This window comes from Homalodisca vitripennis, chromosome 3 (assembly GCF_021130785.1).
Source record: "Homalodisca vitripennis isolate AUS2020 chromosome 3, UT_GWSS_2.1, whole genome shotgun sequence".
Lineage (NCBI taxonomy): Eukaryota > Metazoa > Arthropoda > Insecta > Hemiptera > Cicadellidae > Homalodisca > Homalodisca vitripennis.
In genome coordinates this window covers 22,561,227-22,616,213 of record NC_060209.1, presented here as the reverse complement: position 1 = coordinate 22,616,213, position 54,987 = coordinate 22,561,227, and the positions used below count along the sequence as shown (strand labels likewise).

The following is a 54,987-nucleotide window of genomic DNA, read 5'->3' as shown; positions in this document are numbered from 1 at the left end:
TTGTTCTAGCCTCAGATGATACTCAAATCTTCAGTGACTTAATACTCTACAACAGTATTAAAACATTGACATCGCCAAAGAAACTGAACTAAATATCCAACTCATACAAGAAGTTTCTGGCTGCGGTAAAACCACCTTTATACTGAATATGTGTCAAACTGAAGATTTTATTCTATTCCTAATATGGGAGTCCGCCCCTGATTTTAGGCTAAGGCTAAAAGAAACTCAACCCCGAGCAGGACAGGACACTTTCAGAACAGTCCACTCCTTTATCATAAATTCATCTAACCATATTAAACACGGACACTGCTACAAACGTTTATTATTGACGAAGCACTAATAATGAAAGCAGGATAAATTCTATTCACATCAAATATCTCCAAGGCTAAAGATATCTTGCTTATTGGTAACAGAAGCCAGATCCCGTACATGAACAGAATAGAGGACCTGGAAGTGAGCTTCCAAAAAATTACAGAATTTGCTGAAACAACGCAAGAATTGAGTACCTCTTAACAGATATACAAAAAGCACCTCAGTCATTATAATATAATGGAATGCACAGGAATGCACAGCTTAAGATACAGAAAATTTGGTAGACAAGTGAGATAAGTGAAAATAGTGACAAGTGCTGCTATCTAGAAGATATTGTGAGAACAATCTCAACAATCAGCTGATTTCAGTTAATGGCCAAGTGGGATAAGAAAATTTCAGAAGCCAAGTGGTGTGAGTACCACATGTCTCAGTTGGCTTCCAAACAAGACGATTTCTTAGTTTGTGCAAAATCATAGACCTTCTGGAAATGGAGCATTTGAGTTCTTCTGAAGAGGCATTATTCCCAGGTAACACATTTTTATAATTTTAATTGTAACTTTATTACGTCTGGTGCAAAAAAATGAGTGTTAAGCACTTGGTTATAAAATATTTCTTCTAAAATATTAGTTTATCCTCAAAAGATAAATTGGTGGGATAGAGATTCAATGGCCATAATTATCTGGTTTTAAATCAAAAGCTTTATTTGCATACTTATTAAAGGTAGTCAAAATCTGACCAACACAGACTATTTTAGCCATGAACTATGAACCAATTACGTTACTTAGGCTTAAACTTTCTCTGTTGCTTTTATTTTTTTAGGTAATAGTTTACTTTAGCTACTTCGCATGAAACAGTGATTTTCCTTATTGAAAGTAATTAAAACGTGTTTAGGAAAGCAATAATGAAAAATAAAAGTCATCTTTAGCTACAGTAGTGTTAATACATAAGTAGGCTACATTATTGTTAGCTTCATATTTCTTACTTTCCTTTTATTTACTATTTTTAAATTAAAATCTGGAGTTTTCCTTACATTGAGGGTTTATCCCTCATGCAGGAATTGTTCTCATATTTTTCTTCATTATTGCTTTTCTAAGCACTTTTTAAGTACGTACTTTCCACAGAGAAAATCACAATTTCATGCGAAGTACCGCAGCTAAAGTAAACATTTACCCTGTTTTAGATTAATAAAGTTTTATAATAAAGTTAGTAAAAACCGTTTTAAAAATAAAATCTACTTCCAGGAGATGATGGGGATGATCAAGACAAGACCTATGAGCCTGAATCGTCAGAAAGTGACAGCAGTGACAAAGAGCAATTAGCTAACGTTGAATCAGCTGAAATCGAGCGCCCAAGGAAAAGGCAACGTAAAGAAGGGATGTGGAAAAGGAAAAGGGCGTCCACATTGAGAAATAGTGGTCTGGAGTATAAGGATCGGAAAAGTAGACTTCATGCAGCGAAAACACAACTGAGTATGTTCATCAGTGCAGGTACGGCTGTAATGATAAGTTTAATGATGAACAACGGTCTCAGATTTTCAATGAATACTGGGCACTTGATAACTGGAATTTACAAACATCTTTCCTGTTCAATTCAGTTTCTACAAATGAAGTTAGAAAAAAACTTAATTAAAAAAAAAATAAGAATGTGAGCGTTCAACCAGTTTTGGGGGATAAGAGTTTGCAAAAAGTTCTTTGTAAAAACTCTTAACATATCTAATCGACGGCTGGATTATGTTGTTCAAAAAAAAGCTACAAAGTACAGGTGCTGGAGTCTCTCCAAAGGATTTGAGAGGTAAAGCTATACCAGGTAATAAATTACCTGATGATAAAGTTGATGAGGTAATTGGTCACATTCGGTCCTTTCCAGTTTACACAAGTCACTATTCTCGTAACAAAAATCCGCATGTGCGCTATTTAGATTCAAGTTTAAACTTGAAGTTGATGTACAATAAGTATAAAGAACAGTGCCAAGAAAACAATAAATCTTCTGTAAAAGAAAGCTTTTATCGTTACATTTTCAATACTAAATTCAATTACAGCTTCAAGAAACCCAGCACTGACACTTGTAACACATGTGACTTATTGAAAAATCAAATCGATCATGCAAAAACTCCTGGTCAGAAATCTGAGCTTCTCACCAAGAAGGAATTTCACCTTAGAAAAGCTGAAAGTGCGCGTAAAGCAAAAGAAGAAGCAGTGACATTATTAAATCAAGATGAGTCCAAAGTTGTCATAGTCTTTGATCTCCAAAAAACATTACCAACACCAGTTCTGCAATGTAGTAAAGTATATTACTGTCGGCAATTGTGGACATATAACCTGTGCATACACAATGCATGTACAGAGAAGCAACTATGTTCATGTGGAATGAAAGCCAATATTCTAGAGGCTGCCTAGCAATTGCTTCTTGCATATTAAAGTTTGTAAACAGTTTGCCCCCTACAGTTAATCATATCATCGCTTTCAGTGACAACTGTGGGGGACAAAATAAGAGCTCTCTGACTGTAAAGTTTTGGTCATGGTTAACATAATCAACAAATATTAAATTGGTTAACCATAAATTCTTTGTTCCGGGTCATTCCTTTAATGAATGTGATAGGGACTTCGGTGTGATCGAGAAGGCCAAGAGATACAACTCAAGGGAGATTTTTATTCCTCTTCACTGGAGTGAGATCATCGCAAAGAGTAGTAAAAAGTTCATGGTAGTCAAAATGGCAGATGAAGATTTTATTAATTTGCAGCCAATATTGCCTTTTTTTTGTCAAAGATGTAATAGGAATCAGTAAATTTCATTGGCTAAAATTCAGAAAAGACCAACCTTTCACTCTTTTTTATAGTTATTCTGTGGTAACAGAAACTGTTTGTTTTTATAAAATGAATATTACTGCTAAAAACATAGTCAATAACAAAGAAGTAGCAGTCCTTCCTTCACTTGGAATCAACAGACAAAAAAAAAAAAACAAAATTCAGTACAAAAAGTACATTGACCTGCAAAGCCTTCTACCTTTCATACCCCCGATTCACCATGATTTTTACATCAATCTACCACATCTTAAGAAAGGTGAACTTGTAACTAAGCCAACTACTCGCCGAACACCAACTAAGGCTGGATCTTCAAAGGAGACAAATGAACCCCTTGAAAACGAGGAAATTTAATTTGATAAAGTAATGGAGTCTGAAGATGAAAGCATCATGTAACATATTGAACTTAAGTTAACATCAATTAAATTAAATGTATAACTTCACTTTGTATCACAAATAAAATATTATTTTCTCAGAAAATTTGTTGATTCTTATTTCCAAGAGTAATGTATTCCTTAAAAAACTGATTTACAGATAATTGTCGATCTGATGTAGAAACAGATGTGGCCAACAGTATTGGTCACCTGATATGAAAGGACAATAATTTAAAAAGCCAAGTGGGGTAAGTACTTGTTAATAAGAAGCCAAGTGGAGTAAGTGATGCCCTGAAGTAAATAAAACTGTAATACAAATAAAAGTACTGATTTTCTGAGTTGATTTTTATGTCAAAATTATCTAAATAACATAGAAAAATGACTACCAAAATATATTTTCAATCAAATAAAAATTAAAGTTCTACGGCGTAAAATACTTTAAACACATTTATCTCAAAATAGTGAAAAGTGAACTTATCCCACTTGTCATCTCATGGCCTCATATTTACATATTACTCACAAGGAATGTACAAAAAAAACAAAACGGAAAACGACCCTAAGACTGCTCCATTTGACGCCCTAAACAATCTTAATAAAATCATTGATAAAAGCAGATAACCTTGCTTGTATGCAAACACTCAGAAAAATGAGAACTGAGCAAACTGCGGTATGTGACATCAACAATCCATGAATTTCAAGATCGGCTAGCAGTAGACGCTGTTGTGTAGACGAACTACCACCAAACCTTAACACATCTACAGATCCACTCCCACTATCTTGTGGGTATCTCAAGAAATACAAATTCCTTTGTGTATATCACCAATACTTTAGAAGACACTATTATCAAGTGGATCCAATAAGTGTTAAACATGTCTGTCTTGGGCCTGATGAACTTGCTAGATACTATGTAAATACAAATCCAAAATATAAACCTCCCTTTAACAACTCTACTGTGGATAGTGAGGGAAATAACCCAGAAGAATACCCTAAAATAACTACAGGAACTAATTTTTAGTAAAAATCGGGTTCTCAAGTAAATAAAAAAGCAGAAATCAACAAATTTAAGGAATTCACTCCTCAAGAAATACAAAAAACAGAAGAAAAACAATGCTAGCAGAGCAGAGGGCCCAAGAATACAAACTCAATATTGCCTATCAAAATATTGTTGGCAAAACAGACTGACAAGCTAGCACACTTTTTTAGTAAGACGCAACCAGACTAAATCATAATCTCAGAGCATGGCTTAGCACAAGAAACGCTGGAAAACACACGAATAGAAGGCAGGTTTTGCTGGAAGGAGGTTTTGTGATAAAGAACCACGTAAAATAAGATGTTGTAGAGTGCGCAAAAAGTACTTGGACTCACAAATACATTTTTTAAACAAGTGGAGGCGAAAATTAACCGATATGCAAAACTGCTCCATTTGAAATAAACATCAAGAAGACTATGATCTAAGTAATGGTGCAAACCTAGACCAAGCAATAGGCGTGTTACATAACCAACTAGACGATGCACTAGGTAGTATGAATCCACCCATCATAACGTAAGACATAAACGTGAACACTCTTGAAGTTGATAATGACAATAGATGGAGATTTTAACGTCTTAAAGTGAGCATCAGCAGTCTTAAGGGTTCCCTTGAGAAATTGCGTAGAATTTCCAAAGAATCGCAGTGGCTTTTAAACATAACTTTCAGTGGCCAGTTCTTGGTTGAATTTACTTTTCCAAGATGAGCTGTTTTGAATTTGTAAGACATAAGTCCGTGAGAGATAAGTTTAATAATTATTTTCACTCATCATATAACGGGAACATTGATGCTTCATAATATTGTTCGTAGAAGTAATTGAAAACAATTTTTGTTAGGATTTGTAGACGTCAAATTCAATACCGCCAAAAATCACACAGCACGGCACTATGAAATTATAGTTTCTTATTGGTATAGAACATCCATACCAGTTCAATTATAGATAAAGAAACTCTCATACTAGAAGTATACTACTTGCTTGCGTCTGCTTTATTTCTGCTTTGTTTGGTCTTCTTCTCCTCTCCTAACGAAACGTCTCATTCTCTCATAACGTGTCTGCCGTGTATAAGTTGTATTTGTTGTGCAGCGTTTTTATGTTGTATTGTAAATCAAATTACAATTTGATACACTGTATTATCGAGTGGTGTTTTTTCCGAGTGGTGTGATACGTATCTTAAGAGCTAATCTATAAATTAAGTTATCGATACTGTTTATTGTATCTGTCAGTCCAATCCTAGCCTACAATGGGCTCACATAAAAAGCACAAGAAAGATTCGAAGAAACGTAAACATCGCGAGCGTGATCGTAGTAGATCGGGTTCAGTTGAAGAAGTAGAAAAGGAAAAGCGTCGTCATAAGAAACATCACAAAGAGAGGAAGAAAGAAAAACGTCCTAAACCTAGAAGTGATGAATCATATGAAAGTGAAGGTAGGTTTCATTTTCAACTTTATGTATGTAACTTAGGCAATTAAGTAGGCTAGCCTACAAAAAATAGGTTTCAATGTTTTTTCTACACCTATATCTTGTACGCAATTGAAATCCAAAATGAGCATATACAGGATAGCCTAAAAGCCTAAGGTAATGCCTAAATTGTCAGATTACTTTACCTGTATTGCTGGTAGGCTATGCCATAGTGTTTTTATGTCCAGTAAACTACAGAAGATAGTTTAGACTGTGTAGTATGCCAAATGGGTTAAAGTTCAGCAAGTGATATAGGCCTAAGTGAAGTTATTGGTTTGGCGTTGCCAATTATAATTTCAATGCGTAGGGCACAATAAGCGGACCCGGTTTTTTTATATCGAAATTGGCAAACGATATTACTCAATCATAACCATCGATATAATCAATCGATACTAATTAATTACTTTGAACAATTAACTTAAATAATCCATATGTACAGCTGTAAACACTCAAGTAATACACGTAAGGTAATATTTCAATTTTACATTTAAGTAACATTTGATTATTAAGAATGGCAGTCACTTTCAGAAAACTACACAACATTGCTTTGAAAGATGATAAGACATGTTTTTCGTAGCTTCAACATGTAGGACTCGTACCGAAAAATCCATTATGTGAAATTTGTGGGAAAGAAACAAATGTAACTGTGAGAGGAGTAAATATAGTCATCTTCTGTTTTTCTAATTTTGGTTGTAATAATTTGTTTGATGACTGTTAATATTAAATTCACATTTTAATTTAAAACATATGTTTGTTGTTGCAGACTACAGACCATTTTATATCGTTTGATAGTCTAGGATTTGAGATGCGAATATTAGGTATCGATGATTACATTCTTCGATATAAAAAACCGGGTCTGCTTATCGTACCCTACCCATTTCAATGTTTTAATGTTGGCTATTCTACTCCTCCTGAACAAATATATTTTAATGGTTTTAGGAGGAGATGATTAAAATTAATAGAATGTTTTTTAATATTGAAAATGGAAATGTTATATTTTGTTCTATTTATGAGGCTTCTTGTTATTTGCTTTTCAGTATTAGCCTATCTGTACAGCAGATTACCTGAGCGCTCCTTGGAAATTTCAGCAATTCAAAATGTTCAAACCAAATAGTCCAATGTATCTGAGGAGCCTTGTCATGTTTTGTAGTCCATGACTATAATTTAACAAACACGTTGTGGTTTAAATTCAGACTTTTGTGTGTTTATTTACTTTATACTAGTTGTACTGTTGTGATGGAGTGATTCTTCTTTTGCATTTTTTAAAGGTAAACACTACAAATTTAAGATATACTAAATGATAACATTAATTTGCTTGTATTCTGGAGGCAATTATGGAAGGTATTGTTGGTACTAGTCTCTACTTATTCTACTGATTGTGTATGTATTAGCTGCATTTTGGTAACTTCCGTAGCAGATAACTTTATGACTCATTCTTCATATATTGGCAGTCAGTGGGATATATTTGGAGTGATGATGCATGAACAGGGCTGGATTATGTATTTATTTCGGGCTTCAGGAAAACATGCATGGGTTATGCGTACATTTTCGTAATACCAATGGAATTTGTACTAGAATGCATCGATGCTGATACCAACAGAAGTGCTGAAGATATGCTTGAAAAATCTTGATTGTACTATATTACATCAAGTGACGTGTGGAAGCTGAATCTTGAATCCATATAAGTCTACTTGCGGACGACGGTTGACTGGCAGTACGCTAATTACTGATTGGTAGAATGTGTTTCTGTAGTTCCTTGTGTATTCAAACTATTTAAAAATCTAAAGTAACAAAATAATGTGACTTTGTAAATAATACTGTGTATCTGCTGGTTCTATACGTGGACGTTAACTGCTTGGTGGCAAACCGACGATCGGTAATTTTTATTTTATCCATATGTCGTACTTTGTTTATTTGTACATAAATAGATTCTCTATAAATATAGGTCCATAAATTATGTTAATGGAATATATTCTGTAAGCTTATTTTGTAAGCTACCATTTCTATTATTTAAAAGCAAATAATATAAGATATGACTTAGTTTTTAAAATTTATTCATTTCCCTGAATTTCTACACATTTTTTCAAGTAGCTTGAATAGGCTTGTTTTATCCCAAAAAAGGTCAAACAAAAATGTACCGAACTGAACTTGTATACCGGCAAAATCATGGTCTCGTACAAAAGTTCGTGCATCACAGACCTCTCACCTGCAATTCTAGACTGTAGTCTGCCCTGTGTTGGTAATTGTTTGTTCTCTTTATTTTTCAAAATTGTGTAATGTATTTTCCAAACATCACAGGAAGGAAAGTGTTATTAGGCAGGTCTATACGCAATGTTCTTCACATTGAAAGCCACAGAGATAAAAATGGAGCTTAAAATAGGTGGTAGCGGTGATTTGTAACAGAATTTCTCGCATATCATTAGTTATGAAATTTGCTAGACAACCACAGTTTTGTTGCATTACCTGCAAATACAGATAAACCACCATTGGAAATTATGGACCGGAAAAACTGAGAAAAAACCGGGAATTTGAAAAGAAGGGTTTTGAGTGGCCACTCTGATTAAGTATTACAAATATTTAAAAATAATTAATTTGATTACCCTGGACTAGAAGAACTTAATATTAAGGTCTAGATCGTTGTACAATATAATTATTTTTAAATATAGCTATTTCCGCTTATGGCAAACTTGTTCAGAACACCTAAGATTTTGTTGAATTATTCAAATATTTGACATAAACCATGATAATGATTAGCTGGTTAACTTTGATGTTGAAAGTTTGTATATACCAATGTATAGTTTCTAGACATGTTCATTAAATTTTGGTTAAAATTATCAATTTAGAGTAAAGAATACGCTACTAACCTTCATAGACCAGAAAATTAGTGTAACCATACACTCAACGCAATTTGATCTAAAAGATTTAATTTAATATTAAGATGGAGGAATGGCAAAACAGTCTATTGTGAAAGTATTTTTAATGGCACTTTCATGGAATAATTTAAGCACAAATTTACACAAATTAAATTAATTATTGATATCTGCTGTGGCATCTTTTGCAATAAACTGTGCTTTTGTGAACAAACTTAAGAAAGAGGATCTGGATCAGCTACAAGTCGGGAAAATCCAGCAAAGGCTAATGAAGAAGGCACAAAGTTTATTGGAGAACCTCAGGAAGAAGAAGGAAGGGAAGCAGAAGCATGTCATCTTCAAAGAAGCTTGTTTTGAGATGATTGTAATTGAAGATAATACCTCGGTTTAATCCAAGCAAGACAGGTTTACTCCAAAGATCACAAAAGTAACGGACAGTAATGATGGAAAAACTAACCTGTTCCCTTGTCCTGAGGAAAGTACCCACCTAAAGGAGCCATTACTGTCTGTTCAAAGGAAAAAGGGTGGAACAGCTCGCAAGCTAAGCAAGAAGGATGACAAAAGCATGGGTGCAGAATATGACCGATTGTTCGAGCGCATTGTTCGTTGGAAATTTAAAAAATGGAAAAACTTAGTTAAAACAAAAATTATGACACTAAATAACAAAAAATGTAAAATATAAGTAAGTCTGAATTTCACCAAATAACCTAGAGCTTTGTAATGTAATATGATTTTTTGGTACTTTGGGATTATACCGACCACACCCAGACATGAATCGTTATTTCACATTTCGTTTCTACTGATTACTAGATTAGCGTAGAACAATATTTCGTCAATATAAAACAGGAATTGTCTTATCGCAAACCCCTCCCCATCCTCAGACAGAGGTCAAAGTCGAGCGTCTAGTAGATAACGTGATTGCAGTCTCGCCGCCCGTTCAGCTGGTGCATCGCTTTGTTGTACTTCCGTGTTTTACCTCTACATTTCTCCAAACACAAAAATTCAACAAAAACAATCATTTACCAAACTAAACTCTTTATTAAAAAAACACTAAAAACTTGTTTTTATTCTTGATCACATTCCGCCACCCAAAATGCGAGTGCCTCCGGCCATCAGCGCGGGCCTTGGCAGCACCTTCGGTGCTGCCCCGCGCTGATGTCGATGAAAGAAAAACATCCCTCGAGATAGTACCTATCAGTAAAATATCAAATTCTAGAGGGGCTAATCAGAAATATAAATTGAATTGTAATGGAAAGGCAATTATGTACCGTGCAAATCACGTGATGCCGCGCGGCCTGCCGTAATCAGGATTCTCGAGAAAGATAAGATAACAGCGACAACAATACCGATCACAATACCTGGAAATGCTTGTAAGTTTGTAATTTTGTAATTGAAGAGTTGTTTTTTCGTTCTATCATGTTTGTTTCTATAAATTTCTATTTTTGTGTTCTTCATACTAGTGTGGTCGGTATAATCCCAAAGTACCGATTTTTTTATAAAAAAATCTTTATTTATAAAACAATATAGTATAATAAGGAAATATGTTTATTTAACCCAGGTACTGGTGAAGATTGCTGCAGTAATGGTAAAACATAGTAGTGAAAAAGCCATTTTATAAAGTAACTACAATGCTTTTTGACGAAAGTAATGGTAGCATTCGATAGTGGATAAATCAATGTATCAATTAGTATGAAGTTCAGTACTATTCGATCTTTGATACAACTCGGAGAGAAGAAGAATATAGTTTTAAATTTTCATTCTTGTCATTTCTTTTGCTGTTGTTTACGTATTGTTAGTTTGTTTGTTTATTCCTTTTGTTACAAGTATGTAATATTATTTGAAGTTATTACTTAGCCAAGTGGTATTAACATGTTTTGAAAAGTATTCCTCTTTCATAGGAGTGATGTAGTGAAACAAATAATTAGTGCTTTGTTTCTAAATAACCCAAGTTTTGTAATCTATGTAGGCCTAGGTTGAGTGTCAGGTTTTTATATTAGCCAGTTTTATTTATTTGATATGTTTAATTTTACCATCATTATATGCATTTGAAATGGATGAGAACCATTTAGATCAATCTAGTGATATAAGAGAGTTGTTTGAAAGTTAACCAGTAGACTATGACAGCGGTGGTGAATCTGATTAGGCTTAATGTAAGATCTCAGTGCCGCAACGGAAACTTGGAGTGTAGTTGTAGGCTACATTTTTGTAAATACATTTTTTTTAATTAGGGATTTTTGTCACAATACAGAATGTGTTAGTAGATAAATACCATTTTATTTTTAAAATGAGAAGAAAATTTGAGCATTGATTCTAAATTTGAAGATATAAAGTTTGACATGTAAGAAAGTGTATGCTTTGCTGATTAATAAATGTGATGAGTTATGTTATATAATTTTTTACTTGTACTTGTTATTGATAAATTATATGTTATTGCTATCTCCTGATGTAATCTACTGTTTCATCTATTATAAACTATTATTTTTGTAATGTAGTATGTTACCAGGGTAGTGTACATTTTCATAAAAATGCTCTGTTGCAAGTTTTACCAGAATATAAAAATATAAATTTATGAAATAAGTCCACTAAACTATGTATTTTATAACTATATATTTTCGGAAACTAGAGAAATATATAAATAATTTTTATATTTTGGAATTTTGATTTAGTACAAATATACACTTCTGTTAGTTTTCTGTTAGTATCTTAGTTTTCTTTTAATAAAATGCCCTCGCAAAACCTGACAAGTAGCCTGGCAATAGAGATAATTTAGTTGCCAATGCTTGGGTTAATGTAGAGTACATTTAGTGTATGATAAATAGTTTATTACAAACATAATAATAACAATAGATTGAAATTAGATCATAAATAAATTAACAATTATAACAGGTGGTTTTTTACCATTCATTTTGACAACTAATCTAACCTGACTAACATTGCTTCTTATAATATTCGCTGTGGAAACATCTAGGATATAAACATAATTTTGCAACTAACTATATAACAATAATAACCTGAATGTGAACAAAATACTCTAGTAGTTTTTCAGTACTTAATTTGTGCAAATTCACTATTTTAAATTTAGAAATGTCGCTTTTATATGGTTTACTAGAAATTTGTTGTTATTAAGAAAATACTTATTATACCATGAGAATGCTTAACTCAAAGAATAGGCTACTGAATTAGTGGCTTTGTTTTACATATTTGTATATTTCACTTATCCAGTTGTTGGAAATGCTGTATAATAAATTTACAGTATTCTGAATTTGTACTCTGAAGGTTTTTTACAACATGGCAGCAAGTGCAGCAGAAATTTTACACTGTGTAGTTCAGTTGGAAACCAGAGCTCCCAGTCAGAATGAACAGTAAATAAATATTATAACATGAAAACGGATGTTATAATGTGTACGGATATACACATATATGTGTGTGTGCTTTTTGTGATTCAATGTTTATTGAAATTATTTTTATATAATATATATGTATATTATATATACATATATCAGCAGGATACATAATCCACAGGTTTATGAAGAAATGGAAGGAACATACTTGAATAGTCGAGAGGACAGCTGAGAACAAATTGCAAATTTTATATTCTTTGGATGTATACAACTCTTTTTTTCTTCAAGATTTATGTAAACATAATGTAACTTGTGAGTTTTGAGATGGGTGATGAAGATATTGAAAATTATGCTTAAGTATAAGTAATTGACTCTGGAGAGAGAGATTTTCCTCTCACAGATAGTTGTTAGAAGTTGACACGTTTGTCTGTAATTGTCGTACAACAGATTTCATAGGTATTGGACAATTTTTGAGTGGTAAATACCGATTGGAGATTTGCATTTTGAACATATGGTGTACAAAATCAATTGAAGCTGGTGGATACTGTAGTTTCAGTAGTACACATACACTGCTTCATACTTTTGTACATCAAATTAATCAACTACATCATAATCAGTATTGCATTGTTGTGTAATGCTGACTACTCAAAGCTAGATTTTCAGCAGCTGAAAATATATTTTTATTTCCTATTGAATGTTTTTTAAATGTAATAATGTATTGAAATCGTGTTCTTCGGTCTGAAGGGATAATATTGTGAAACGTAAATAATTTCATATGTTGAGATTTTAAAATTGATTAGTTTCTGTTTTACTTATTGTTTGAAAAATCTTTCAGCATTTCATTTACACTCTAATAAGCTTTTTCTATGACAAGGTTATTAATACTATTTTGAAAATTATTATTTTTGAGCTTTTAGTGATAAAGGTAAATATATATAAGCAAATTTCCATATATAGTGGAATTTTTTCAAAAAGAAATTCTCAATTCAAAAAGTTTTATGAATCAGAAAGGCAAGAAGATTTTTGTGTTTAGTATTATGTTATGCTGATTTTTGTATTGGTTAAATGTGTTTAGATTTTATGTACTAAGTTCAACAATTCAAAAATATATAAACCTGGTAGTGTGAGTATTTTAGATTTTTTAAATAGCGGTCAGCAGCTCTCTCTAAAATCTGTACCAACCATTGCTCTCAGAACAGCTTTTTGGGCTATGAAAACTTTTTCAAAATCAGGAGATGAACCCAAGAGTACAATACCGTATTTCAGAATCGATGTACATAGGCATAGTATACAAGTAGAAATAGATACTGAATCTGGTAATATTTTCATTGGAAAGCAAAAAAAAAGCTTAGTTTGTTTACTAGATAATTAACATGAAATTTCTAGCTTAAATTTTTAACAATGTTCAGTCCTAAAAACTTATGTGGATCAACTAGGTTTAATCTGCCACATTTCAAGACATTGTTACTAAAATATTTTGGGTTAATTTTATTATATGGTAAAAATCTCTTGGTAGTTTATTTGTATTTTGTGAAGAAAGTGGTTGTTAATGTATTTAACAAAATGTTTGTCCACATTAACAAAATATGAAGTAACATTTAATAATTTCATGATTACAAACATTTTTTGAAATGACCCAATACATCTACTACTAATTCAAAAGTGCATTAAACACAATCCTATATTTCTTTGTTTAATAATAACCAACCATTCAATTGGTTATTCCTAACATCAAAATATTACTACTTTTTTTACTGTGTATCGGAGACTATGAGACTTAGTTAATTTTCTTTCAGCGCACTAATACCCTGGATATTTTAAATCTATAATTAACTGAAATGAGGTAATGGTGTTATATGAGTAGTTATTGTCTGTAAGTCTTGAAAACAGTAATATTGGCTGCGGTTTGTCCGTTTTTCAGAGTGATCGTAAGAGGCGACGGCTGCCTAGCCATGGGTCCAAACAGGTACAGTAACCAGTGTTCAGTAATGTCATTCTTCAATAGCTGTAAGGAAGACAAGTTGATTGTGAAATACCTTGTTTGTGATACTGATACAGAGATAAGTTTTAATACAATTAAACCATAAATAATGTTATTGTCATTTTATATATTTGTTTAAAGTTTTTTTAAGAAAAAGGCAAAAATTGGACCTAAAATAATAAAAAGACTTAATATACAGGATGTCTCAGAACTGTCTACCAAAAAGGAATTATTCTATTTCAGGAATTATTCCTGTACCAAAAACAAACCAAAATATCATATTCAAACTTTAAGAAACTCAATGATTACCCTAACAGCCACCATTTCGTATTTTTATTTTGAGAACTACTTGTCAACATTTGCTATACAACTTTATAACCTTCTTAAGGCCTAATTTTCAAAAAATTTTTCAACCTTATTAAAAATTGCAGCTTCTTTAAAACAGATTACAAAATAATTAAGTTTGAATTAAATGAATTTCTACTTCTGAATAATTTTTGTCCTGCATTAAGTAAGCTGCATTTATTATTCCCATTGCCAGCCAGCTTGATTGCACATTTTGAACTGTGTTACCATAGTTAGCAAAAAATTTCCAAATTCGATGTTGTACACTTTTTTTCATTAAGAAAATTTAAGTTAAATTTATTAGCAGTCCTATGTAAATAAAGTTGTTATTTTTTCTAGATTATACACATTTTTATCTTATTATTTTGTGATAAAAAAAACTTGAATTATACAAAAAGTACAATTATTATGGTTACCATCCAACAATGTAATGTTATAGTCAGCTGATTAGAGCAGCTAAGATTAAAACAGCGGATTGTTGTGGCTCACTAGCAGTTGTTACATAGTAAAACTTGTAACAGCACAACAACAACACTCAATATTGTTTAGCACGTGGCTGTTTAAAATCATATTATCACCCTAATTATTGGTCAACTGATTTTTGTAAACTTGTTATCACTGAATTTGTAATTAAATTGTCAAAATAAAATGTAATAACATTTTTATCAATCCTGGTTTTTAAGATATTTACATTCTAAGTTTTTTAAAGCCCCCATTTTAAAAACGAAGGTTGTAACAAATCTTTATTTTTTATGTAATTAAGCCTAAGTTCTATAGTAGTACACCAAATTTCAAAACAAGCTGTTCTCATTTTTGAGTTTTCAAAAGTTTGAATATGATATTTTGGTTTGTTTTAGGTTCCTGAAAAGTTTGATAGAGTTTTGTAACATTATACTAATTATTGGTTAAATTAAAGTCAGCTGTTGAAAATAGAACTATCGGTATTTGTTTTTTGTAATTGTACATTTTCAAAAAATAAACATTTAGAGAAGTCAACTTTAAATAGCTTTAATTTTGAGCTATTACAATTATATTATTGAATGTTTCAATGGTAATATTGTCTAAGCTCTAAAAATTCGCATTAATGTATATATATATATATAAACTCGTTATTGGTGACATTTGTGGCTGAATTGATTTGATAAGTTTAAAATTTTATTTAACAGTCACTAGTGATCTGATTTATATAATAGTTTATTAATTTCTTAATCATTTGGATATTTGTTTCTAATAATCCTGTCTAATATGATTTAATTTTGAAATAATGTGTAAGTTGAAAGATGTTCTCAATATTTTTGTATAGGGGAAAAATTAAAGTTGTCGGATTATTTTATTTTTATTGCATTAGCATACCTCTCACTGCTAATCACATCTTATTAATAACAAAAATGTATATATACATGTATTGTTGTGTCAGGAAGTTTTACATTTTATATAATTCGCCTTCTCTTTCATGACACTTTTGTGATAATATGTTTACGTTTGTCATGAACATATTTGTAACTTTGAGCCTATACACTGAGCTCGAGATAAACGCCAAAAGAATTATTTGTGGGACTCTGTATGAGTAAACTCTTAATAAAGTAGTAAACTCCAAGGCAGGTTGTGTTTGGCAACCTGCAACTAGAAAGCGAACTGTTAAAAAAACTAGTTTTTATGACACTGTCATCTGAGGGTTTGTAGCTAGATTGAGTGGGGATCTTGGTTAACCCTTTGACACGGTTGGACGTTATAGGTGACTTACAACCTCAATATGTTGTTAACTAAATTATAACAGTACTATGAGTACGTTGTTTACAAAGTGAGGGACACATGTTTGTAAACTATTGTTTTTCATTCTGGTGGTTTTATGTTTCTGTTTGTTAGTTATTTACATTAGTAAAATTGATTTTTATCTAGACAGTGTTTGATATTGTGTAATGTTATCTCAAAGCTATGATAAGTTGCCAAAGTGGCAGCTCTCAAAAGCAATCACTGATTAGACAATGTTTTTTTTGTTGTCTGAGAGTAATAATTTAATTTTTAGCATTCAAAAATAGTTAAATGATGCGATTATTTTGTTGGATTTGTTGTGAGTCATTAAAAATATTTTACTGAAAAAAATTATTAACATAGTACCAAAATTATCTAAGATATTGAGGCTTTTCTAAATCTTAGTGTATTTATGCTAGCTTTGTTTAATAAAGTCCTGCCATAGCGGACGTTGCCTACTCTGAAACAACGTGTTAAAGGGTTAATCATTAAGTTGTAGCTATTGTTGTACGGAGAGACTTGTTAGTATCTTTACTGTTGTATCAGGTTGGAACAGGAGAGAATAACAACATCCTTAGGATTATGGCGAGGGGTTTTCACATTCTGAAGGAGTAACTCATTGACAGATACAGCATTTACTATAATGTAACGTCTCTAGATTGTGTATCTAAAGAATGGGACATGCACAAAGGCAATACATATGAAATTGTTTGTTGAAGATGGAGCTTGTATTGGCTACTATTACACAAATAAAAGTTTTAATTAATAGTTTATATGTTTTGAATGTAATTTAAAAAAAGTCTATTTATTTGTATTAGGTAAGAAGATATGTCTGACAGAGAGAGTTAGACTAAAAATATATTAAAGAAGATTTACTATTGTTATTAAACTCACTAACACTTAAATTATTATTAATAACATGATGTTATCAAATAATGAGCTAGTCGTTATAAAATCTATGTTCGTATGGTGGTATAAATTTATTTTTACAAGTTGGTTTAATAATTTGATGTTGGAAAATGAATTGTATGAGGGCCGTACTGAAAGTAATCTCTGTTCTTTTAGTAATAAAACACAAAATTTGATAAAAGCATTTTATTATATTCATATTGAAACCACGATCTTCCTTTGCTTATTGTTTTATATTGAAACATATTAGTTTCGATTAAGAACTTATCATATCTACTCGCTAATTTAGAAATTCTGAAAAAACCCATACCTTAAGCCATCAGTTACATCTTTGAGCTCAAATTGCTGGAAACCGAGTGATTTCTTCATGTTTATGACAAGGTGGAAGTCTTTGGAAGTCACATGTGGGCTTTAAGGTGGTGTCTAAAACCATCCAAAGTTCCTTAGAGGGCTTTGTTTTTCTTAGCAGCATGGAGATGAGCTTTGGTGCACATAAAAATGATAATAGATATAAGCAGACAATGTTTGTTTTGAATGTGCTGTCATAGGTTTTTTATTGTTGCAGTGTATTTTATACATTGATAGTTATCCCACATTCTTTGAATTCCAGCAACAGTACCACTTTTCAATCCCAAAAACTATTTCTATAAACTTTTTGCCAGAACAATCTTGCTGGGCCTTCGTTTTTTTGTGTAGATATGCTATGTTTTCAGTAAGGATGTTCTTACGTAATTCACTTGTTAAAAATAATTTTTCCTGTTGATAACTCATAAGACACCTAGAGCCGAAGTTATTTGTTGTGTAATCTAATTACTACCTCGTATTATTAGAATAGAATTACTATCTTCTATTATTAGAGTATAATTATTATATTTTATCAACCAAAAACTTTAAGATGGTGAACGATTGTGAATTTTCAAGTTACTTTTCTCAACAAATTCATCAATGACCACAGACTGTCTGTAACTTCTCTCTTCATCATGGTGATTTGTTCAGCCACTTCAAAATTAGCGAACCCATTCCCTAACAATTCCTTCCCTTGTTACCTGTGGTCTACACAAAGCAACAAAGTTTTCTGTCACTGAAAAAGGAATTGAATGACAGCACGCACTTCACACAACAGGTTTTTCTACTGCAATACACTTTTTTGCAAGTGATGGAAGAAATTAGTGCTTGAACGATCTTCACTATACCATTGCTGAATGTCCACTTCCCTAACATGCACATTGATGTGAGAATTACAATGCTATCTCCTCCACTTCCCATACAATGTGCAAACGGACGTTACTTTCCAAACGGTCATCATAATTTATTTCGCCACACCTGAGATAGATTGGAGGTCTTAGGATATATTAGATGTACATACTTGATCTTACAGGGAATTCCATGTAAAAATACTTCTGATATATATATGTATATGTTGACTGATACAATTATCGAGTTGGGTAAAGAATATCCTACAAGATTCAACAAATGATATCTCTATCTATGTTACTTTATACTAACTTGATTACTGGCTATGACTATAAATCTTTAACCTGATATTTTACTATAAAGTAAAATAACTAATGTGTATATTTAATTTTAATTAAAAACTTCCTGTGGCGAAGTACTTGAAATTCATAGGATTTTAATGAAATTTCGAACATAGACAAGTTGCAAGAGGATATTGCTTTAGATGTAAATCATTGTTACTATTGAGGCAGTGCTGTGGAAATGGATAGTATAAGATGCTCTTAGGGAACACTTACTAGGTAATATGAATATCTAAGCCAACATTCTCAGACATCACCATTAAAAGGCTTGTCATGGGTTTCATTAGATCCGTTGATAGTATTTTACTATGGCATTTTATAGTTTTATGGATTTTATTGTGCAATAGTTCTAACTCTAGATGTGTGTTTTGTTTAAGGTTCAACTTGGTCATGCTCCATTCTCACTTAATGAGATTTTTTTCTTAAAAAATATAACTAAAAATATTTAATTGCTTAAAAAGTAATTACGTTTTTCTTGTAAAGAAATTTAAATTCTACTAATACAAAACAAATCTAACACAACCCCAATTTTCAATTAAAACATACCTTTTGTGTATTTTTCAATGAAAAAATTCTCACTTCCATTCCCTGTTATGTAAAACACAGCATTTTAAACATATCCTAGATGTACAACTAAATAATCCAAATGTAATGGGCTATTCCATTCAGGATTATATACTTCAATTTCTGGGAATGTGTGTGGAACTTTTTGCTTTGGAACTGATTATTTTTTTGGAAAAACGAACAAACTTCAAAAATTACAAAAGTAAGGTAAAAATAATGTTTTGCTGAGGTATTATTTGTAAGCTATAACGCCAAAAATGTGCTATACGATAGTAGATTCTATTATTATTCAAACTGTTGTTTTTTACATGATGAATAAAACCTATCATTTCAATGGAAAACAAAATTTATTATATCACAAAATTTGACAACAAACCTAAAAATCAATAAATTTTACTTTTTCTAGTTGAACGAGGGTTGATCAAAAGGCCTTAGAAAATAGTAGAAAAATCATTTGTTGGCCAGAGTTTTTTTATTTTTCAACCTCAACCTAATCTCCTTCCAGCTCTATACATTTGCCTAAGCTTTCTTTCCAATTTTTTAAGCCATCTAAAAGGTAGGATTTGAAAGCTCCTCAAAATAGGTATTTGTTTTTGGGCAATTACATCCTCGTTAGACGTAAACCTATGTCTGCTAAACCATTTCATCACATCTGGAAATAAGAAATAGTCACTGGGGACCAAGTCTGGTGAATACGGTGACATCGCTGATGTGCGCCTGTATATTGTCTTGATGAAACAAAATCTTGACATCGAATGAGGAGGCTTTTCCTTGATTTCTTTGTTTGCTCAGCCGTTCCTAATAATGATGCATAATACTCTCCTGTTATCATTGTTCCCTTTTTATATAGTCAATGTAGATTATTCTGTGAGCATCCCAAAAGGCCGTGGCCAAAACTTCACCGGCCGACTTCACTGTCTTCACCATCTTCGGAGCCATTTCACTTTTAAAAATCCACTGATTTTACTGCTCTTTTGTCTCTGAAAAGTACAGACGTATCCATGTTTCATCAAAAGCTGTATATTGACACAGGTATTCATCAGGCTTGAGATGGAAAAGCACCAAAACAGCCTCAGAGTGGTCCACATGATTTTGCTGAGATATTTTTTCACACCCAATTTTTTGTGCAAAATTGAAGTCAGTGTACCTTGCGAAAAGCCTGTAGTCTCAACTATTTTGCGTACTTTTGATTCATCAATCGTTTAAAATCATATTGTGAATTTTGTCAATCATTTTGGAGGTAGACACTTCCACAGGGTGTCATTCATCTTTTGTGGATGTACAACCACTTTTAAACTCATTCAACCGATTGTAAACAATTGCAAACACAGGGGCAGATGCAGCATGAACTTTGTCCAACTTAGCTTTGATTTCTTTCGGCGTTAACCCTTTGAAATACAAGTTATTGACAAATTAAAGTAGTTTACTTCAATCGACAACTAAGTAAACTATGAAACTACAGGATACAGCTGACTAGTTAAGAGTGCTACTTAGTGGCAAAAACTACTCTTACCATCTCTTGCATTTTCTAAGGACTTATTGAACAACCCTTGTATATCATTGCTATGTTATATGAGCTGTCAGATTTACCAAAATATTCAAAAAAATAGAAATTGTATTTGTGAGTATAAATTTAACAAATTTTCTTATTTTAAATTTTAAACTTTAACAACATTTTTGGCCATTTTATCTTATACATTTTTAGTAAAGTTCACAAAGAAGAAGTATCTGTAAATATATGCTTAAATTTTGCATGAAATAGTAAAATGGAAACAAAGAGTTAAAAGTCACATGTGTAATTTATTTTGGTCATTAAAATTCAATAATACAAGCATGAAAGTAACGTTTTTTAAATATCTATACAGGTTTTTTTAAAACTTATATTAAAACATAAAACCAATATTTAAGACTTTTATTGTTTTGTGAGGCCTTTCGATAGCGAGGCTATCTTCTTCAGACACATCACAAAAATAGTGATTTTTCCAAGCTGATTGATCAATAAATAACTTTTAAGCTAAATAATACTTAAATCATGTTATGACCAATGAATTTTGTGAATATTTGAGATATTCTTAAAATGATATAATGTGAACGTGAATATTATTTGTTTGTAAACTTTTAATAATGACAGTCATTTGAAGGCATTCGTGCATACAAAACTTCTCTTTCGATCCATACTAAAAACTTAATCTTTTAATGGTTTTTAACTGCTGTTTTAGTGATTGTGCATTATTGACTATATGTACTTGTACCAGATCTAGAATTAAGAAAATGATTTTTCAAAGTAACCAAAATAATATTAAGAGTATATTAACTTTTAAGTGGCAAAGTAAAAAGTGGGGATACAGTTTTTGGCAAAAAGTAACAACTTTTTCAAAGATTTATAAAAATATTTGTTACTGAAATGTAGACTTATAATCCTGTGGTTAGTTGACTGAAAAGACAAAATATGAGAGCTAATTTGTATTTTGTATTTAATGTTTTTCATATATTAAGAAAACTACTATTGAAATAACTTGAGTATTATAGTAAATTAAATTTTGAAATAGTCAGATTATTGACCCAGAGCGTCTGTCTTTGACTCAGAGAACTGAATGAGTAGTGTGTAAGACTAGTAAGCTAGGCATTCTGAATAAATTTTGCTGCTGACATAATCTGTTTTTACAATAAGAACTATTTTCTGCAGTATAATTTTTATTTCACTTTTTGCTACTGTTTAAGCAATATTCTTTTTTTTACAGTTTTAAGTTTATGTTATTTTTGGTTTAAGGCCGTTTCACACCGCGGTCACACTATGTCACGTTACGGAACGTGACAGATTTTTCAAAAGATCTGTTTCCATAGTTTTAAATGGTGTAATTCACACCGACCTCGCAGAACCTCTGCGGAATCGCTCCGAGAGCGATCTTTTCAAAACATCTGTCGACGTCTGTGGCCTCGCGCATGCGCACTGGCTCGCTACCTGTCGCGCAGTTTTGTGCCGTAACTCTTTACAAGAAACTGGATTGCTATTTTTGTTATTTATTATGGAACAGCTAATTGAAGCCATCAGAACGCGTCCACTGCTGTAGAATACAGATTTGGAGGAGTATAGAGACAGCAATTTAAAGGACACAGCATGGGGTGAAATACCAGAGCAACTGGAACAAAATAGTAAGTAGTTCTAGTGGTTGAAGGGGTGCACCCAGTGCGTTCGGTTTGTAACCGAATACAACAGCATGAGTTCCTCTTCACTACTCGAACTACTATCACCATCATCCAACCGAGGCACATTTTTAGTAAACGCCCTATCGCACTACGAACCACTTGCCATGTTACCTGCTTCAACTAAACCGTCTGACAGGGCGGTGTGAACTGTACGTCTGTCACGCGACATCTGTCACTTTAAGTAACGTGACATAGTGTGACCGCGGTTTGAAACGGCCTTTAAACCTCATAATTTTTCTCATGTTTACTGGGAATACAATATTATTATGAAATTGATAGAATTAAATTGTGTCATAAGTGTATGCATTTTGGCACACTTTGGGCATTTTCACTTTTTCTAAACACCTCAATTTTAGTTTTCTTTTGAACTATGGGCGACCCATACATTAGCAAGTATAAGAGGAAATATGCAAATAAATCCAATAGCTAACACAATATGTCAGTCATGAAGGAGATGAAAATAACATCAAACTTTACAGCACAAACAGATGCCTGTCTTCAAACATGTGCATCAGTGGATGGTTCAACAGTCTTTTCACATTTCAGGGAAGTACACTACCACAGTCGTGAAAAACCCCCATCGTGGTTTTATTCCATTTGTCTGTAGAATATGTGGAAACTTGGTAACAAAATATTTTGTCACGTATAGTATTTTAATAATTATGACTTTTTAGGTTTATAATTGTTATTTCAGTTTCTCATATTTATTTGTTATTGTTTCTATAGGGTATAGATATTAACATTAATTGTAGGATATTAAGTTTTAAGCTTCAGTCACACAATTGTACAAGTTTTGTGTCCAACATTAGAAATAGCTTGTCAAGACGGGTGCAAGAGCTCTCGCGTGCAGTGTCTCACAGTTGTACATGGAATTGAAGAGCATTGTCGGACATTACAAATGTTCAGTAAAAAGATATATACTGTGAGCGGTGTCACGACTAGTGTTCGACATTAAAATTTGAATTGTAAACATTGCTGAGATACTAATGTTTTGTGTAAACAGATTTTGCACTGACTTCTGTAACAACCAGTGGTGCATCTTTCACAAGTACTTGTGGTTAAAATTGCTTATCCTTGTTCACATTATGTGATGACAGTTGTACTACCAGTGTAAATGTAGCTTAATAATAGATTATTCAATTGTAAGTATTTTGAGGTTAAAATGAATAAAGATGTTGTTGTGCCAGTTGTCCGGAGACCTTTACTTAGTGGACATTACATTTTGCATTATAACTATACAGTGTTTCGTTTTGTTGTTATGGTGGACTAACTAGTTTATTGCTCTTTGAAGTAAAAGTCCAAACAATAAGGGATAGCAACACCACAACAGATATTTTTGTGGTATTTAAGAATAATGTTAATTAATATGTTTTATGTTAGAGCTGTTTACTTAACATAAGCAGCAATATTATTAATGAAAGGACCTTAAACATAACTTGTCTGAAAATGAGGTTTGATTATATATTCAATTTACTATTCAACTCTATTTTAGCTATTTGTAGTATTCCAAACTATGCCATTTGCTCTTATTTGTTTGTTGTATGTCTTAATATTATTATAATATCTCCTATAATATATTTATATTTTGTTAATTATATATTAGTATTGTTTATTATAAATACTGTAATCACAATATCATATTCATTCAAAACACCATAACGTAGGGCATATTGGAGGTATTATTGCACAAAATCTTGTAATTATAATATAAGTTGAGTGTTCTAGTAAAATGTTTTATGGGTTGTAAAACTTTAGGACGAAGTCAAGCAATAATCTGTTTAAAGTACTTTCAAACTAGACATAAGACAAGAAACTGTTAATGCATTGATCTAAATAGTGCAATTGATGTGTTGCAGATGATGATGTTATCTTGGTACCACCCCCACCTCCACCGAAGATATCGCGGCCAGACACACCTCCTGTACCTCCACCACCTGTCATCTCAGCCTTGTCATCACCACCGCAAGCTCCATCACCTCCTCGCATCTCGTCCTCCTCTGACCAGAGTCTCAGCATCGAGGAGACAAAACCGTCTGCGAGCCAAACTGGGGCTCAAACCACTGGAGGTGGCTCAACCGACGGCTATTAAGGGGGAGGAGAAATCTGAGAAAACACTTGAGGGTGGGATGGACATGGGCGAGTTTGTACATAAACCCGCTGGTTAGTTACGACTTTGTTTTTGGAAAAAACTTATTTAGTTTATTTTATAAAATTTTGATTTATTTGAATTCTTTTGCATTAAAAAAATTCATGTTTACTTTTGTAATGTAATATTTGATTTATCTCTAGTTTAATTTATTTTGTATTATTGATTGAATTAAATTTGTTTATTTTATTCGTATCAACTTTTTGTTGATACTAACCATAAATAGGTTTAAATATTATTCCTTACTTTAAAATTTGATATGCCATTGAACATTTAATCTTAGGGCATATTTAGACTTTGAAATTTACTTGAACATAATATTAACATTATGTTTAAATATTTTTATTTTCACTAACTGAAAGCCTAATATAGCAGACCTATCCATGTTTTTTTTAATCAGTAAACTTAAAAACTGTCAGTGAGTGTTCTTAAAAATTGTATTGAGATTATATACATTGAATTAAATTGAAAATCTCTTTATTAATTAAATATACATTTTGTTTACATTGAATACCGTCATAAAAATTACTTAACTATTATAGTTATAAACTAAGAGGTTGTAATGTGATAAAATACTCTAATCTTTTAGTCAATCTAATCGCAGATGCCCTAATAATGCAGCTTTAGCCATAACACAGATTAATTTTTTAAAATACAGAAAAAGTTCATATTTTAAATAATTAAAAAGAAAAATTTTTAAACTACGGAACTAAAACAATAACAATAATAATATATTTCAGTAATCAACAATAAGTTAGGAACAATAATTATAATAAATACACAAAACCATCCAAATAAATACAAAAACACAAACTGATACGTTGCAGTTGTAAAAAAAACTCAGCTCGTAAAATACGTATAAAGATAAAGAAACTTCAATTTTTCTTAAATGTTGCATTATTTTTCTTTGCTGTTATTGTTAATGGTGTTTTAGTTCAAAAAGTTTTCCCAATGTAATTAGTGTTTTTCTCATAAGCCTGCAGTAATAATTCATTTAATATTTATTTATTCAGCTACTAAATTACAATGCATATTTATATATATATATATATATATATATATATATATATATATATACGGTATTTATATATATATAAATACCGTATATATATATATTTCAAGAAATCTTTGCATATTTTTCTAAAGTGCTGATTTAATGATTAAATTTGTTTTTAATGTTAACTGAAATACACTCTCTTCTACTAAAAATTTACTCTAATTTTGCATTAATTTTTAATTAACACTCAAACAAAAATTTTTATTGAAAACACTACATATTAAATAAACATAAACCTCTGTTTAAACAATCAAAACATATTAAATATGCTTGTTAAAGTCAATTACTATACTTTAAAAGTAGCAACACCTCTTGTCTCTGATTTTAATCTAGTTAACTCATATTACTTCTTTTCTTGTATATGTTTCGAAGAGGAATAATTAATTGTATTGTTTTAACTGTTGATACTTATTCTTTTTTAACATAGATAACATTGCTGCCAAGTTGAAGTCTGAGAAACTGAAAGCAAAATTGGCTGAACGCAAGGAAAAAACGGGCACTTGAAGCGAAGTTGGCAAAAGTGAAGCGACTAGCTGATGACAGTGATGACGAGAGTGCGTCTGCTTGGGTAGTGAAAAACCGGAAAATAACAGAAGAACGACTTAAAGCAGAAAAGAAAGTAAGTTTTAAATATTTTTTTTAGGGTGCAGCTACAATTTTTAAAAGAATTAATGATTTTGAAGTAATATTCTGTCAAACTGAAATGTATTTATTTCAGGCAGATGGGGCAACCTTAGGTTCAACCCATCTGGTTGCCTTCATTTTAAAAATTTATTGATGTGCGATTTAAACATTTCTTAAATTTATAAGATTAATATTTTGATTGGGATTTGGCTTAAATGGTAAATTCATTTTAGGGCGAAGCAATTTTCTAATTTATTTTGATTGTGTTGAATTGTTTAAGCAGATAATGGTCTCTCATAATTTTGAGGAACATCAAACCGATGATTGGTTATTCTCACTCTTAATAGAGTGATGGTTTTTCCAATATACTCTTTGGGACAGAATTTACAGATTAGTTGATACAACATGACAATGTCCATTGCAATGTATGTAACACGCTGAAGGATTAATAAACTGTCTTACTGTAAATTGCCAGGCACTCTCTACATATTACTTAGGCAAGTAACCATGTTACTGAAAGGGTTGCTATTCAACTTCTGTAGATATTAAAAACTAATTACAGATTTTGTTTTACACTCTTGGTTGTTTCCTCCAGTACCATCTTCAATGTTTTAATATGATTCTTTATTGTTAGGCTAAAGAACTGGATGATATGGATGCTGTGTTTGGTGTGGGCGAACTGGTGGAGGAAGAGTTGAGATCATCTCGCAAAGAAGCCTACACTGCCCGAGACCTGAGGGGCTTGCGGGTCGAACACGATGTGGTAAGTCTCATTATTATACATAAGGTCCATAGGGATTATATTAACACTTTCACTGCTGACAACGTTATTTGACGTCGCGCATGGAATTCTTTTGACTGCCGACAACAAATTTAATTATATTTTATAATATTCATAACATCTTTAGACGGCGCAGACTTTTACAGTAATAAAATGCATTTAAATGTATGTAGACTTCGGCTTTGATAGTCATTCCCTATTTCCTTGTTTTTATTCCTTACTTTATGGATTATGATCTATGAAATGTTGTTGGCAGTCACCAGGAATATCAGAAAAAAAGTGGTTTGTTACGAACTCCTCGACATATCAAGGAGGGGGACGTTTGTTGCCGTTCTACTACCATTTTGCTAATTCATCGTCTGCATTGTTATTGATTTGCTTGCTGTTACTTTAGTTTACAACGATAGTTTGGGAGTAAGTACAATAAATCGGAACAGTATTGAAGACAATCAAGTGCTAGATGAGTTACCTACTCAGATTTTCAAGTGACAGTGAAAGTTATGATTTATACCAAGATGACACAGATAATGATCCTGATTTTACTACCAATTCTAGAGGAGTTCTGAGTTGGAAAACTAAACTATTTTGAAGCTGTAAAAAAGAACACTTCAAACTAACCTTCTGAAGGAAATATATCCAGAAACTTCTGTAATTTACAATATTAAGCAATTAATGTAGTTAATTACAGGGTGGCCATCTGACCGGGAATAAGTCGGGAATTACACACACCAGGTGAAAAACCGAGAATAAGCCGGGAATCTCCCTTTAGGACTGGGAAAATCTTAAAAACAATGTTTCTGACTCTAATAACGTATGAAATCGAGAAATAATTTGACATCGTATTTTACACTACGTGACCCATAACTGTGAATGAAGAGAAACGACGAGAGTGATGATGACAGCTGATTTATTTACAGAGTTTGTGGACAGTTTGTGTGAGCAACAAAGTGTTTCACAAGCTCTCCACCCAATGTTGGTTCATCCAAGGGTGCTTCCACTATAGTAATGGAGGTTATCTTTGTTAGCTCTATCCTTATGTCACGTAAGCTCCCATACACACAGTGTTCTACGATTAAAGTTGTCGGATCGATCAACTCAGTTTGGTCTCTGAACGAATGTTTCTCACTCATGATCCAATTGGTCGTCAGATTACTTAGGTTTAAACTGAGAAAATGAGGTTATGTGTTGATATGGTCACATCCACATATTGGTCTGAACTAATATTGTCTCCAGTTTAGCCGAATTCCCCACACACGTCTGTTTTTCTTGTCAGAGCAGCATTTGTTGGACGATGAATGGTGGAAATCTTGCCATTTCTCCGATATTAGTTATCTGAATGACTTCCCCGTAGAATTAGAACTGTTCAAACCAAATTGTCTAACGAATCGTTATGTAAGGAGCCTTACATCGTTTTGTTTCATACTCTATTACCACAATTTAACAAACAACCTTGTGACTTGAACCACAGCCTTCTTTGCATTTATTTATTTTGTACAAGTTGTGTTTTCATGATGGCGTGATTCTATTCTTGTATTGTATTAAGACAGGCATAAAATAATTAATAGCCAGTAATTGATTACATTAGTTATGTTCTTATTCTGGGACCAAATGTGGAAGGTACTGTTCTACAGATAGTGAATTAATGGCACTTGGGTAATTTCCAATTTTTACTAAGGGTGGATCGATTCTGATCTCGATACCATGGCTCTTTTAACTCAATTCCGATACCAACAGATATTCCTAAAATTACACTTGGACGGTAATGGTGAATCGTCACCAAATTTCTCGCATATACCGCTAGTGATAAAATTTGACAAGAAACCGTCACTTTGTTTTTGGTGTAAGGGTTAGCCACAGTATTACATTTGTTTATACTGTATTTGGTTTTTAAAATGGACTAGAGAATCGGAAATTTTTTGTAATCGGAGAAATACCTGGAATATAAAAAAGGTTTTAAGCAGTCACCCTGAATAATGATTGTTATTTTATTTTTTTATATCTAACTTGAGTATTTATGTTGTGTGTGATCTTGATAGTTTTATTTTTATTCTAGAGAAGGAAATATATTATTATTTTTTAGTATATACAGTAATAATGTGTAGTTTCATTATAAGGTTTAATTATGTTATTTATTTTGGATTGTGTTTATACATTGATCTTGTTTATACAAAAAATTGCATCAGTTATCAACTCTAGATTTGTGTTGTAAGACATTTGTGTGGGAATTTAAATATAACTGAGCTAATCAAATGTTGAGAGATTTTTTAAGATAAATTGTTAATTAATAGCCAATAGTTTGTAAACAAAATGCTTTCTTCAAATTACATATTTAATTTAAATGTTTCACTTTGGTTTTATAGGATGGTTTCACTGAAGGGAAAGAAATTATCTTGACACTGAAGGACAAAGGTGTATTAGATGAAGAAGACGATGCTTTGGTCAATGTCAATTTGATGGATGATGAACGCTACAAGAAGGTAACAAAAACATCACAATGTGGTATTTAAATATTTTAAAGTGATTCCTAGAAGATCTGAATGAATTATAACTTAGATGTGTAGCTTTTGTCTTATAAGTTGGTAGGTAGTATTTTATGTTTAGTATTTGTGATCGAAGAAATGCTGATCTGCTTTAAACTCTGCAACTGGCTTTAAGCAATTATCAACGCATTAATTTCATTTTCAAATGGCACTAAGCTAGTATGATCTCTCACAGCAAGTCTATTTTTACATTGTTTGAAGTAAAACGTACGTAAATTTGAAGATAAAGATCCAAGGTTTTATATTGTACTGTAAAAGATTTTATAGTTACGTTGTATTTTCCATTAGAAAATTTTTAACGTGTAGGTTCACACATCTGATTGCGATTTGTCACGTTATTTCTGAACACGCACAAATTACTGCATTTTTTAACTTAAAAAATGCATTAAAAAAAATTGCTGCATGTTTGTCAAAATTGAGAGTTCTACGTCCTACACCATCATGAGTGTCGTTACTGAAAAGAGTGTATTCTTGGCTTTAGAAACATCGCTTCAATAGCAAGTAAGCAAATAAATATGTATACAATAGTTGTTTGAACAGTTGATTTTGTAAATCTCAAATTGGCAATGTGTCAAAAATAGCTTCATTAAATTTTGTAATTCTTTTACTTTATTGTTGTCTGGAAGTAGTGAAAAATATATCAAAACAAAGAACTCTTCTTCTTAGCTCTTAGCAACAGTATCATGAATCTATCATGTTATTTTTTTACTGTGGCACAATCACAGACTCAACTAAGAACTATGCTTTGTCTGTCATATTGATTTCTCAGTTGTTATTAACATTATTGTCAATACTAGTGTGTTCTTTGCTATTTATTTGGATCTTTCCCTTTTTATTGGGTACAAATAAATGTTTGTGTAGTATTTTATAAATTAGTGAAGTGTAAAATGTAGAAGATGTTTTGTGAAACTGTAGGAAGGCTTGTGTTTTATATGGGTTCAATAATTTTTATTTGGAGTAAATAATTATTGTACATTTCACAATGAGTGTTAATTTTAACAGTAGTGGCAATCTGAATGTACTGAATAGTGAACCAGAAGATAATGTTAGTTTAGTGATATGGATTAACCGTTGTCTAATAAATGTATTGTGCCTGATCGTACTGGCTTGGAAAAAGTAATAAATATAATAATACATTGTTTTAGATTGTTTAAACTTCTATAAATGTGCTTTCTATATAAATAATTATTTTTATGGAAACAATTTTCTCTTTTTATAATTTGTTTGCTGTTATTTTGCTGGTTATGATCTATGAAGTGAATGTAAATAATAAGGTTCAATCATTGGCCAAATAAGAACATTTTAAGGGGGGTATTTATATAGCTCCCATTTTATATTGATGCAAGAAGAGATCATTACAAAATGACTTGTATTGAAGCTTGTGCAATTTTGTCTTTTTATAATTCGTTTGCAACACACAAAATCTAGTGTTTATACCCCTATTTTAAACAGTAAATATAGTAATGCCTTTCCAACTTATAATGTAGTGTCTATGGTATGATGCAGAACATTGACAGAAGGAAACAGAAGCCCCACCAATTCGGCTATGATGCGTACGGAGAAGAAGAAGAGGATGAGCGGTCTGTGCTCGGCAAGTATGATGAGGAGATTGATGGAGAAAAGAAAACCAGTTTTACACTTGGTAAGTTTTTCTTTTCCAGTAAGCAGAATTTTTTTTCTGTCCCGTCGTTACATTCTTTATTGCAGTGTAGAGTGTTTATAGTCCAGATTGCTTTTAGAATATCAAATTATTTCTACTATACTCTTAACATGTTTTATTATGAAAATATTTTCTTTGACATAATAATGTACTTGATAACTGTGTTATTTTATGAAGAGCAATACATGTAAAAGTACTGCTAAAAAATACATTACACAATATTTGGATATTGAAAACAACCTTTTTTGATTTTTTAACTACAGTATTTATTATTTTTTCAGCAAATTGAGCTGGTATGCCCTCACTTTATTTTAAAAGCCTTGACATCAGTGTGTCTGCTGCGGCAAATGCTTCAGAAATGAACAGGCCCTGCTTCTTGAATGTCATTTTCATTTTGATTTTATCCAATTCAACTATTTTTTGAAGTCTGAACTGTTGATGCTCTTCTGTACAACTAAATAAAAGTGTCATTTTGTATGCGAAATTGGTGGCCTCACAGACTAAACCCAATAGGAGTTTCCTAAAGATCAATCTGATCTCAGATTCTTCAGCATCAGAAGTAATTTATTGCAAATAACATGTGTAGTATTTACAGTATTGTAACATGGAACAGTTGGAATTTGTGGCCTTACAAACTAAACCCAATATGATTTTTCTAAAGATCAATCTGATCTCAGATTCAGCATCAGAAGTAATTTATTGCAAATAACATGTGTAGTATTACAGTATTGTAACATGGAACAGTTAGAATTTGTGGCCTTACAAACTAAACCCAATAGGAGTTTCCTAAAGATCAATCTGATCTCAGATTCAGCATCAGAAGTAATTTATTGCAAATAACATGTGTAGTATTACAGTATTGTAACATGGAACAGTTAGAATTTGTGGCCTTACAAACTAAACCCAATAGGAGTTTCCTAAAGATTACTTGTTATATTACAGTTGTTTAACATGGAGAAGTTGTCTTCCATAAAAGATAGTGTTTAATGAATATAATTGTTTAATACTGCAGAATTCTTTGTTAACAATCTAAAATAATTAATTATTCATAAAATTAAATTTCATTAATATTTTTCATATGTATACTTACAGTAACATGGCACCTGGTTTAAAGATCATATAAAAAAGATACATTTGAGTGAAAATCTTTTTCAGCTGTATTTAATCATTTAAAAAAATGCAGACTAATGTAACAAAAATAGGGTTAAAAAGACCTTATGCATTTAAAAATAAAGAGATAAAACTAACAAATTCTAAATCTGCAATAAATTTTAATGAATAATTTAATTTTATGTTTTAGTAAAAGTTTCAGTTAAATTAAAATTGAATTAATTAGTTATTGTTCATATGCAAGTGGTATCTACATAGTGGACTATAATCCGTATAAGTAATTATATAAAGTTTAAAATTATTATGGGTTTTTTTCTCCTCTTAGCTTTTATTTATTAGCCTCCAACAATTTTTAATAGTAAAAGATTATAAAACGATGAATCATTTAAAATTTGAATCGACATTCCTTGTTCTAAAATTTATGTGTTGATGTCTTTTAAGCAATCTTGTTACTTAATTTGGGTGTTAAATTAAGTCTTGATTTTTTGAAGGTGTCGATGAAATGCAGAAGAAGAAGGTGCAGGTTAAATCCAAACTACAGTTGCATAAGAGAGTTGAGAGCCTTGTGACACCAGCTCTCCAGCTGGCCTCAGACTACTACACCGAACAAGAGATGGTTAAGTTCAAGAAGCCTAAGAAAAAGGTAAAACATAGATAATATATGGTTGATAAGTTGACACTCACATTATTTAGTCAGTGTGTATAAGAAGGAATAGCTGCGGATGACAGAAAGACTATTATTTAGAGGTAGACATATAAATATACACCATAAACTGATTCTTGTGTTCATTTAAAAATTTAAGATGTAATCAATTTTTATATAGTATGATAGTTTAATACCCTGGGTTATTGCAGTCAGTCTTGTGTAGTTATTTGATCTTTTAATATTTCACAAATACTGGCATTATATTTTTTCTCATTGTAACCATTGTCTTAAATAATTTTGCATACACCTTTTGTTTGACAAAACTTTAAGAGTATTAAACACGGTAATATAAATATTTATTCTCCGATAGTCATACACGGGTTATAGGATGGCTAACATCCAAGAAATTTCACAGAAAATCTTTAACCCTCTCCCGGGCAAACGCCTCGGCAGGGCGCCTGGCTCAAAAGTCCAAACGCCTCCAATCGCCTCCAACTGCTTTATCAACGCCCTCTGCTTTGTGCTGCTGTCATACGGTTGTTTGGGGAACTAATACTGGAAATATCTATTGGCAGTGTCATTGTTGCCTTGTTTATTCATAGTTTTATGACTAGGGACGCTATCTAGGATTAATAATTTGAAACGGTTCATTGATTACTTCATTGACGGTGATTTAGTTGTTTAGTAGTACAATTCTTTCTGACTTGTGCTGCTATGTTACGTAATTTGATGAACTATTTGAGACTTTTTATAACCACTCATTTACTGAAATCATTTTGTTAGTTGTTTTCAGAATCAATCAAAACAAGATTTTTCATGTAAGTTTGACTTTGTGTTTGATTTTAATTTACCTCATAAGTATAATATTTTTTTTTAAATAAATACAACATTATTATAGAGGATTTAATCATCTTTGTAACGATGCACAATACATAATAGTTTTATTAAAATAAAGTTCTTAACTTAGTAAAAACGCGAATAAGTGTCCCCTCGTATCAGAGCGCCCGATTTAATTCAGCCCAGTAGCGCCAAAAGCGCGTCGCGGTAATTCGACCGGGAGAGGGTTAATTAACCCTTTAAGTTCCAGAGATAAAAAAAATCTTTATTGCAAAGTGCAGAGTTTTTTGTGTGACTGCGAAAAGTTCCAGAGGGTTTTGTGTGAAAACGCAAGGTTACAGAAAAAATTTACCTACAGTTTATTTTTCATCATAAAAAGCTCCTTTTTAATTCTTTTTAACACATTCACTGCGGCCGGCCCCATATGGGGACGGCAGACCTGCGCGCGTAGTACGAACGTCCCCAGATGGGGCCGCCTTACTGCTCTACACATAAAGCCTTAGTGTAATTCAGCCTTTCGTTGTAGACTATTGAATATTTGCCGCATTTTATGTTATGTCCAACGCTTTATTGTGATCGGTTTCGTTCGCTTTTACCTGTCACGGTTCTTTTTCAATAGGAACCTGTTGTAATCTTTGAGTGTTCAGTGTGTTGCGTCTGTGTATATCAACTGTGTAATTCTTTCTCTACATTATTTGTGTGTGTTTTTTTTTAAATAAAAATGTATCCTGCATCCTTTAAATTGTACACTTTGACAGAGCATCAGGGATTTATTCTTGGATTCCTCATGTACACGGGCAAATCAGATACTACCGTTGGTGGTGTAGGGCATACAGAGAAGGTTGTCCTACACCTTTTGAAGGATTATTTGGGGCAAGGCCATTCAGTGTATATGGACTTTCCATGAAACAAGTAAGTGATATCAGCAGCAGAGAGCTTGTAACAACTTTTGACAGTACGGGACCAGCACAATATGCGGCCGGCCCCAGCAGGGGCCGAAAATTGTGACGTCACAGTTCCAGGAAACTCGGCCGGAAACGTCATTTAGACCTTCAATCTTGCCTTTCTACCGTACAAGGAAAGTTTTTTCTACATAAAAATTTTTCAGCATCTGGTAACCCCAATTGTGCTTTTTGCTGCAGCGAATGTGTTAAAGGTAAATGAATGATGTATTATAAACTATTTAACATTCAGATTTTTACATAATTTTGTAAATTAAAAAAATCACTTTAGATAGCAAAATTTCCACGAAAACAAAAATAATCAAGTTTGAGATGAAATAACTATTATAATAAAGTAGTGAAATTTCAATACTTTCATGTTAAAGAGCATTTGAAAACAACCCAAAATCATGTGTAATATAACATTACTTACTAAAACGAAACTCAAAACATAACCTTACTCGGGCAATTTTCAAACAAACTCTACAACATTGTCTTCATAGACATTCAGACGTATAACCGGCATAAACATCTTCTACTAAAAGTTTCCGTATATGACTTTCTTAATTTTTTAAATTAATTTTAATGTCTAATATAACATAGAAACATTTTAAATTAATAAAAATGCACAATTATATAACATAAAAAAACGCTCTGGTACTCTTCACGACACCATGATCGTGATCCAACTGAGAAAGTGTTGTATTTTAGTTAGTTGTTTACATCATCTAATAGCCGTACGAAGTAGAAATGACAGCCTTGTAGCCTGATTCCTCCCCTCTGCAATGAGACTAGTTCGAGTTCAGTACGTTGAGAACTCCCCTCTGCAATGAGACTAGTTCGAGTTCAGTACGTTGAGAACTCCCCTCTGCAATGAGACTAGTTCGAGTTCAGTACGTTGAGAACTCCCCTCTGCAATGAGACTAGTTCGAGTTCAGTACGTTGAGAACTCCCCTCTGCAATGAGACTGGTTCGAGTTCAGTACGTTGAGAACTCCCTGGTTCGAGTTCAGTACGTTGAGAACTCCCTGGTTCGAGTTCAGTACGTTGAGAACTCCCTGGTTCGAGTTCAGTACGTTGAGAACTCCCTGGTTCGAGTTCAGTACGTTGAGAACTCCCCTCTGCAATGAGACTAGTTCGAATTCAGTACGTTGAGAACTTCCCTCTGCAATGAGACTAGTTCGAGTTCAGTACATTGAGAACTCCCCTCTGCAATGAGACTAGTTCGAGTTCAGTACGTTGAGAACTCCCCTCTGCAATGAGACTAGTTCGAGTTCAGTACGTTGAGAACTCCCCTCTGCAATGAGACTGGTTCGAGTTCAATACGTTGAGAACTGTTGATGCGACAGTACATTTCGTAAAAACTATCAATCCAATCTCCCTCTAAGTGCAATATGTGTGGCATCATCCGTTATCTCTCTAGTTGAGGTTTATTATAATGAGGTAAAAACTGCATAACTCCAAACAATGGAGCAGGTAAATTTATGTCCGTGGAGTTTGTACATCTAAAAACCTCTTGCCTGGTCTCCACTCGATTCAACTTGTGTTGGTCTGTCAGCTGTTTTGGGACCCACTTCAAAGACAGTTTCCAATATCCGATATTTTCTGTGATGGTTTCATGTAACAGACATCTGGAGATTCGTGAAAATATCACAGAAAGTTCATCCACAGTTAATCTGTGATTTTATGAAGCACATTTTCGATTTTTTAAAGAATTTCAGTCACAATTGAAGTTCTTCCGCCCCTCTGATCATCATGCAAGACATATGCCCGTTTTAAAGATCACACTACCACTTAAACACACTCGTATGAATTAATAGCTTTATCACTTTATGTAGTTTTTACCCCATGATAAACCTTAATCGAAGTTTTTCTCTTCCAAACAAGATAACGGATGATGGCACGTATTTTACACTTGGCGGGAGATTAGATTGACATTTTTCACAAAATGTATTATCAAATCGACATTTCTCAATGTACTGACCTTGAACTGGTCTCGTTTGGAGGAGAGGAATCAGGCTACACAGCAGTGTAGCCAACTTGTTGGGGAAAAAAATCCCTCCGGCTTGGAGAACCTCAGTACACTTACTTTCTGGATATGCCTCGTATGTTGGCAGCAACTTCTTCATGCTGATAACATCATCATATCTCGTAAGTCTCAAGATTCAGGTGCAAGACTGGGATTGCCAGAGAAAGGTATAAGGACAAGGTTACCAAAATAGCTTTCTGGAGTACACCTTTGTACCCAGTAGCTGCTGGTTCAATTACAAGGTATTTGTATAGTGGGTATGAGCTATTAGCACTGTTTCTGTCATGCCTTTCCTCCCCTTTTATTATTCCTTTTGCTATGTATTCGATAGTTTATGGCAATGTCGATAAAAACCAATTTATAAAATAAAACCTAGAAAAAACTCACAACAATATTGATTAAACAATAAAATTTAAAATATAATAAAAATAAGGGAAGAGGTAAGTTCTGAATATGAACTATTCCTGGTTGAAATTTAAGTTTTAAATAATTCTTGAATTTGTTAAAAACCATGTTACTTGTAGAATTTTGTAAATAAAATTAATTTATGTTGATGCAGGTACGCAAGATTCGGGAGCGCAAATCAAAGATCCTGAAGGCTGATGACCTGCTGGTTGACAATGCATCTGGTGGCAACACAGAGGACTGGCTGCGGGAGCTTGGCTCGCGTCGAACACCACAGGTTAATCTCAAACCTGACCCAGATAACTTCGACATAGACAGCTTTAACACAAATGGTGAAGTTCCACCCGAGGCAGTTAGGGTAAAGGAGGAACCAGGTGATGACCCAATGGATATTGACGATGTCCCAGGTAAGTTTAGAAACACATTGAATTCCTTCAAAAAGGATTGCTTAAATGAAGCTAGCTCTGAAAAATGTAATTGCTATCAGTGTTTTGGTGTTTGTTATTTTTAACACTTAAAAGTTAAAAGAGAATTTAATTTACTGTATATACTTGATTTTACAATATTAGGATAAATATACTATTAGTTTATCCTTGTATTTTTGTGTATTTTAAGTTTGCATAAAACATTCATAAAGAAAATCCCTTTTGTATGTTCACAAAAGTATTTGTTTTTATATTCCTTATTTAATTGAGCAGCATTTTAATATTTTGGATTTTCTTCAAAATATGTGAAAATAATGTTTGAAATAAATATATAGATATTTAATTTAATTATATATTGCAGTCACAAGTTTGTATAATATAGTACTTTTGTTTTAAGATTATTTTTGGTTTTATTGGTTGGTTGTGTATAGGATATTAGTTCAGGTGGCAACCGACATTAAAAGGACGTAAATTTGACTTCATTTTCAGCCAGTTAGCTATGTTTCCGATCGATGTGATTGCACAGCATTCTTAGGCACTAATAACAGCTGGGAAGGTGGACCAATGCTTCTAGGTGTCGAACAGTGACTCATCTCATTTGAATTACATTTACTGTGTTTTCATACCAAAATGTTTTTAATGATTGTCATCTGCTGAGTTTTGTTACTTTTGTTGCCGAACCTATTTCCAGGCACGTTCATGTCAGTAACTTAATGTCGTTACTGAATACGTTTTTAAAAATTTGGAAGTTATTGTTGAATTAGACAATGATGATCATTCTAGTATTTACGAAAGTATACAAAGTGATGGTGATTACTTTTTACCAACACTGGAAAACTTCAGTGACAGAGATGATAGCCTAATACTAGACCTAAAAGCAATTGGTGGTTGTGATGATGGATTGGATAACAGTTGGTCTGTATATGAAGGATCTGATTTTCTTCATTTCCCTTACACATTGACCTAATGCATGTTCCACCTTCTCCAGCTGTTGTTATTAGTTCCTGAGAATGTTGTGCAATCACAGCATCAATCGGAAACATTGCAGACAGGTTGAAAATGAAGTAAAAATGACGTCATTACAATGTCAGATGCCATCCAACATATTAATGGAACGTCAAAATCGTTATGTCCCACATATGACAATATGAGATGTAAGGGTAAAAGATTAATAATTAGTAAATCCATCTCTATAATACTTGTGTGAGATAGAATAAAGAAGTCTAATGCTGCTTTTATACCTTAGCCATCTAAACACCAATCTGGCTTTAGTTGCTATTATCATTTTGATTTACAACTATGTAGTTTCATACTCTGACAGCCAAGAACATCATCCGGACCTGTCATTATTCTAGTAGGGTCACTAATTATTATATTGAGGTTTTTCCTAATTGTATTTATTTATTCTGTGGAATAACAACAATCAATTACAAATCATTTTATTCATAAATGCAAAAATCTTATTTGAGTTTGTCTGCATTTTCACTTAATACTAATTACTAATGCTGTTCTTAAAAATTAATTTGTGGTCATGTCCATGCAATGTTATTACAAGAGCGAACATTTCACCAATAATGCAGTAACAATATAAAAATAATAAATACAAATTTCATATTAACATACCAAAATTTCTAAAAAAAAACAATGGCAATAATTAACATTTCTATAAAAAAATTAGTCTTAATAAAAATAAATACTTCAGGATAATAACAAGAACAAAATAAATAGGTATAAGTTACTTAAATTGTATTTGGAATATATTTTCAATAACAATTATAACAAAACTATAAAAAATCAGCAACATCAAGTAATAAATGTACAATTTCATCATTTAGTACAATATAGTCCCTGGGGAAAACATATTATATAGCTAAAACTAAATAAAAGAATACTACAACAACTAGTAATATTTGCGATTATATTCTAACAGCCCCAATACTTTACTGGTCTTTTAGATGCTAGATATCCATTCTTATTTGCCATCTTTGAATGATAAAAAACTCAAAAATAAAAAAAAATATTATGAAAATATTTAAATTGGTGTGGTCAAGAAAAGAACTTCTTCTAAAATATCAAATAAAAGAGAGAATTCATATTTAACTTATAAAAAGTTTATATATATATATATATATATAAATGTATATAAATATATTTGTATAAATGGCAATAGCCTTATGTAATTTCAATAAACATTGAATCGCAAAAAGTACTTGCTCCGCCGGGACTCGAACCCGGATCTCTCACTTGCCGGGGTGAATATGTGAAAGAAACAGCCAAATACAAAATAATTGAATTGTAAAAAGTGAGGGCTGTGTGGTGTAATGGTAGCACATTCACCCAGCAAGTGAGAGATCCGGGTTCGAGTCCCGGCGGAGCAAGTACTTTTTGCGATACAATGTTTATTGAAATTATATATAAATATATATATATATACACATACACACACACATACACATAAATAGTCCTTTTAAACATATATAAAAACTCCCACACTGGGGCTTAATCCTAATCGATCTGAAACCCATCATGTGCTTAAATTTTTCAACCCCACAATAGGTTAAGAGAGCTTACAATTTGACATGATATTAAATCCTTTGTATGAGGTTTTTTTTTACTGTCTCTTCACCAGTGGGGTAGGTAATGAATGGAAGATGGCCCTGAAAAGAAGCTCATAATCTTAAGCACACACACATACACTTGTATCTTGTCTAATGTTTTTATTTATCTTCCAGACCTGAACGAAGATCTGTCCAATATCAAAGTGGAGCAAGATGATAATGAGCTCGAGATGGCTCTCAGAAAAGCTCGGAAACTAAAGCAGAAAGAAGCAGCTGAAGCTTTAAATAATCCTGACAAGGTTTGCAACCAATGCTATGTTTTTTATTGTAAGATTTTTTCTTTCGGTTCAAATTTAAAGTTACAAATAATTACAAATTAATTGTACGAAAGACATGGTTTATGTTATTTTTTGAAGGGAATGGACTAATTTTGATTCTTAAAAATAGAATTCCATAATAATACTGCAATAAAATAACTAGAAAAGATCTTCCATCAAATTTTACTCTTTTAGTCAATGAAGATCTTCCTGAATAATCATGTTATGTTTAAACATTCTGCTGAAAAAATGAAGGACTGCTAGAGCTTATATGCAGTGTGATTCAAGAAGAATCACACAGTTGAAATTGTAACTGCCTTTCACCATTTCAATTTTCAGACAGACTAACAGCTTTACAATAGACATTAATAAATATCCACTGCCTCTGAGGAAGGCTCATTTCATTGGGAGTTTTGTTGGATCAGTTATGCAGATGGAGCCAAACTGAGGAACCTGTTTCTTTGGGTAAAGAACAGTAAAATTGAAATTGCTTACTGGATTGAAAAAAAAATTCACTCTTCTAATGATCAGTCAATTAATAAAATAAATCTACTTATAGAAAAACTGTTTCATTATTATTGATATTTATAGAAATAAAGTAACAAAATGTACATATATAAAGTAGACTATAATATTGCAATAAAATGGTATGCTTTATTAATACATAAAAATAGTAAAATTTACAATTAGGAATTGTGTATAAGCTTGAGTTGCATAAAAATTAACAAATAGCTTGAAAAAGCATCTGGAATGTGCTTTTAAGTGAACTATAGGAAAATGATTAGTAATAATAAGATTATGAACTCAGAGAATAAGTATATTGATCGTAGATCATGGGATTTACTAACTATTTAATTTAAAACTAGATTAATGTAATAAAAAAAAATGTTGGCAACAGTTCCGTCATCATTGTATATACACCACACATTCCCTAATATGTGAAAATTGTGCAGGTGGCGAGGATGGTGCTGAGTGAGGAGATGGGCTATGGGGAGGCGGGACCGGGGGGCTCTATAGTTCTCAACTCCACAGCAGAGTTCTGCCGTACCCTGGGCGACATACCTACCTACGGTCTGGCCGGCAACCGAGACGAGGACGCTCAGGAAATGCTGGTAAATCAAGTCACCACTAATAGAGTTGTTACAGAACTGCAACTAGCACTACAACTGTGTCATTAATGAATGCAGTCAGTCAAACCAAGACCAATATTACATTAGTTATTTGACCATTACTAATAACTCTTTTAGTAGATAGTAAGAGAACTGTACTAACACAAAGATCTCCATAAAGTAAACAAGTATTCCTAATTCTATTCTTAACTTGCAATACTACAGGTACAGAAATACATAATGATAAATGCAATGTAAAATTCTCCGAATTGTAGTAATAGTTTGGAGGAATGTGAAGTAAAGAAGATCCATCTGTGTTTTATTTAATTAATTTTAGATCTAAACGGCAAATCGCAAAATAAAATGTGAAAAATGTGCATTTGAGTACATCACTGTGCAATTACTTTCGGATGTCAGTGACTTTTCTAACAGACATTAAATTTGCAATTTCATAATTTGATACCAGATTATAAATAACCATCTGATGTATTGGAAAGTGAGATCCGAATTCTTCTAAAAATGTGCCTATCTGTTTTGGGAAATTCTCACACACATACATACTTTGCGGGAGTTGATGGCCATGGGGTTTTAATGTTTCAATTCCGTTAGCTATGCAATTAGGAAATCGCTTTAAAAATATATTTCTCTTAGTTTGCTTAAGTTTATGATTTTATTGCAGGACTTTGAAAGAGAAATGAAGCAGGAGAGAATGAAAGAGGAGTCTTCTGTTAAAAGGAGTGGTTGGAACGACGTTGAAATGGGTAAGCAAACCACTCTGATATCATTTAATTGTATTTAATAGTCAAGGTTCGGCCACTGTTACAATGAGTGTTCTACTTTTGCCGTTTCAGTATGTTGAGACTATCGGTGTTTATTGTGTGCGTATTGTGTAGATGAGCGGTTGGTGGATATCGCGCAGTATGAAGCTCCAATCCTGGACGCTGAACCAGACCTTGCAGCCGGTGTGGCAGGAGCCCTGCGATTGGCAGTCAGCAAGGGCTACCTGGAGAAGGAAACCACCAAGCGGCCATCAGCTTCCCGCCTACAGCATCTGCAGGCTCAGAATTACTCCATTGAAGACAAGGCTCACACGTCAGTAAATAATAATATAAAAACAATACGATTTTTTTTTTTAAGAAGCTTATAAATTGCACTTAATCCTATAAAAACCTTTGCGCTTCCGGAGTGGCAGGATATTCAGGATGGGTAAAGTTAGGGAGTAGGAGCCGCCTCCTATCGAGATCCATGAGTAAGAATTAGGGCACTATATCTCAAAAGTCATGTCTCCCTGGAAGAAGGGGAGGCCAGCTCTGAACCAGCCTCTCCAGTCAAAGTAGGCACACCTTTATTGAGGCTAGCAAGAACCTCTGAGGTTAGGGAACAAACCCCCCCAACTCCAACAGTCATCTCCCAAAGTAGACTAGACCTATCGAATTGCCCTTGAACCCCAGAATCTTGACATTTGCGTTTAATGATGTGCCGCTCCTGGACATCCATAAGGTTGCCCAGATTTAAGTGACACATCGGTTTTTGCTGTGCCCAGTGGTAGGTTCAACTGGATGGTATAAACCAACCAGAAGTGATCCCTGCTGGGTTAAATACGATTGTTAAGTTAAGCTCCATTTCACCTTCCACTTAGTGCAGCGTCTGAAGTCTAACGCTGTGACAGATTTTACTCCTGGAGTCTGGAATCAACATTCATCTGAAGAGATCAAGTCGGCACAGCGTTAGAATTCAGATGTTGCACTAATTGGAAGGTGAAATGGAGCTGAACTTAACATTCCTATTGAATCAACCCTTCCCACCATTGCTCTACGTTATGTGTAGGGAATATATACTCAGTAAGGCATAAAATTTAATGGATTTGTTTATTTTAACTGCTGTATTGGAAAATTAAAAAAAAAATTTAAAACATACTAAACAGACAGTTTTTTTCAAGTTATGATTTATAATTTATTTTTTAACTTATTCCATGTGCCTCACTGATCTTGAATATCCTACCACTCTGGAAACTGCAAAGAGGTCTTATTAGACCTGCGTGTGTTGAATAGTTTATGTAAGCTCCTTGCCCTAATTAAAACAAAACAAAAAAAAAAACTGTGAGTTAACTTACCATAGCATTAGATATTTTATATCAAGTGTTTTGGATCATGATACAGTTCAAAACAACACATAAATATATTCCTTGTAGATTATTCGAAGATTAATTTTTGAACTACTCTCATGCTCATGGCCTTGCGTTATTTATTATTCATTATTTTTAATGAATCTTTCTAATACAAAGATAAACGTAAATTTGGGAAATTTAACGTATATACATTAAATACGCGTTTTTATACGTATCTTGTTAACAAAGGTATGTAAATTAGAATGTTATAAAATAGGGCTTTGGTTATGTTTTACTCAGACATGAAGTTTTACATTTTTCTCAGTCTTTACATTTTTCACGAAATAAAACTTTAAAAATACATACCTATGTTTAGTTAAAAATAGTTAGCACACGTCTTCTAGTAAAATGTTCTAGGTTTCTATCACTTCAGTGTATAGGCCCACTATGCGTCATTTGTCTTAATTGCAGTCAGTGTTTAGAGAAGAATTATAGACTAATTTAAAATATACTGCTTTACGTAAAAATTGCTTCAAACTAAGGCTGCTCGATAGGTTTCAGCACCCACCATTCATTATAAAACAAAAAGAATATTATAAAATAACTGCTATGTTTAGCGGCCAGTGCAGCTGGACATATGAGCTAAGATGACATTATGGCAAAAAGTAATCCGCACTTCCGATAAAATAGTGACAGCCAGTAGAGTTGGTCATACGAGCTCCAAAGACAAATTATAAATACTGGTTTCGAAGTGCATAGGGTTAATACTATAGAAATTCTACTGATTGCAGAGAGGATGACAAGTTTGGCCGTCGGGAGAGATACTGCGGTCCTACCTCTGACTTCAAGGAAAAGGATGGGTACAAGCCCAATGTAAAGTTGGATTACATTGATGACAATGGACATGTTCTCTGCGCTAAGGAGGCATTCAGGTAAAACTCGTCACCCTTATCCTTCATATATCATCCTTATTATCTTACATGATTCTTAATATTTGCATACTTATTTATTATTAATTTTTAGTTTTAGGGTATTGGCCATTTGTACCATTGTACCATTTTAGGATATAACCAAAAAAGAATATTAACTCAGTACCAAAGAAATATGTGAGATTAAAAGAAAATTATTTTATATCGTGTTGCGCCAAATGTTACTAGGTAATATATACAGTGATGGGCAAATCCAAAATTTTGTAGTCTTGAATCTGATTCCGAATCTTAAAACAATTGATTCCTGATCCTTGAATTTTGATTCCTAATAATAGCTTTTTTAGGTTACATAAGATTTAAATAAAATTATCTCAATCCAATTTCTGCCATTCTTAACCCTGGATCTGGCTGTTGAAATTAAAACCTAAGTAGAATGTTTATTATTGAAGTAAAATATATAATATTATATATTTTCTCTTTTTAGTACATTACGGGAACATTTATATGCAGTTGATATGTTTTAATATTTCAGTCTAGGACTTTTTTACATTAAAAACAAAAGAAAATAAAACAAATTCCAAAGTAAAGCCTTTTTAAATATAAAAGCAATTTTTTGTACACTTTTCAAAATATATCAAATATTCCCCATGAGGTTTTTATTAAAAACATAACTTTTTAGAAGATAAAACCCCGCTATTTTGCATTTAGTCGAAGTGGGTGAGAAGAACCAAGGTTTTTTATTGCAACTGTATAATGTATGTACGTACTTATTACATTATCATGTAATAAACAATACATTACATGTGTGAAACATCTCAATAAATCCGATATACAATTTGTCCAACTTAAATCTGATTCTCAGTAGCAAAAGTTTGATTAAATAGATGACTGCAAAAACTACTAGTGACTAGTCGTTTAACATTGGGGAAACATTTTAAAGTCAGAAGTTGTTTTACAGATCCAGGATTAAACCTTTGGAGACTGCCCGTAACATAAAAAGTAATCTAAGAATACCATTTTATTTTATAGGTATTTGCAGAGGTTTTTTTATACTAAATATATACACATACTGCAAAATTATTACAAAGTTACTTTGTATCACACTATCCCAAATTACTGGACTTTGTATAGAATGGCATATTTAAGTAGCTGCTAACATAGATACAGACAACCTTAGAAATCTTTTTAATACCATTATAATCAAAGAATAAAACATAATTAATTGTGTAATTATTCAAAGTCTGAAACACATGAAAAGGTCAAACTTTCTCTTATTACATGTTTCACTCTAATACTAAAATAGTAATTTAATTATTTTTACAACATTTCAATTTTAACCCTTTGAGTGCCGGGGATTTCACTACGAGACAATGTAAAAACATGCTTGAGTTGCTGGTGTCTCAGAACGACACGATTTCTACTTAATTTTTTGTACCTCTATAACTTATCCCATCCTGGCTGATATCATACAAAAGGCCAATACATGAACTAAATTAACCTTTTCAACTATTATTTCTACTTTGTACTGCTGTTAGGTGACGTAAGCAACTAACTAAAATACAACACTTTCTCAGTTGGAGCTTGATTGCGATTATGGTGTTGTGACGAGTAGCGGAGCGTTTTTTATGTTATATAATTGTGAGTTTTTACCAATTTAAAATGTTTCTATGTTATTTTAGATAATAAAATTAATTAAAAAAAAGTTATGACAGTCACTTAAGAAAACTTACATGTTTGTGACGGTTATACGAGGGTCGTCCATAAAGTAACCGCCGTTTGGGCCTGGCGCGATAAGTAGTGGGGGTAGCGCCGCCATTCTCACATCGGTGTGCGCAGCCGTTCAGTACGCTTCTAGCTGTGCAAGGGAGAGCATTGTGCGATCGCGCGTTCTTTTGGTACAACGTAAAAACATGAGCGCCGTGATAGAAAATCCCGCCACGTGTGAAGTGCGTGGTGTAATAAGATTTCTGTGGTCGAAAAGTTACACAGCAGCTGAAATTCATCGTGAATTGAGTGCGGTGTATGGCCCAAACATTATGAGCGAAGGTGTAGTCCGTCAATGCAATGGGGTCATACCGCTTCGCCAAGCAAGTCGAAGAAAGCTCGCCAATCTTTTTCAGCGAGAAAATTGATGGCTACAGTTTTTTGGGATGCTAAGGGCATCTTACTCGTTGAATTTATGGAGCGTGATACGACCATTACAGCTGCAGCTTACTGTGAAACCTTAAAACGGCTACGACGAGCGATTCAAAACAAGCGTCGTGGTCTTCTGACATCTGGTGTTGTGTTTGTCCATGACAACGCCCGCCCTCATACAGCTCAAAGAACTACAGAACTTTTGAAAAAGTTCAAATGGGACGTTTTTGACCACCACCCCCCCCCCCCCTACAGCCCGGATTTGGCTCCCAGTGATTTCCATCTTTTCCCGTACATGAAGCGGTGGCTTGCATCTCAGAGGTTTGCGAGTGATGAAGAGCTTCAAAACGCTGTAACATGTTGGCTACGTTCTCAGGCGGCAGATTTTTTTAAAGACGGAATTTAAAAAACTTTTAAAAGATATGATAAGTGCTTGAATTTGTATGGTGAATATGTAGAAAAGTAGAGAAAAGCTGCAGTTTTAACATTTATATAATAAAATTTTTGTATCTCAACTAGTTTATTTTTTATTTCAAAACGGAGGTTACTTTGTGGACGACCCTCGTACATCCAAGTGTCCATGAAGACAGTGTTGTAGAATTTGTTTGGAAATTGCCTGAATAAGGTTATATTTATGTTTTGAGTTTCGTTTTAGTAATTAATGTTATATTACACATGATTTAGCATTGTTATAAATGATTTTATCATTAAAGTATTGAAGTTTCAAAAAGAATTAAAAAAAACTTTTTATGGTGTAAAATAAATTTTGACTGAATATTTTCTAAAACCCTATGCTTTTTAGCAAAACAAACCTCTAGCGCTTGAATATTTTTTATAATTGTGTTTATTGTACAATATTAGGTTATTACATATGATTTTAGGGTTTTTTTTTGTAAATGCTCTTTTATCATAAAGGTATTACAATTTAAAAAAAATATTTATCTGAAACTGAGATTTTATTCTGTTTCCGTAGAAAAAAGTCACTGTCTAAAGTGATTTTTAGCTTTTTTTAATTATATAAACATCTTATTGTTATATATTTTTTGATAGATAATTAATTTATCTTTTAAACAAATTAAAAAAGAAACTTTTAATAATCAAACATAAATTTTAGGTGAATTTTTTTGAAACCTTGCGTTTTAGTAAAAAAATTTCTAGCAATTGACTATACTGTATATAAAAATTTTGTTTACGGTACTTATTAGGTTATTACACATGATTTTGGGTTGTTTTTGAATTCTCTTTAGCATAAAAGTACTGAAATTTCAAAATAATTTTTTGGATAATAGTTATTTCACCTCAAACTTGATTTTTATTTTGTATCCGTGGAAATGTTGCTGTTTATAGTGATTTTTTAATTTAAAAAACTATATACAAATCTGAATGTTAAATAGTTTCTGATATGTAATTCATTTACCTTTAAAAAGAAGTAAAAAGGAGCTTTTTATGATCAAAAATAAATTTTATGTACATTTTTTTTTTTAAACCTTGCGTTTTTGTCCAAAACCCACTGGCACTTTTCGCATAGTAAAACACAAAAAATAACTCTGCACTTTTCAACATGGATTTGATTATGTTTCTGGCACTAAAAGAGTTAATCCTTACAAAGTTTTAATGTTAGGAAATGATTGAGTTAAACATAGTTGCTAACAGTCGCCTAAGTTTTTCCTAATGTTCCCCTGCTTACAGGTACCTGTCTCATAAGTTCCATGGGAAGGGGCCTGGCAAGAACAAGGTGGAGAAGAGAATGAAGAAGGGAGAACAGGAAGTGGTAAGTGTTGAAATTGTGAGTCTAGTATTGGACAAAGAATTTACCTGAAGAAAGTAATTTAAATGTGATTAGTAGAGATTTTCTTGTTATATTTAATTTTATGACTGAGACAAATTAATTATATATGATGAAAATATTATTGACATGATAATATGATGTAATTGAATCAGTGAAGCAATCCAAGAATGAAATTGGGTGTATTTATTGTTTCTCAATATTGTAAATTTAGTTTAAATGGTATCTTTTTGTTCCAGTTAAACTACTTTATAAAGAAATACATGCCAATTTTATAACTGCTTTAAATTAAGATTTGTAATTCTTAGTGAAATACCACTTATATACTACACTCGCATTGGTATAGTTATAAAAAGTTATATCATTATCTAATGAAGGATTATCTAAATCCTGTGAAGGATACAGGATTTTTCCGGACATTTGCCATCGTTCAGTGAAACAAAAAATCAGTAACACTACGTTTCGAGATCTGCAATCAGATCTCTTCTTCAGGTAAATAACTAACCTAACGCATAATTACAAACTAGGTTGAAATAAACAAATCATACCAGAGCGTTGTGACACGCCTAAGTCAGGAATCACAATACATCTGCATTCGTCGACTAACCACCTACGACTAATCAGATGCCAATAGCAAAGACCTCTGCTAATTGGCACTAACTTTGCTTATTTACTTTACGTATTTTACAGAAGTATTGTTATAATTTTGTTTGGCCATTTTAAAATGGAATTTATAAAAAGAGAACAAGTTTTTCTGTTATATAAGTACGGGATTATGTGTAGTCTGCAGGTCTAATGGACACAAACAATTTGGTTTTAAAGTCATTACTTAACAATCAAAGCCACTAAAATTGTGTAGTCCAGAGTGAAATTATAGACTAAGAAACTAGTCCACGTGCTCATAGTTGTTACTACAGGCTTAGTAGTCAAAGCATAATATTGAAACATTACGGTAATGTTACCTGTTTTTATTCAAAATCATCAATTGTCAATAATGGATTTTGATTTAAATGTTGTCTCACAGCTGATGAAACAAATGAGCAGCACGGACACACCCTTGGGCACTCTGAACATGCTGCAAGCCAAACAGCGGGAGACACAATCACCGTACGTGGTACTTAGTGGCAGCAAACAACTACACCAAACGTGAGTAGCTTACATTATATTTATTACACAAAGTGTCTCAATGGCGAATGACTCGGCTGGATGATAGATAAGAAGTGAAATGTTTGTGGTGTTTAATACGTGCAGACACTATGGTCAATGCTGCCAATTTACCTGTTCCTAGGTACAATAGACTGTTAAAGAAATAAACAATTGTAATAACTTATTAAAAAAAAAGGAGTTGTTTGGTCCACAAAACCTCTGTAAATCTGTGGATAATGAAACTATAAGTTTTTCTGCATGATTTAAAAGTAAAATAAAATATAATAAGCATTGATATGTTGCTTTCAGGGCAAGTGAGAATAGAAGACCTAAAGTTCACAACACTGTTTTTGTAGGTTATGACAAAAGCAGATGCATTATTATTATTATTCTGTAAACTTTGTATCTCTCTCCTGATTTTAAGAAATTATCAGTCTGTTTTTTTTTCATGTTTGGTTTCTATTTTTATAACTAATTCTTCAGTAAGATATGTAGATTTCAATTTTCTTCTTGTTTATACTATATCAAATTACAAGTGCTGTCTAGAAAGTAATAGACATTTTGAAATAACAAAAATAAAAAGTGAAAATAAAAATTTGTACTATTTACATGTTGAAGGTAAACTCTTAGGCTATTTTTCTACGTAAATATTTAAATTAAGACATTGAACATAACATGGTACATGCTTTTCAATACCTCCTTATTGTTTTAGTTAATAAGTCTTATTTTGCACTATTGAGATTAATTTTGTTTAAGAGGTTTAATGTAAGAAAGGACCATATGGTCCTAATTTCGCTTAAAGAAGTGTTTCTTTTTTTCTTCTTTTACCCTCTCTGTGTAAATCTGCCGCTCGCGAGTTGAACCACTGGTTTACACCGGCATGCAGTTCAGTGTCAGTGTTAAATTGTTGCATAGCGAGCCACGTCTTTGTCGCTGAGAACTAAGGGTAGTCGCTTAGGGCCAAATCTGGATTGTATGGGGGATGATTAAAAACTTCCAATCCTAGAGCTCTTGGGTACGATTGTATGGACAAATGTTGTCGTGGAGAAACAAAACTTACTTGCTGAGTTTTCCCTAATGCTTGTTTTGTATCGCTCGTCTTAAGTTTCTGAGTGTTTGGCAATACCTCTCTGTGTTGACAGTTTGGCCGTGTTAAAGAAAGTCAATGAGTTTACCAAAACACAGTAGCCAGGACTTTTCTTGCTGACAGTGTTTGTAGACATTTCCTCAGTTTCTTGGGCGAACGTGCGTGTCCCATCGACTGCTGTTTTGTTTTATAGTTGACATGCCTTACCCAAGTCTTGTCACAAGTTACAATACAATCGTAGACTTGGTTTCCACTTTTGTCGTAGTCATCCAAAAGTGTCAGTGCTGCAGCAAATCTCTGTTTTTTGTGGTATTCCGTTAGGAGTTTCAGAACTCATCTGGCACAAAATTCATGGTAACCAAGTTTACCAACCACAAAATCATGAATTAAACTCCATGAAATTTGGTGGAAATATTCTGAGAGTTCCTTATCTTAAAATTACGATTTTCATAGATTGTTTCATTGATTTTTACCACCAATTTATCTCTCACAATACTAGGCCTACCAATAGCGTCGCGCTCATCATGAACATTGGTTCATCCATTTTAAACCACTGCCTCACTCAGTTTTCGCTCATTATTCATTGTCTGTACACATCACAAATCTGGTGATAAATATCAGTTTGCTTGTGATTTTTCACCAACAAAAACTTTATCAGACTCCACAACTGGTGGAATTTTCAACTGCAGCGCTCATTTCAACACTACATTGTGTACAAATTACGTTAAGCATGATACACATTCTACCACAGCTGGTTGCGTACGGAGTGTAGGGACACCTTGACGCCAAGATGGCGGCATTAGTTCCACCGATTACCGCACCATGCCAAAACATATGTTACTTTCTGGACAGCCCTTGTATTTTATGTATGTGTTTCGATGTACTTTTGATCTAGTTTTTTGTTTTTTTGAAAACATAATGACATATATTTGTTGTTTGTTACAGAGCATCTATTTCAAAAACCAAATTGTGAAGAATATGGCGACCAGAAAGAAATTTAACAATTTTGTTATTGAATATTATTGTACAAATATTTGTTAGTATATAGTATACCTCTTGGTGTATATATGAAAAATTTTTGTGTCTTATTTATTGTTACCATACCCTCCTAACTCTCTGCAGCACAAGTACCACAAGATTCACATTTCTAATCATGTATCGTATTTGCCATGTTTCCACCTTAAGCCTAAAATTTAATGTAAAATACGATTTTATACAAACAGTTAATTACACAGGGTGTCCCTTAACTCTGGACTAATATCACATTATTGCTCTGGTCAAGACAAACACATTTCACCATATGGACATGGGTCTTCAGTGTTTCATTTCCCATCTGTCTATCTGTACGGGCTTTTTTGTAAAAAAATTAATTTCTTAACCCTGGTGTTGGTAGTCGACAACTATTCATCGGTGACAGTCCCACGGAGGTTGGCAATCGACGGTTTGTCGGCGATAGTCACGGCGTCATTATTTCACTTATTATAGTATGTAAACTCGTATCTATCTATCTATCTATATATATATATATATATATATATATATATATATATATATATGTTAGTTTGCTTATTTAAACCCATATGTGACAGATACGGCAAAATACAAAATAATTTAATCGGAAAAAGTAAGCGCTCTGTGGTGTAATGGTAGCACATTCACCCGGCAAGTGAGAGATCCGGGTTCGACTCCCGGCGGAGCAAGTACTTTTTGTGATTCAATGTTTATTGAAATTAAATAAGGCTATTGCCATTTATACAATTTAATGTATATATATATATATATATATATATATATATATATATATATAACAAAAATACACCTATTGTAAATTCAAGTTATTTGAACAGAATGTAATTCTCCACTCTTTTCTGAAAAAAACAATGTATAATACACCATAATTGCTGTTTTATATATATGTATACATATATATACATATATGTATATATGTATTTTTTTAATAAAAAGAAAAATACCTTAAGCAACACACAAAAACGGCCTGCCATTAACAAGTGAAATGACTCCCACTACTAGGATTAAAATGTAGTAAATAAAACCCTACCAAATTTAGGTCAAATGTTTATGGTAACAGTGCTAGTTGCTACAAAAAAATATTATGATATCTTTATAATCTCAAAATGGTGATCATTAAAACTTTTTAACTTTGAATATCTTAAAAACCAGCAATTTTACTGGTATATAACCTTTATAATTTTCGTAGAAGAAATAATAACATTGTTGCCAAACATAAAGCTTCATAAATTTTTTTAGCTGAGCGTCATTGTAGCCTGTCACTGGAGGGTCTGGAAACGTTTCATTTCTGTTTATCTTTCTGTACACATAATGTATCAAATATGAACTGGCCTAAAAACTTAAAATTTTGCCTAAGACTTTTGGGAACACTGATTTAAATGATGGTAAACGTTACTCCATGGAACTTGGCTGAGCGGTAGCAAACATTTTTATTATTCTTGTGGATAACCATGATGGCAAGAATAAAATAGCAAAATAAATAAATTGTATACTAACTGAATATAAGCATATGAGATTTTAACACGTGACTGTTACATGTTAGATGTAATAATGTCACTGTATACACAAGGGAAATAAAGGCCACAACCTACCTGTAAACAATGGCGGCAGTGCAGTGTGAAGGGATATGGTGGTAAGTGCTAGACTAGCTGTCAAATCAAAAAGTCTTTATTTAGTATGTATAATTATACAATAAATGGTGTCAAGTACATTAAAACTACAGTGCAGTCTCTATAATCCGGCCGTGCGCTAATACAGCACGTCCAGTAATCCGGCACTGTGCGAGCGATGACGGGACGGGTCAATGCCCTTCGGTTCATGTCACTGCAAGCACGGATGACTCACCGGCCCGCCGCGCCGCTACTAGTCACTCGTCAGTTGCTTGCCTATTTGCGCTCTGGTTACAGTACTACTGTATACAGCTTAGTTCCGTTGACGTGTTTGTGTTTCGTTGACGTGTTTGTGTTTCGTTGACGTGTGTGTTATTACGGTATTTTATAATATTTGAGTTTGATTGCGATGTCGGAAAAACGCAGGGCCTAGTAACAAGGGCTCTGAGCCATTTCTTTGATCTCAGCGCGGTGCCGCCACGGCAGGCGGAGTGGTAGGAGGGGGTTGCCGTGACGTCGCTGGCCTGATCAGGCCAGATACCGCCACCGCGCCTGCACCGCGTTGCAGCTTGCAGGGACTGGCCGTGTTGGCGTTGAACATGTGTTACATTGGCGCACTGTCGTTTACACGCTGCTGCACATGCCGAAGTGATTTAATTGAGGTTGATCCTCAGTGATTTGACGTGGATTTAGTTTATTTATGCAGTGTCAAAATGAGTTGTTGTGCTGTGGCTACTTGTCCAAATAACTCTAAAAAGACTAAAGGAAGTGAACAGCGAGTAGTGTACCATAAGTTTCCAAAAGACAGTGAGACTTGTAAAATTTGGTTATCAAAGTGTAAAAGAGGAGACACGGTAAATTGTAAGTATGCCTATGTGTGTAGTGATCAATTTGCACCATCTGACTACATTGATGACATGAAAAATCGCTTATTAAGGCTGCCTCAGAAATTGTTATTAAAGCCCTTTGTTGTTCCGTCAATAAAACTTCCCACTATCAGTAATGACGATGACGATGTGCGCAATGAACGGACAGAAAAACGACGTGTTCTGAATTGAAATTGAAAAATTGAACGATTAGACAATTTAAGTCCAAAAAAACCTCGAATTGAGCCGCTAAATACAGACCGATTAGACGAAAGTAAACTCGTACAACCGATTTCTGTTTGCAAAAAATGCGAGAATCTGTTAGAAGAAAACAACAATCTGAAATCTTCCATTGATGTTTTAGAACAAAAACTAACTAATCTGAGAAGAGAGCATGATATATTGCATAAATCCATTGCGGAAAAAATGAAAATGCATTCTAAAACCTTAAAAAGGTGTGCAAAAACTGTCAAAACCCTCAGGACAAAACTTATGTTTGCAAGCAAGCCATACACGTGTATGCCAGAGTGAGAACTTTTATTAGATTAAGGAACGTTAATAGTAACTTAGAATGCAAGAGGAAACAGCATAAAAAAGCTAAGAAGTGGATTCAATCAAAAAAAGACTGAAG

The 54,987-nt window shown here is 32.8% G+C and overlaps 1 protein-coding gene across 1 annotated transcript; it reads left to right on the top strand.

The window, feature by feature from the left end:
- The first annotated feature begins 5,547 nt into the window (after positions 1 to 5,547).
- Positions 5,548 to 51,926, top strand: LOC124356688 (U4/U6.U5 tri-snRNP-associated protein 1-like). The gene is given in 18 exon segments (XM_046807833.1): positions 5,548 to 5,939; positions 24,333 to 24,502; positions 24,504 to 24,636; positions 26,107 to 26,168; positions 26,170 to 26,298; positions 26,938 to 27,066; positions 29,445 to 29,561; positions 31,131 to 31,266; positions 32,886 to 33,037; positions 37,406 to 37,658; positions 40,409 to 40,533; positions 41,505 to 41,663; positions 42,340 to 42,421; positions 42,554 to 42,752; positions 44,559 to 44,699; positions 48,522 to 48,603; positions 49,643 to 49,764; positions 51,797 to 51,926. Coding segments are annotated over 18 exon segments (2,403 nt in total). The 5' UTR covers positions 5,548 to 5,755; the 3' UTR covers positions 51,825 to 51,926.
- The last annotated feature ends 3,061 nt before the right edge of the window (positions 51,927 to 54,987 follow it).